Genomic DNA, 60948 nt, shown 5'->3' with positions numbered 1-60948 from the left:
TCAGAAAATAAATGAAATCTATCATTACTTTCTTATATTTGGAAGGTTGTAAGTAGCTCCGTCAAGAAATATTTTTGATCGTGAATTATTATTATTAATTCTGGGACATCCTCGATATTTGAATTTACTAACTGCAGTTGCAGATTTTCGAACACAGGATTTCATTATACAGGGTGTAAATGTAGTAAGGCGGGCAAACACAGACTGGCCATGAGAACTGACAATCTTATGAAGTAATACAGTATTGTCTACCTACTAAAAAAAATTCATTGGTAGAGAAAATTCATATTCATTTAAGTGTAGACTATTCAATGCAATGTGAGAAACTTTTTTGCCTATTAACCGTAATTCCCATATTCATATCATATTTCAGTTGAACACAGAAATTTCACCTCTTCATAAACTTTTTAGGGTTTTTACTCCCAATCTCTGAAACAAAATCAATTAAAAATGAAATCAACGATTTGCTCCTGCGTAAATTCTTGCACTAATTTGTCAGGAGCAAATTCACTAGAAAAAATTGTTGCCTGACAATGAACTCAAAATAAATAACGTTGAAATTATAATTCTTCGTTTATGAAGAGATGCAAAATCCTCCCAAAATAAATTTCAATCGATATCTGACAGAAATTTCACATTTATTGGTATATACCTTGGTAATGGTAATTGAAGGACAAACTAGGAACGCAGGCACTTCTCTTTCTGTGAAATCATGCAACGGTTTGAATGCTAGTAGCAAAAGTATTGTTCCTAACACAAGCGAAATACCGTTCAGCACGCAAAACCTCATCATCAAGTTTTTACGTGCGGAAAAGTGATACTCTGTGCAATTGTTAAGAAAAATTATTTTTTGAGTAAGTTATACATTGTTGATGAATCACGGACAAAAGTTAGTTCAAATAAATTCATTCGGTTACATTCATTTCATACGAAAATTAGTGCCAATGGAAATAGTCTTTGTAGAGCAACACCTTCAGAAAGATATGGTGGTACCACCTTCTTTTCTGCATATTATTGAGGTGGGAAAAACAAATTACCCTGTTCTCTTGATTATGTGATCCTCATTGAAAATTGCAGTAAGATAACATTTCTCATGGAAGATGAATATTGAATACTGAAAATGGTAAGTTCATCATTTATGATGAAATTATATACCTACATGCATTATGTCTTAGGTACTGGTCGATAATATTCGAAGACAAACGTCTCTGCATGTAATTACCAAGGACTTCTTCATTATTTGAAATGTCAGTATTTACCCATTTATAGTTGGTTCATGATGTGAAATCTTCATTTGTTATTTGGTGAGATTAAGAGAATTCGTCAAAATATGAAGTGGATTTTGTCGGTGAGTAAGAAACTTTTGGATTCAGTCTTTCACTGAACAATAAGGTTACACTCGACTGTTGTACGTAGGTTTACAGTGTTTACCCTGTTACAAAAAAACTTTCACATACGGAAGGAAGTGATTCTTATTGTACCATTTCATAACTCGACAATACAAAACAATATCGCTACCTTAAGGGTGTATAAAATGCGAAATTAGTTTCGTTCAATTTTTGGTGATTATCTAAACGTCCCTAGAATTTCCTCATTTTTTTTTGTAGCTATTCCAGATAAAAAGCATGTAGCAAATTGTGCACATAATATGGAATATACAAAGATATTTTCTTGAAAAAGGAAATTTGGAAGGTGAATATTCTGTTTCCGAACCATGCTATTCGCAGAATGAAAATATATGTTAATACATTGATGATATTAGTTTCTAGCCCAATTTTCGAAATGAAAACATTATTTGAAGACATTTCTTGAGCAGTTTGTGTATCCTTGTATAATCCTTCAAAATTATACGGGATTGATTGAATTGATCATAAAATATAGGTTAATGCTTATCATACCTACACTATCAGTTCAACTGAAGATTATCGTCGGGCTGTGGGTCAGAGTCGTTGATCAGTTAATCTGAAGATTTTGAACAGAAGTTGGCTCGGACTGAGGGTCTGTGGACGCCGTGAAAACGAGGAAATTACAACACATCGCGCAACGTTTGCGACGAAGAAAGGTGGAAAACTGTGCAGAATGCTGCGGTTTGTCAGCAGTCCTGATTCACGATCGTGTGTCCGCCTGCATACTCTGATTTCATACTGTCTGCTATTATCAGACAAGGATCTGCAGCTCTATACTTCCGCTTGCTGGCGATTGACTGGTATAAGTGTGTATATAGCTCTGCGATATTAGTCTTCTAATATCCTATTGAGGCGTCGGCATGTATAGAATGCGCGCCCCATTACCTCCAAGGTTAATAGTGTGACTACCATAGTTTCATAGTTCATAGTTTGATATGGGGGTAAGATGTCACTCCGACCTTAAGGACTATTGTGCCCCCATCAGAATGGTTCTCAGCGCCCTCTACAACTCTACAGCTCACCCTCCAGCAGAGTTCCAATGAACTTCGGTATCTGAGGGGTCAATCCTCCTATAATTTTCTCGTTCAAGACATTCCTTACGCAGGCTTGCAATGATGAGGCATTCTGTAACCAGGTGAACAGGAGTTTCCTTCCCTTCCCCACTCTCCAGCTTTTGATAATGATAATTGATATGATAATTTTCATCATATTTTTTCTTAAGCGACAATGTCCTGTAAGGAAGCCGGTTAGGAGGCGAAACTTATTCTTCTTCTTTCTTGGATCTTTCGGTCTTAAAATTCTGGAGGAATTTCTTGGAATGATCCATTCCTGGAAAATGTCTTCAGAGTGTTTCTCTTTAGATTTCTTCCTTCTGCAGAATTTTCTCTCCTATAGGTGCATTTTCCTATAGATACCACAGAGGGGCTCTTGGCCAGTAAGTGGCGTTTGTGCTCCCTTTCTGGCGAGTGTTTAGGCTTCTTCCATTCCTTTGATATACCGGAAGACACTAAAGCTAAGAGCTAATGAGATTTGATGCCATTTTTAATTTCAGGTTCTATTCACATTGGTCACCAGTGTTATGAGTGTTCCCGTTGTGAACGATGCTGATGCTACCATAACCAGTTATGATTATCAGCTTAGGGAAAATGGATACAGTTTCTCGTAAGTAAATTGTGATCACTTTTATCAATTTTGAATCTTTGTACAGGCTTTATTTATTTATTTATTTATTTGAATTTACGTGTCTCATTATTTATGTCATTGACACGAGGAAGTTGCTTCGGCTGTTTCATGAGAGCTTAGGTTGTTCTTGAGATTCTCCTTTAGACCATATTTGAGGCGAGCATCTCTGTAACGAGTACAGGATTGATAAGTCCAATATTGAATCACGGATGTGTAATTCCGTTGAGTATATAAGATGATTCATTGGTGAATAGGCGGAAGCTAAGGGTAGATAGAGGACACTGAGCTGAGTTTCAAATGTTTATCTCTCTTTATAATCGAGATACAAAGTAGTGATTACTGCGTTGTCTGAATATTCCGATTTGTCTAGATTTATTGAGTATTAACATCGCATTCGGAAGTACGAGAAATACCTTGTTTCCATAATATTCGAGGCATTTTGATACACAAAGGTGTTCCCATCCACCAATGGAATGACCTTGAATGTACTTCACTAAATGAAAATGCCCTATATCTACGGTTTAAAATTCATGAAACCACTATTTAAACTTGAGGACTGAAGAAAAGCGTGTAGTTATTCACTTTTGCACTACACAAATTCAGATTTTTGGTTTGTGATGTAGAGAAGATATAAGTGATCAGAAGATGTCTTCATAAATATATTACCACTAGACCTAGGCATGTCCATAGGAATACAGGATTGGGCATAAGTCTGTAATAGATGATTGCAATTAATAACATAAAATGAAAATTTTGAAACCCGCCAATTTATTTTAAATAAATTAAAAATTAGTCATAACACATTTTCAAAAGAACAAACTTCATCAATTTATTGAGAGGATCGATTATTTCGCTGGTGAGTGTATTTTTTCTTAAGAGGATATTTTGCAAAAATCCATTTCCAATTCTTTCATTAGTATTATAGCAATGTTCAGGCCTTCAATTATTGGTATAATAAATTTCAGGGGTGGTTTTTCTAACTTTTGAAACTACAGGGGAAGACCACCAATATTTTTTTTATTGGCTCAATTTGTATTGTATCTAGTTAGCCTAGACCAGTTCCATGCATGAAAAAATATTGCGTTACTATAGCAACGAACAATAACTCATTAGAAGTGTCAGTGTGAAGTTTCAGGTCAAAAAAGTAGACCAGAGTTACACAATGAATTAGAAGAAAGAAGATGTCGAAAAAATCGAAAAATTAGAGTATCGAGCCGTCATCAAGTACCTGTATTTAAAAGGGTTAAGAGGTAAGCAGATTTACGAAGATACGCTTAATACCCTTTGTGATGAATGTCCTTCGCATGCGACCGTGAAAAATTGGACTGCAAGCTTCAAAAGAGATAAATTTTCCATTAAAGATGACTGATCGGAAAGTCCAGTTTCTGTGTCAGTTCCCGAAAATATCGATGCCGTTCATGACATGATTGGGCTAAAATGGATATCTGAAGTCCTGAATATTTCATAGGAACGCGTTCATCATTATAGTTCACGTCAATTTGGACATCAGAAAAATTGCTGTAGAATTGATCCCCAAATGTTTGAATGTTGACAAAAGCGTGCAATGGTAGAAGCATCGCGTTCGATCTTTCCTCGATTTGAAAACAATGTAGACTTCTTAAACCGAATTGTTACAATGGATGAGATAGAAACAAAAATCGATGGACACTCTGGTTCTCCAACACCTAAGGAGTTTCGTGTCCAAAAACCTGCTGGAAAAGTTCTTGTTTCAGTTTTTTGGGATTGCCATGGAGTAATCATGATTGATTTTTTGGTTAAGGGTAGAACAATAAACGGAGATTACTATTCGACATTACAGACCACTCTAGGGGAAAAAATTGAAGAGAAAAGACGCGGAAAGCTATCTGTTTCCGCCGCTCCAGAGATCTTTCGCGCCCCTTTCAACAACCATGGTATTTCCCACCCTACTTGATGATGGGAAAAAGACCAGATCCAACGAAAAGACAAAAAGACCACTCAGTCGTCGACAGCACGCACACCACCACAAGCGTGACGATATATTCACATATGTATCAATATCTATAAAATTTCTTGCTTTTCTGTTAAATAAATAAGTTTAAAATCAGTGCTCTACAACTCTATAATACAGTCCACAAATACCATTAAGTTCACTATCCAAAGGTGTTTTGTTTTTGCAGGACAACGCCCCTGCACAAAAATCTCATGTTAGCATGCAAAAAACTCGCGATTCAGGGTTTGAATCACTAGAACGCCCCCCTTATTATATGGACAATTGAATGAAGTAGTTAATCTTTGTTTCTTCTATAAGATGAAGTATTATCTATCCTTCACTAACTGGTGGACACAACAGAATATTTAAGTTTTATATATTATAAAATAATATGAAAGAATATAACACAATAATCTGAAACATTTTCAATAAAAAATCAGTAGAAACTCACCCTGTGTTTTTTAGTCGCACTTCTAGCATCCATCTGCTCATTTCAAGAACTGAACAGATGAAGCAACGAAATACGCTATATCTTTTGAAAAACTAGCTTGCCAATTTGTGAAGGAAAATTCAAGGAAGTAATAGGCAAATTTCATTGGCTAATTCGAATAGAATACGTTTTATTCGAGAAAGAATTATTTCGAGTGGCTACAAATGGTACGATGACCACAACCGGTGCCCTTACCCTATGTCGTGTTCCAAAAAAATCATAGTGTTTCCGTATAATCTCTCAGCACATTCATTTCACATATAAAACATTTCTTGGTTATCATTAAATTCATTTCCATACGGAACTTTCTGTTCACAAGTTTTAAACATGGGTCTATTTTTCAGTTATTCAACCAGCAATGGAATCACAAGGCAAGAAAATGCGTTTATAATCGGTGATCCGAATAGGATAAACGACGATAACCAAATTATTATAGTAAATGGATTCTATTCCTATACCGATAAGGATAACAATATGTATCGAGTAGAATATGTAGCAGACGAGAATGGTTACAGGGTTCTTGAAAAGACACCACTTTCTGCGCCTTCTGGAGGTTTTGGGGCTGCTGGAGGTTATTCGGGTTCTGCAGGTTCTGCACCTTTAGGTCCTACCTATCAAAGTATTGGTCAATCACAGTCCTACAGCCCCCAAGAACCAAAACCTATTTCGTCAGCAGCCTTAGCTTCTCTTGGTGGATCGTCATAAGTCTGAGCAATAATTATTATTGCTCAGACAATGTATTAACTCCATACATTTTTATTCAGTTTATATTCATTCATTCAGTTTTATATTCATTCGAATATGTTCGTTGCAGAGAACACACGCGTTTGATTGTGCTCTCCGAGATACAGCTAGTTACAAATATTTAATATTCATTACCATCATTATAAACTTCTAATAAACGTCCAGTTGTGTCTGAAGAGTTTAAGTGAAAATGACGACCAGACAAAAAAGTGAATTCGAAAAATCCTTAATCGAAGCTCTGAAATCTGACAGCGTGATCAAGCAAATATCAGAAGCAATCATAATTTCCATTAGCAGTAAGTTTGCTGAAAAGTTCGATTTTTATGAAACCAAAATTTCGAATTTGGAATCAGAGATTCGATTACTAAAATCTAATTCTGATAAAGTCGATGTTGAATGCAGGGATATTTCCTATAAGAAACTGGAACAAAAAGTTGAAATTCTCGAGCAGAGAACAAAAAATAAAAACATTCGTCTTATCGGTTGCAAGGAATCCCATGGAGAAGATGTTACCACTAAGGTCAAGGAACTCTTTATTGACAAATTGAATATAAAAGTTACCGACGAAATTTCCGCGGTTTACAGAACAAGGACTTCGAACGGGAAGCAACCTGGCCATCTTGTTGTTGTCTTCAGGGATTTGGAATTCAAGAATTTAATATTTAAAAGGAAAAAATCGCTGAAAGGATCGGGTATTGTAATGAAGGAGGATTTGACTCGTGAAAGACTGAAATTGGTTAAGGAATCGTCTGAGGAGTATGGTTTCAAGAATGTGTGGACCTTTAATGGAGCGGTTTACGCCAAATCTGGATCTGATGTGCGTAAACTAATTTCGGGTGTGTAAATGAATGGTTTCTTGTTTCAGTTGATTTAATGACTGGCTGTATCCTTTTGCACTTATTGCGTGCCGGCGAATTTATGGAAATATGTTACGTTTGGGTCATTTGAATGTACAGTCTTTAGTACCTAAGTTTAATAATTTTAAAACATTTAATGAGCAGAATAAATTTGATGTTGTTGCATTGTCTGAAACATGGTTGAACGATTCTATTGATTCGGAGAATTTGAAAATCTCTCATTTTAATTTTTTGAGGCGTGATAGAAATACAGGTGAGAGGGGTGGAGGAGTTGGGTTATATATTAATAATAGATTTCGATATGAAATTGTTGATATTTTAAACACTTCGAATATAGAGCAGTTGTTCGTTAGGATACAACATAATGGAATTTCTGTAATTATTGGTGTGGTTTATAAGCCGCCACAATTGTCTTACAAGCTTTTTACTGATGCCTTAGAGTATAGTTTGAATTATGCATTGCTCAATTGTGAAAATGTTATCTGTGTTGGGGATATCAATATAAATTTTCTCATTGATCGCTTGCCTTCGGTAAAATATTTCAGTTCTATGCTCTCTTCTATCGGTATGCAACAACTCGTACGGGAACCAACCCATATTACGGCGAACTCGGAGTCTCTCATCGATGTTATACTGTGTAATAATAACAGAATAATTGGTTCTACTTTCTTTTGTCCATCTGATTTCTCTCTACATGAATGTATTGGATGTACTGTGAAAATTGAAAAACCTAAGTTGCAGCCCAGAATTTTTACATTACGGGATTGTAGAGGTTTCGATGAACAGTTGTTGTTTGATGATATTTTGAATTCGCGTTTGCCGGATATATATCGTATGGATGATGTTGATGATAAGGTTAGACTGTTTTCTGAGACGTTGGTGAATCTTTTTGATAAACATTTTCCACCTAGAATTGTCAGAATTTCTAAAAGGCATGCGCCGTGGATGACCGATGAGGTGAGGGAATTGATGAAGAGGCGGGACAAAGCTGGGAGAGTATATAGAAGAAGTAGATCAAGAGAGAGGTGGGAGGAGTACAGACGTTTGCGAAATTTGGTTAATCATGCTATAACGAGAGAAAAACGAATGTATTTTCAGAATATGTCGATGAATGCGTCCAGTAAAGAACAGTGGCGGGAGCTGAAGTCCTTGGGGATTTTGAATGAGTCGCGATCAGATGTCAATTCTACGTTTAAAGATCCTGATGAAATCAACGATTATTTTCTAGATATTCCGACTAATAATTCAGACCAATCGATTATTGACTATTACGGGGATAATCCAATAAGTTCTGAACTTTTCAGTTTCCGCCTAGTAGATGAAAATGACATAATCAAAGTTCTCAAAAAAATTAAGAATAGTGCGCCAGGTTCTGATAATATCTCGATATCGTTTGTTAAAATTTGCTGTCCTCATATTCTTCCATTTCTTGTCAACATTTATAACAGCATTATCCTCAGTTCTAAGTTCCCCTCTTCTTGGAAATGTGCCCGTGTCACACCTATCCCGAAAAAAGGTATTCCAAAGGAGCTTTCTGATCTAAGACCGATCAGTATACTACCTGGATTATCTAAAATTTTAGAGAAGATAATGGCAGTCCAACTTTCCGAATATCTCGAGCTGAATGGGATTCTGCCTGCGACTCAGTCTGGTTTTCGTCCGGGTTATAGTGCAACCAGTGCACTTCTCGATGTGACTGATGACATTTTTCAGTCCATTGATGAATCCAGATGTTCTGTTTTATTTTTGCTGGACTTCAGTAGAGCCTTCGATACTGTGCGGCATGATATTCTTTTGGCTATCTTGAAATCTTGTGGAGTGTCAGGTGAGGCTCTTAACCTTCTGAGCTCCTATCTTGCTGGACGTTCGCAGTTTGTGAAGTTGGGTGACAGGACCTCATGCGCTAAATCTGTTCAGAGCGGAGTTCCCCAGGGCTCGGTTCTTGGGCCTCTTCTCTTCATAGTGTACACCAGCCAATTCACCAAGAGTATCCTTCATGGAAAAGTTCATATGTATGCTGACGATTTTCAGATTCTTTTTGATTTCCTCATGAATAATTTTGATACCGCAGCTGTTAGAATGAATGAAGATTTAGATCGGTTGGCACTTATAGCGGAAAAACATTCTTTGATATTAAATGCAAGGAAATCATTCTCTATAATTTTTGGGTCTAAAAATAATAAAAACTTTGTTGAGAATAATTTCAGGCCTGTGATCCGCGGTGATACCATTAATTTCCAGGAGAACGTAAGAGACTTGGGCCTGATTGTGGACAGCTCGTTGAGATTTCGTGAGCATGTTATGTGTTTGATCCGGAGAGCGTATGGGGCCCTGAGGATGCTCTACCAGCATAGATCTTATTTGCCTACTACTACAAAGAGGGTCTTGTGTGAGAGTTTGGTCATGTCAAAATTTAATTATAGTTCTACTGTCTACAGCTTTTGTCTCGACCAAGAAACATTAGGTCGAATACAGCGTGTTCAATATAGCTGCATCAGATTCATATATGGGATTAGGAAATATGAGCATGTCTCGCATATGCTAAAGGCGCTGACTGGTTGCCAATAAAAAAATGTTTTGAGTATTATGCCTTGTGTACTTATCATAAAATTATAATTGAGAAATGTCCGCCATATCTTTACAACAAACTGAGGTATAGAACTGATATTCATAATTTGAATGTAAGACATAGGAATCTGCTCTCTTGTCCCCAGCACAGAACGGCCATCTTCCAGAGGAGTTTCAGGTACAATGTGGTAAAATTTTATAACGCAGTGCCAAATGAGTTCAAAACGTTTACTCTCGTAAGATTCAAGAGAGAAATCAGGGCTCATCTCCTTCAGGCTCTGTATGCATAATATATCTGATTGTTTTCGAGAGTCAGTTTTTTTTTTTTTTTTTTTTCTCTCGTTGTTCCAGATACACCTCTCTTATGTTTATTTTTTTTTGTAAATTCTGCTCATTGAAATTGTATTGTTGTTTAACTTTTTTTTTCTCTCTCTTTAATGCTTATTCCAAATTGTGTCACATAACAAGGGTTAAGTGGTAGAGCACCTACTAGGTGAACTTCCCCTTGAGGTTTGAATTGGGAAAATAAAGACATTATTATTATTATTATTATTATATATCCTTTATGTATTGCTTCTTTTATAATTTATTCAGAATATAACACTCTCGTCCCTCAACGCATTACATGAAATATTTGCGGAATTTTCATGAATCATTCATTTTTTCTCTCAATAATTTCATTATCATCTACATTTTTTTCGTTATATTACCGTATATTCACAAATTCAAATACACTGCTCAACAATTGATAGGAATCACGTGAAGTTTTCTTTATTCGAGGCTTTTGTTAAATCATCTGTATTGTGATTCAACAGTGATCTACAGATCTACTATGTGAACTGACCGACTATAAATTGTATTTTGTACTGCTGTTTATGTTCTCAATTAAAGCAGATTGAAAACATAATTGTTTCAATTTTGAATGCTGATTAATATGTTCTGAATTTGATTATTTATTCTTTTCAAATGTTTTATGTTATAATGTTATATTTATATATTCATACTGCAGAAAGTATTGAAGATCCTTTGTGACCAGATATTAAGCTGCGTCTGGACTTTCAAGGCCTACTGGGATGTACGGTTTTGTTGCTTAACCTGTTTTTATCTTGTTTAGACGATTTGAGTTGAAGCTTCAGTGGAAGTAAAACAGCTACTCAAGGTCGCCGTTTGATCATCAATGCTAAGCCGGCCACAGACACAGAGAGAAGACGGCGTGCAACATGCAACATGAACATGCAAAGAATGACAACCATCAACTTTCGCACTTATTGCCCACATACATGAGAGAAAAGAACGCGGAATAATGTGCAAAGAACACTTATAATAGTAGTAGTGTGGGAATTCGTCAGTTCCAAAATGTCATCAGTGGTAGATGACGGATATTGTATGATGACAGTGGCGTACGCTTGTTTGGTAAAAAGAAGCAATTGAAGTCGCTTCGAGAGAGGAAACCAAGGAGTATATGGGTTAAAGAATGGCTTTTGAAGAGAGACCAATTTTCTCATATTAATCTTCTACAAGAATGACGTTCGGAAGTTGAAGAAGCTCATAATATCACAAAGTCGGCACATAAACTTCATCCTCTCCTGCACCCGATCGTTTGGATTCCAATACTTTTTTGAATTCCCGTCGGAAACTACCACGTGTTACTTTTTGATTTTACCGATTCAATTGTTTCGGATTTTTCAATATCTTTCAACTTAGCAAGTAAGACATTACTCGTATATGCGCAAAAATGAGAGGGACCTATAAATTTCTATGAACTCCGTAAGAAATCGCGGGAGAGATTTCTCAGGTCCGACATCGTCCTTGGTGCATTTCGAGACGAAGCAGTACTGAAGGTGAAGACTAAAGCTACATTCACAATCAATTCACGGGCCGAAGTGCACTTCGACACGGAAGCTGAGCAGATGGCGTTCTCCGTTACCATTCATAATGAAATTCGAGACTAGTACGGAATTGGAAATTGACCAAATTTCTTGCAAGCTGCAAACTATCAATTCGGCAAAAAATTTCGTGCCGGCTATCGATGATGCTGATGCTTATGTTTTGATCAGTTACATTTTTGATTCATTTGAGTATTTGGTTCCAAGATTATTGCGAATGGTAAATTTCGTGCCGAAGTGCACTTCAGCCCGCGAATTGATTGTGAATGCAGCTTGAAGCTGCAGCTGCTCGATTCGATTTGCTGTATGGATATTGCCTACTGCACTGGTGTAGAAGTCCGTTCGTGCATAAAATCGGCCATACACGGACATTCATGCTACTCGCATCATGCAATTTTTCAGGATGGTTCGGAAGAGATGAATGACGGAGAACATGCAACATTCATGCCCACACACGAGCGTTGATGGTTGTCATTCTTTGCATGTTGCACGCTGTCTTCTCTCTGTGTCTGTGGCCGGCTCTAGGATGAATCCCACATAGCTGGCAACCCCGTTGAAAAGTGAGGTCGGTGTTTATATACGGATGAGTCTATATTCTAAATTTCGTTTGGTCAACTCCGATGGATGCACTCTTGCTTTTAGGGAAAGACTTGAAAGATATTCAGAACAGTTTATGGTCTCCACATCTGCTTGTGAAGGAGGTTTCATACGTGTACGGGGTGTTGGTGATGGACATTTCCGGCCGTTTTTATGTCCATCACGGACACCTATACGGGATATCCGGTATACACATTTTTGACATTGCCTGCATAGTTCGAAAATAGTCCCTGGCCGGACATAATACGGCCCAAATAACAAAGATCTACATAATTTATTTATTTATTTCTATACAACTGGGATTCCAACGAGGTGAACCCGCTGAACTACACCTACTCAAAATGGAAAGCACGCAGCAATAGATACGAACAAGCCGAGAGTGATAGTCAATAGAGTGTCGGGCCTTTTTGTCTACCAGGACCTTAGTGAGAGCGTCGTGCCCCTGAACTTCTATTCCGATTTTTGCCTGAAGCATATATTTTTCGATGATAACGATTTTATTACATTTTAATTGTACTGGTAAGTCAAAATTGAGTACCAGATTAATATTCATTCGTTTCTTATCATTCTACACAATCACCATTGTTCCTTCACAAATATTCTCTCATAAAGATATCAATACACAAAACGAACTTAAGAAGAGTGATTGTTTTTTTTTGTATTTCGAAGTATGTGCACCCCTATTCACATCTCTTTTAGACTTTCACCTTCAAATCGGTATGAATAGCAAAGGTCATGAGAAAACATACAAGGTGTCCCAAAACTAGTGAATCAAACGGCACACCACAATAGAGTAGACCAAATACTATTGAATGACACCAATATTAGTTCAGCGTTTCCCAAGACAATCATTGAGGTATTTTATGAAAATACCTCAAGTTGTCGATTTTCGAACTACTTTTTCCAATCACAAGGCCTGCTCGTGAAAAAAGATTTTAAATCATATTAATCCTAGATTATTGTTTTATCTCACCTGATTAAAATTATTTCAAGTAGTTAATCGAAAACCTAAGTAAATGTAAATTAAAACAATTGTTTTTTCCACATAATTCACTCACGATAAACCCCCTCTATAGGGGTGATAATATATGGGCGAAAAACGCTGTCCTTAATCATAAATTGGCCCTGTGATTAGAAAAATAGACCGAAAATCGGCAATTTTGGGTTATGTTTTTTTGAAAACGGTACATTTTCGCTCAACTAATGTTGGTGTCATTCGATAGTATTTGATCTACTCTATCGTGGTGTGACGTTTGATTCACTAGTTTTGAGACACTCTGTATATTCGAGGCTTTTTTCGCGTTGACATAAAAATTGGCAAATTCATGGCTGGAAGAAAGGAACCAGACTATCAAAATGTCATAAAATTATTATTCCTCGCGATAATTACATCAAATTCAACAAAAGGACATGCCAAAAATACAAGAGCTGGTATGAACCAGCACATCGAATTATAACATAAGATAACATATAAGAAATAATGCCTCAAATTTTAATGAAATATTTTATTTCACGAACAAGGAAAGTGGTACTGTGTTGTCTTTGTTAGACGGTGCTGTGGTGACACCTGAACAGATGCATCACAAAACTGGACCCTTGTCTCATCGATTGAGGGAGTTGGAATCTGAAAATGAAAATCAACAAATATACAGTTCCTGGCCAGTTTATTAGACGCACTGAGGATTTTTTTTTATATTTACTGGTATTGCCCGGTGAAAAAGCAGAATATTTGAATTTCATTTCCACAGAATGTCAGTTCTATCTACGACTCTCATTAAATTGTTTTATTTGGCATTTATTTTTGATGTTGTAGTATTAGTACCTAAGTATGAATCAGTACTATGTCTTCCAGTGGACGTCTTGCATTCTGCAGGTTCGGACGTTATTTCGATAATCCACATATGAAATCATTATCTTCGAATGCAGCAAACCGAACAATTCTGCATTGATAGTATGAAGCTCTCATAGCTACATAGGGTGGCTCAGCAAAATATTAGAATTTCATGTTTAATCATCAATAAATCAATATTTTTTATTGAATATGATATATTATATGTAAAAAACATTTACAGATGAAGTATATGTAACATATACATTCAATTTAATAATTCAATATTGAGATTTTGCATCGAATGAATGCGTCTAATAATATGGCCAGGGACTGTAGATAACTGAAAATTCGATATTTGTAATTTTTTATTTAATCTTATTTTAAAGTCCTAACAGGAGTATGAAGCTGTTCAATCGTGACATGAAAACTATTTAGTTGAAAATCCATGCAAAAATAACACGAAAATGCTTATTTCAATGTTCCTAAAATAATTTATTTTTGTTTATATACCTCTAACTTAGAATAGAAAATATCTTACGATTGTTTTCATTCCACTAATTTTCAATTCTGATAAGAATACCTAATTATAACTGAAAGAAAGACACAGTTTAAACTACGACTTATACATTAACATGATTTTGATTGTCTTGTTAGATGATTCATACTTTCTCAACAGTTCTTATTTTTTCAGTGGGAAACTGAAATTTTCAAGAATTTACTCTTGCATATAAACCTAATATTACCTACGGAAAGTAACACTCAACACTCCCTTCAGGAGTCGACGCACACTTGTATGATTTAATACAGCACTTTTTCACCGTTTTTGTGAACTATTATAGATAATATACAATTATTTTGTTCGTGACAGTACGGTATTGTCCAAGCCGTTTCCATAGTAATGAAATTGGTAATTGGAACAGAGGAAGTGATTATTCAAAATTTATTTACGAGGATAGGTGATCCTCCTAAGCAAGCCATCTCTCTCAGCTTGTAAGTATTTAGGTGTTATACTGGGCGCTTTCCATTTTGATTATAGTTCAGTAGGTGAACCCCATATAAGGTATCCACTTATTACATAAAAAACAAAACGTTCAATAACAAAAAACTTTCCAGGACACAAGTCAAAGAGTGGTTCGCATTCAACATGATATAGACTTGAAAAATGAAGTCTGAAGACATGCATTATCGAACGAACAATAGCAAACATTCCCTAAAAATGGACGCCTTAAACTCTAAGAGAACATGGTTTGTATGAACGTTATTGAAAATATGGTCCATAATAGACTTCCAACAAGCCTTCCCCTAGAGTCCAGGAGAATCGTAAACACAGTATATATCCGATAGACATCCATTTGAGGTCCATATTTGGTACATATGGATATGGACCATAAACCTTGAATAGCCATTGTACATCTCTTTTTGATCGTAGTATGGATAACCAAAAAAGGACTTCATTTGTACATCGTACATACATTCGTAGATATACTATCAATAACCATAAATACATAGTCATTTCTAGTAAAATATAAATAATCACAAAAATTGAATATGATTTTTCGTTAACCTTAATTTTTTCGCTTCAGAGAATAGGAGTGTATCTTCTGATTCTCAATGAAAAAGGAAAAAAATACTAGAAATATTACATTTATAAAATACTCTTCGTTTGAATTTTAAAACTTATTTTGTTTTTGATTTTTATTACATTGCATTTTTGTATCGATTTCTATTCCATAAATGAGTTGATATAATGTTCGAAGATGGTGCTACCTCTATTTTATTAGTCTGCGTAGCTAGGTCGGTTAAGGCGTAGAAACAGTAATGCGAGATTCCTACGTACTCGCGAGTTCGAACCCGGACAAAGAATACAAATTTTCTAGTCAGTATTAAGAAGCAGATTATTAATGCCTTCTCAGAAAATAACACATTTGCTTCTGGGGTACCACCTTGGCATCTAGGAAACTAAGTAAATGTCTATTTTTGTACCTTTGTGATATCTAATGACGATCCCAACGGGATATCTGTTGGATGTCTGCGATGGACATCCGAATTGAGTATGTCCATAGAACGTCCACTGTACCAGAATTGGATGTACCATGGATGTCCGTAATGTCCAAAAGAACGACCTGCATGCAGGACTACTTTGTACTAAAAGGGATGGTATTGAAAAGATGTACTGGCCAGCTTACTCTCCAGAAATAAATTCCATCGAGTATGTCTGGGTAGAGCTGTGTGGACAATTGTCCTCCTTAAAACTAGCGATTTATAATCTAGAGGGTGTTCCTAAATTGAAGGTACAAACGAAGCGATGAGATTCCTTGAGTAATTTTGAGAAAAAAAGTCTCATAAACCTGGAACAGACAACTACGCGTTTTCGAGATACACGGTGTCAAAGTTAGCATTATTTCAAGTTTTCTCTTTTATAGTATCTATACACTTCACAAGATATTCGACTGAATTTGTTTTGATTTGTCAAAACTAACAGTAAATTTATTCAACACAGCTTACTTAGCTTTCAATTTTTAGAACAGTTTGGATTTTTCTGAGGATTTCGAGAGGATCGTTCAAAATTTTTTTCTTGATATCGCAGATACGACGTATTTCACGATCGAAAATATTGGGGGTTATGATCAAATCATTTTGATTTTAATTTTACTACCGCGGTGAAATTCGTTAAATTCGGTATGTCCTTTGGAACTTTTATTTAGGGGCACCTTTGATATTCAAATTCATAAACGAAATATTTGAATTAACGATTTCAATATAGAGGTTCTAAATGAAGAGTTGCGATAAAATGTGGAGTGATTTCTGTTCAAAAAATAGTGTGCGTCTGTCTTTCTTAAGAAATTTTTGTTGTGGAGAAGCCCCTCCTTATAAACAGATATTTTTGATATAAATTTTTACAATTAATTCATAAGTAATTCAAGGCTCAAATAAACTTTTTGAAATGCCACAATTCCGAATAGTCTTCTACTCTTACTAGGATAAGTAGACATCATTGCGATCGCGATGCAAGATTTCTAACGAATAATAAGAAAATGGTGAGAGAATTTTAGCTTGAAATAATCTTGTCGTATTTGTTTCGAAATTATGAATTGAAGCTCTTTTGTTTTTCAGTTACGATACTAGCAACGGGATAACTAGAAAGGAAAATGCAAATTGGATTAGAAATCTGAATAATAAAGACGATGAGAATCCAGTTATTAGGGTAAATGGATACTATTCATATATCGACAAAGATAACAATATGTATGAAGTATATTATATAGCAGACAATGATGGATTCAAAACCTTCAAAAAGCCACCAACTACTAAACCCACTGGAGTCATACTAAAGAGTTTTGACATTTATGACAGTAAGGAACAAATGGAAATATCTTCAGCAGCTTTGGCCTCCCTAGGTGGAAACTGAAAATATGATACATTTAATATATAAATCAGTTTTAATAAATTGATATTCTCAGCATTGAACCATATCGTTTGTTCTGTCCATCATATTGATTGTAATCCCTGGTACCATAAAATTATTATTATTTTATTTTACATAAGCAGATTCAATGTTCAATGTAATGAATAAATTCATACATGTTATTTTTATTCTCAAATTCAAAACTTTTTTACAGAAATTCATATAATTCTCTGTAGCTGAATGCCTAAGGAGTAAGATAATTATAATTTCTTCAGAAATGGCAATGATAATGGTACGGTCCATATTCATATTAATGCCGACTGGGATTAAAGTTATTTAGCAAAATCCTATTACAATTAATAACAAACTCATACTGAAGGTTGGATAAGTACCTCTTTACGAAAACGGATTTTAAGAATATTTTTTCAATTCCTTTCATCTTGAAAAACTGTTAAAAAAAGGGTTATAGTACCCTTAATAAGCAGTTTCTGTCAAGAACAAAGACTACTTACTTTCTGGTGTTCTATCAGGCCAACAAATATTACGCGGCATTACCGATTCACTTTATAAATTTATCAAACATTCGTAAGTATACAGGGTGTTCCTAAATAAGAGTATCAACGGTGAACTGTAGATTTCTCATGAAAAAATAACAATTTTTTACCCTTCCATTTTTTCAACCGGGTCTTTGTTTCTGAGATGTCAATAATTTATATTTTTCAGATTTTTCTGCTGATATCTCAGGAACCGTTTGAATTCGAATTGAATTTTTGTACACACATTGTCACTAATAATAGCTACTTTTTTGCACTTTACTCGATTTCATCAGACGTGCCAGTGGCGGAGATATTAATTTGCACAAATATTTTACCCCCCCAACTTTTACACCACTGGACCAATTTGCATGTGCGCAGTAAATACTGATACGCCAATGTATTTTACATGAAAAAATTACTCATTGTTCATTGCTCTGAAGTGAACTGTTTTCTAGAAAACTGGCATTTTATGATCAAAAACAATTTGCTAATGCATTGTAAATATCTTGTAATTGGAAAAAATGAGTAGTGATAATTAACGAGTTTATTAATTTAGGTATACAAAACCTCAATTCTGTTATTCAAACGGTTCCCCAGATATCAACAAAAAACTGAAAATATATAAATTTTTGACACACTGTATCTCGGAAACCAAGACCCAGAGGAAAAAATGGAAGAAGAAAAAAATGTTATTTGACCATTGATAGACTTATTGAGGAACACCCTGTATTTGAATTCTGAATATGAAAAAGTAAGATATATTTGACAAACAATGAGACTAAATCTACTACTAGGCAATAAGATTTTTCTATGTTCTATGTATATTTCCACATATGATTTTTTTTACTTATCTTCAGTAGCTCTAAAGAAGAAAAATAGCATTTGAATATTTATTCATTTATTTTATCAACAAATAGGATATCGACAGGTATAGAAACCCAGATTGATATCCACGGAATGCAGATGGTAGGATAGTAATATGTATATGATTCAAGCTTCAATGTAATGACAAAAAAAAGGAATCTAATAAGAATATTCAAAAAGGCATCAAACAAAAAAATCAAGAGGGTGTGCGAAATCAGCCTAATTTCTTTCCTGAATGATCTGATTGAAAAAGTAGAAAATGTCATCGGATTATTCGGGTTTTTGTTTATCGCCGATACGAGAAATTTATTATAGAGTAGTATATTCATTTTAGACTTAGTTGCTTAGATAATCAAGGTTTGAAATTGTTCTTCAGTAGGTACCCTTCATTTCAATGGTCATGCGGGATACGTATGGCAATTGACGGGTATCAAAGGGCTATACAAAAATGGTGAAAATTGGATGGCGGCCGTCCGCAGCTAGCGGTGTGGCCCGAATTTCTTCGGTTATTTGCTGCTCGAGTTGTGGCAGGGTGTGTGGATGGTGTTCGAAGACCTTATTTTTAATTGAGCCACAAAGAAATAATTGCGGAAGCTCAAATCAGGTGTGCGCACTCCAGGTCCCCTCTCAGTGAGAGCAGTCGCATTATTATTGGTGTTTTGTGGTACCGACTAAAAACCACAAGCCACGCAAAGATCTAATCTTTGCACAAGCCCTAAGGAACACAAATAGCCCTTCAGCACCTACCTGCTCCCACCACAGCCCGAGCAATGACCCTTCTAAACTCGTCAATCGTCTCTGACACACCCTGTATTCTGGAATTGAAAACCTCAAATCTGACAGAATCCATCTAGATCTATATCGTTTTCTTTACTCCATAGAGTCATTCGGGGCAACTGTGCGCACTTTTGCCTTTCAAGCCTTACCCTGTTTCAAATGTTGAAGCTAGAAAAATTAAAGCATATTCATAAGACAGAGAATTTTCTAATCTATAAAAAAGCATCAAAAAGCCAACAAACAAAAACGTTCTCTTTCCGCAAAAAGAAATTTAATGGTGAAAGTCGGAGTGCGTTCACATGCCCCGTATTGCGGGTAAGTGTGCGCCACCCTCACGGGGTAAGTGAACGCAGTGCTTAGTGAACCACACAATCAAAACAAATTACAAAATAATGTCATTAAAATGTTACAATATTAAAGAAATGCTGTTTATTGTCAATACAGAAGCGCCTTTTTATAAGCACTGCATTATTGTTCGTGCCACAATTCCTGGTGAACACAACACTTGATACATTCCCCTGTTGGTGGCTCTTCATATTTTTCCGAACAAATAGGACAATATTGATCGAGTCTTAACCAAGAAAACCAACAATGGCATAATTTATTCCTCACTGAACTAATGCCCATATAATGAATCTATGATGCGCACACTTACCCGCGCACACTTTCCCCAGTAAGCCAAAATTTGAATTGACGTTCTTATAGAGTTGAGCAGCTAAGAGAACCTAAAATTTTATATTATATATTTAGATAAATATGCCCATGATCGAATAAAATACTGTTTAACACTGTCGGACTCGGAACTTGGACCTGGCAGAATTTGCAGAGATGCTGAAAATTAACAAGAAAACTAGTGAATTTGATTGATTGCAAATAAAAAGTTAACGAAACGTCGCACGGCGCATTCCTATGAAAAACTAATTTGGGGATTCTGCGCCCTTGCTTCACCCAAATGAACCCCTCTTTCATACATTGCTTAGTCGAGATATACGCACTGCGCACACTTACCCACTGCGCTCAGTTACCCCGAATGACTCTAATGGTTTCGATCACAATTGAATAACATCATATCTACTCAAAATTCTGAGGCAGATTCTATGAAATTTAAAAGAATACAGATCCCTTTTTTTTCTTTCGGTCACGATAATCTGAGTCTATAGGGTTAAAATCAAATTCTTAATTAAAAAACCCCGCATGGGGAGTGTGGCGTGAATGGACTCTTTACTGAAAATATCTTAAGAATTTTTATTGAATAATGCAACAGGATTACCATCTTGCCCAGCGATCAATTACCTACATGCATTTTGTCTTATTGGTCAGTAATATTTGAAGACACGATTACCAAGGACTTCTTCATTATTCCTTATTATTTCAAATGTCAGTATTTGCCCATTTATAGATTGTGCATGGAGTAAAATCCACATATTCATGTTTCGGGTAAGAAGAATAAGTAAATCCTGATTCAGTAAGAGATGCAGTGTGTTTTATTGGTAAGTAAGAGATTTCTGGATAAATAAGGGGTCTATTCCAACTAAATATACAGCGTATCCCTGAACGAATAGATAATCCTGAACACCTCATAAACAGGTAATGGATGCTCTGAAATTATTAAAATACATTGCTGTTACAAAGAAGTCAAATCCATTGGTTGTTTCATGGAAAAATATTCTACATTTGATCAAAGTTTGAGCGTTCTTGTTGGACAAAAAATGTAGCAAAGCCCCGAGTGGCGAAAAATTTGAAGAAAATGCAACTTCTATGCAGATTTAAAAATACAAAATGTCTTCATAACTATGCAAATCGAAGTTATTCTTATCAGGGAATTGTGTACTTGATGATGAGTGCTGAAAACAATGCTCCCCACTTCTTAAAGTTTCTCGTCCAAATAATTTGTTTCGGTTGGCTTGCAATGGCTAGGCATTCGGTCACCAGTTAATCCAGAACTAGACCCTTTCTGATTAGGGACTTCTTGAAGCGGTCGTTAGGGAACAAGTGAATGGGTGTAGGAGATGCTTTGTAAATTTTCTGAATGGTTCATCATCGGAAAATTTAGTTATTTTCAATCGGTTTTCTTCTTCTCCTGAAGTTCTTTCTTGTAGGTACACTTTTTTCTATACCATAGAAAGCTTTCGGGCCAATGAATGGAGTTTACGCTACTCTCCTGGAAAGTTTATCGCCCTCCCCATTTTCTTTGAAAACGTTCTCATAGCCCCAGTGATCGCAAACAGAGACCAGGCTTTGTACTATATCGAAAGTTTCTCTCTTACTGTCTTGCCTATGCATGCCTAGCTATTGTCACAAAAGTGAGATTTGGTTTTTTTATCTACATCATATCAAGGCCTTTACTGCTTTGCTAGCGGCGATTTAAATATGACTAAACCACAAAAATTTTGTGGCTTATTTCCAGATATTCAATTTCTATAACAATTTGATTAGGTTTCGCCTTTTCCTTGCTGCCTTGCATCGAGTTGTGTTGCTCTGAGCCAGTGAAATAAGAAACCATGATCTTCATCTACTCTTGTTCGATAGAAGTATCTACAATTGGCAACCCGAATGTGTATTTGCTAGTTCGATTAAAAATATTTGGATAATAACAGTTGTTGCTATTAATATCAATGTCATTCAAATTATGGGAGATTTTCTGCTTCGATATTCATAAGAGTTTCATGGATGTTTCTGAATATTAATTATTGCATTTTTAGATTTCACTTGAGATGAGATGCTACAATACTAGGTTATCACTTTCAGCTGAAGGAGGATGGATATAATTTTTTGTAAGTTATTGTTAGTATTATTTTGAGCGATAAGTTGATATTGCTGCCAAAAGTATATAAGGGACCAATTATTCAGTTTCTTATGAATCAAGCATTTTACTCTATTTCTCTCTCAGCTTTCCTTCAAACGAGGCTATACCGTTACATTTTTTTTTAAATAAACCACCTTCCTTAATCATCATCTGAAAGATTTACCGACCTCAGTCAACAAGAAACCCATTATATTTTCAATTACTTCATGCGACTTCAATCCTGACCTGAACACTTTGAGGTACATATAAAGAAGACAATAATGTAATTTATGCCAGTTTGCCCCACGGCCTCCTGTATATTTTCTGCAACCTAACTCAAGTGGAAAAAGGCAAGTGTGTTAGAGTGTTAGACACTATATAAAAGGAATATATTACATTGAACGGTAGTATCTTTTTCAGGTTCTAAACGGTAAAGTTGGAAACGATTAATCTCGTTTTTTAAGAAGCATAAGATCTTCTCAAGGCATCAACACGGTTTTGTAAACGGTAAAAGTACTGAAACAGCAATGTACGAACTGACGCAAATGATATTTGATGGACTAGATTGTGGAAATATATCAGCTGCACTGTTTCTGGACATGTCAAAAGCTTTTGACTGCGTAGACCATACCAGACTGCTCAAAAAGCTAGAACAATGCGGAATTCGCAACAACCAATCGAAATTGATCGAGAGCTACCTGAAAAATAGAGCATAGAAAGTAATTATATCAACTGAGAATCGCACATACTTATCTGAGGAGGAACAAATCGTAATGGGAGTTATACAGGGAAGCATATTGGGTCCATTGCTATTCATTGCCTATATCAACGATCTACCAGATGAAATAAAAACAAATAACCACGACATCAATTTTAACACTACTATTTATGCTGATGATATAAGTGCTTTTACAATCGCAAGAAGCCTTCAAAGAGTGACACATAATTGTGAATCAATCATGAAAGAAGTGGAGAAATGGTGCATCTCAAACAAACTCAAACTTAACATCAACAATGGAGTTTGCCATATTCCACACTGACAGAAGTAGATATACTATACCTGAACACATATCCCTGAAATAAAATAATAGAAAACCTGAACAGTAAACTCAACACCATAATATATACCCTCAATGTAATGAAATACCACGTCCAACAAGATACACTGAAGCTCTTATACAAATCCAACTTTCAGTCAACCCTATCATATGGCATTATTTACTGGGAAAATTGTACATCTTTGAACAGAATATTTCAAACACAAATGCGAGCAATCAGAGTTATGTATAGAATGAAATACAGTGAGACTTGCAGAGGTGTTTTCAGAAGAAATAAAATATTGACGTTGACAGCAATATATGTGTTGAAGTGTGTTATCTTCCTACAAAGCCACAGTGAACTGTTTAAACAGTTTGAGAACAACAACCATACTAGGAGAATTGACCCTTACATATACCCCAGGCAACAACTGACACTAGTACAGAACAATGCAAAATACATGTGCATGAAGATTTACAATGCGTTACCTAAACAGTTTCATTTGATGAAAAATATTAATATATTGAAAAACCAATTGATGAAATTTTTGCTGAACATTGAACCATACAATTTACCAGAATAATTTGAATCTTGTAAAGTAAAACTCACAGAAATCTTGTAAGGAGTAATCATTGAGATTAATTGACTTATTCCCTTATGTTGTATCACAATAATTGTAGGAATTGAATAAACCTTATTATTATTATTATTATTATAACCCTAGGGATGCATTGAGATACCAAATTGGCAGAAGTACCTTACTTCACACTTTCTGATTCATGTAGAGAATCATGAATAAATGTAATCTGATGCATGGAATATACGCTTTTTTTTACTGATATGGGTTAGCCGATAGAAAAACTATGCGAGTTATGTTTGCCTGGTTCACAAGAGGTTGAAAATTTCATCTCAGCCCATAACTGTTACATCTCAAGAATTCTCAAGTTATGATTTATCATGACTCTAGATGTGGTCTAACTTGAGACGTAAATTTTAGCGATGAAACACTATTCAAGACCATTGCATCTTCTCAGTACACTACATTCAAAGGTAGCCATAATTCGCTTGCTGACTAAGTTAAAGAATAGGTATCATCAAAAAAAAAAACTATTGTACTAGAAAGAACCGGTGACCGGTCTGTACTATGTGAAAACTTATGGAAGCAGATAGGCGGTGACGTAATATCAAGACACGTTTTAGCTGAGCTTCCTGATAACTGGTACTGGAAGGCGGCTGTAAAGGGCGCGATGAGAACAACTCTGTTAGGGGGTACAATAGACATTAAGGTCGCAGTAAACTGTAACCCCTTCTCACTATATATAGGTACTATGTATAGAGTGAGTGACATTTTGCATTCCCAGACTAACTTTGACTTGATAAGTGGAGAGTCAAGTGCTAATAGGGCTACTCTGCTGTCAGAAACGATGTATATTTTCGTTTTCCGGTAATTTCGTTCTGCCTGCAAGGGTCTCTAAATGAAACGCCGAAGGACATAGACCCATTGGTATGGCTAATTGAATTGAGGGACCGGCTCCCTCTCATCCGTCTTCGATTTTCGAGCCATCGCGCATCGGTATAAAATACCATCGACCCTCTAGGGAAGACTACTACTTCCTTATTAGCCTTGTTTATAGACATATATAAACAAGGATATTAGCCCATTGGTCGTGACTTGAGAATGTCGTGATAAAGTTTGTCTGGAACTCGCGTCTCAGAGGAAGGTTATCTGTAACTACGTCCTGCAGCTCTTTACATTCATTTAGAATGTGAAGGTGTCCCGAGTAGTCGTCAGTTTTCAGTTCTCGCTCCCTTGCTTCCCAGAGAGTCTACCTGGCCGCCTCGCCTTCTAGAAAAATAGCTAGAGAAGGCAGGTCCAAGATGACCTGCATGGCAGCAGTTGGGCACTTGGACAGGAGCGAGATGCTCCTGTGATTGACAGGCACGCTGTTCTTTGTAGTTTTTCTAGAGCTAATTGTCCCGACGCTAGTTTTGCTTTTGGCCACCAAATGAGAGCTGCATAGCTAACGATTGACCGAACAATGGATTTGTAAATCCAGTTCGTCAGTTTAGGTTTTAACTCATTGTACTTCCGACCATCCACTGGCACGTGAATAGAGCCCTCTGGCCCTTATTGATCACGGCCTCGAGGTGTCGATCCCAGGAAAGACTATATACGTATAGTTTGACTTCCATACTCGTAGACTTGTATAATTGTATGACTAGCATATAAGTATAGAAGATTTTGCGCAAAAATTTGTGCGAAAGGAATCTATTATCTATTATATCGTCACATTGAAGAGTTGTGTATTTTCACATAAATGGGCAGGAAAGAAAATTCCAATCGTTTCCGTCCTGTTTTGAATAGGAAGGCCGCTTGATTGCTGATTACTATTATTGTTTATGACATTGGACATGTTAGATCATATTTACATTATTTCCTTCTATACTGGACTTCTTTTTAGGTTGTATTATTTCAGTTTATTTTTTCAGTTACACAACTAGCAACGGGATCACACGGCAGGAAAGTGCAGTTTTAGTCAATGATCCGAATAGTAAGAATGACGAGGATCAAATCATAAGGATAACTGGATATTATTCTTACATCGATAATGATAACAATATATTTTTAGTTGATTATGTAGCCGACGAAAATGGATATAACATCTCGAGAAAAGAACCATCGTATCCGGCGCCACCAGTGCGAGGCTATAGTCAATCGAATTCCGAAGATGTTTATGAGAGCGAACAACAAATGGGAATATCCTCAGCAGCTTTAGCTTCTCTTGGAGGGTCCTAAATCTTGAGTGTCTCACCCATGGATAAAATTATATTGGACGACAGTTTAAACTATTTCTTCTACCTGCTCGTACAAGCTTTTTCATGAATATTCATATTATTTCCTTTATAATGATATACCTAGACTTAATGAGGCTAACGATAGTGTCTATTCACTTTTTTATTTATATTTTCAATAGGAAACAAAATGTTTCAGAGCAGATTTCAGAACGTTTCATTCACAACCTCGATTCGCTATCTAATTTATCTAATTTTTTATGAGTACGGGGTTAAAAGTTTCAACTTATTCCGTTGAAAGTTCAACAGAATATAGTTCACGAAGTCGACCATCAGTATACAGTAGGCAGTAGGGCGTTTAAAAAAAACCAAAAAAGTATTATTTCTCCGGACCACGCTCAAAAGTTTCATTTGAATGCCAAAATAGACCTCTGAAAATATGAGCCCTCAATATTGCGTTGTCCGCATCGCACTTTTGGATTTTTCATAAGAATAACACAGGAAATTTTTTTTTTATTCTTCTGACTTCTATAACTTATGAACGATGAATGGCATTCCAATATCCCCTCTATGTTTTGTAGAGAATAAAACGCTCTACAAAATAAATTGATATCATTTTTCGATAAGTGAATTTAGTTATTCAAGGTCAAAGTTCAATTTACCCATAATTTAGTCGTTTTTTTTAATACTTTAAAATAAACTGAAAGTTTATTTCTAAGTTCTCTGAGTAAAAAAATTATTCCAATCTAACAATTGATGATAATTTTCAAAAAGCAGAATTTTCAAAAGAGTTAACTGTAATTGATAATTCGTTTCAAGTACCCCTTCTATCTTTACTATATAACAGATAATGGGTAATAGTCTTCAGATGTCTAATTTATATTTGGTGAAATGTTTTTTCCTAAAAACATAATATTTTGGCGAGTCATTCAGAAAAATGACTAAATTGATGGTAAATTAAACTTTGACCTAGAATAATTGTCGACTGGGTTCATTTATCGAAAAATGACATCAGACCTTTCTTGTAGAGCGTTAAATTCTCTACAAAATATAGAAAGGATATTGCAATGCAATATATTCTTGTAGGTTATAAGAACCACAAGAAAAAAAGTTTCTTTTCCTGTGTTAATCTTATGCTAAATCGAAAAGGGCGATGCGGACAACCTAAACATTAATATTAATGGCTTATATTGTTGCTCTCTATGCTCTATGCGTCCAAAATACGAGGAGAAAAACTATGGAGAGTAGAGAGAAGGAGAACGATCGCTGCTTTGAGACCATAGAGTTTTTGTCCCCTAAAATATGTACCAATATGGTATAGTTCATGTTTTCGCCATCAGGAGCGCTGGCCATCACTTGATGGCGAAATTATTATTTAAACTAGTTGAAGTTGGCTGAGTTTTCCTGGTGACAATTAATATGAATATTATTATTTTCGATTTTTGATAAGAGAACAACATGTGACCATGGTGAAATGTTGAAGCGTGCGCTATTGTAAGAGTGTTTTGGCATCGGAAAGAAAAGGAGAAGAGGTAAAATTTCCGAGAGCATTTTTGAGAGGAAATTGGAAAAAACCTCACTTCAAGAATCGACTCCGAATCAATTTGTGTGTCAAGAGCACTTTTGCGATGAAGATATCAAAAAGATGATGGATTCATTATAAGCGAAATCGAAATTGTCATTGTATACTCTATGTTGTATTTTTTCGAAAAGGGAGTAGTGCATGAAAAACGTCATTTCAACTTGTTTATTCTTTATTCTCGTTTTATCTAATTACACCATTCTACCTTCTTTGATTCATAAATATAAGAATCAGAATCGATAGAAAAGTAGTGAATGAGTAGTGACATAGTTTGTGTCCTGGGAAATAATGATTATCGCAATTCAAACTGTTCGAAAAAATCATTGTTTGGGTTTTAATTCTTCGGCATGAAATCGATACCATCTATTATTACCTTATACTTATAATATCAAATGAACAATCGTCTCTTACATAATATAATTCATCAATCATTATTCAATTATTGAAGCTGAAATGTCAGATGTTCATTATGTATTGGATAAGACAATAAATATCAAAAGGTCCTTCTCGATTAATATCCTAATTTTCGAAGTTGGCCTCTCAGTGGTCCACATTTCTATCAAATCTCGCATTGATCCATCAAGGCCTACATAATTATGCGTTCTGTTATTAGTTGTCCGTTAGTTCATCTTCAGAGAAGTTTTAGTAGTGCGATTGGAGAAGAATAGAATGATGAAGCGTCTTTCGAAGGTGAGTTTATTCCGTAAAAACCGATTAGGTTTCTCGTCAATAGTCATCATGTCGATATATTTAATGCATGCAGAAGTAAGTTGTTATCTGAATCAAAGACATTACAGCTATTTTTTATATTGACGTCGAACGTTATTGTATTGGGTGCTCCAACCAAGAAAGATGCCGATGCAACTATAACCAGTTATGATTATAAACTGACAGAAAATGGTTACTTTTTCGAGTGAGTATAATGATTTTAATGGAAATATTATTTTTGTTAAGAAGTAAATGGTGACCAATCAGAGGTCATACTTCCCTTGTTCTTGAAATACGGAAAACAGCAATTTCGAACAGCTTGATTAGTTTGTGACTACCGGAAACAAAAAACTTGAATTCGATGTTCTAGTAAATAATTTTGACATTCAATGAAATGTACCTTTTATCTATTGAACTATATTATATAAAATATAGTCGATTGTAGATAATATTTAATATTGTACCTACTTGATCAGCTGTTTATTGGGATTATTGAGAATCCATAAACAATTCATTGAATATCAGAATTATGATTCCAGTTTTCTTCTGTGTAAACCGGAAGTCACAGACTATTTGTTTGAAGCCGTTTTCTCCAATTTCGGATTTTCCTGATAATGTAGAAAGTTTCAGTTTTAGGTATAGGGTTCGTTTAACCTCCTTTTTCATTCAAATAGAATTGACTGAAATAATGAAAAATATCATTCATGTAAATGGAAAATTGATTAATTCAATTTTCCAACTTGATTATATTCTCAAAAACACCGGATCCATACAGCAATGAGTATTATAAAATATTATACCTACATATTGACAAAATTGAAAATGGTTCTTCTCAGCAGAAATATTCCAGAACTTGTTCCGTTTTCCCATATTTTTTTCATAAGAATCTCAATGACCCATGAACCATTGAGTTCAAATTAGCAATCTTATGCCAAAACAAAGACATACTTAATGTTCCATTTGGAATAAGAAAGTAGTAGGCTGTTTGCGATATAACCGGGAGTAGTGGAGGTTGGACAGTATTCTGGGGAAGAAGTTCATTCGCAAAAACTGTAGATAAAAATTGTAAGCACAAAATTATGGTTAGTTTTCCATGAATTTTACCATTCCTGTTTCTAATTTCATGAAATATTACAATAAAAAACCTTACAGAGGTACAAAAGTGGTTTCTTTATGACACAATATATAACTAAATTGAATAATGAGTGAACAAAAGACTCAGCAGGTTTCACAAAACTTTGACTGCCCGATCAGCGTTTTGACAGTGAGGTCGATTCCCAAAACCAAATAAATTTGAAGGAGGGGCAATTGAGAATCATTGAAAGGACATTTATTAATAATAATTTCCTCTAAATATGCTCTTCAAGCAAGGGAAGGGATACTTCCTGCATACAACAATTTCCTTGTATGAAGAGTTCTCAATCGACTTACAGGTGAATGTTCACTGCACATGGTGTAGTATTTTCTTAAGATAAGTCTTTCCCAAATATTTCCGCCCTGGAAAATTTTATCCAGTTCGGACCACTCAGAACTGAGAATAAAAATCAATGAATGTCACATGGTGCGAGTTTCAATACATAAATTTCCATTTTCCGTAGTAGAGTAAAAAACAAAATTTCTGATAATTCACTTCATTTGATTCATAGTTTTTCATCATGCAATAATTTTCGAACGACATTTTGAGATTTCAATCAAGAAAATAGACCAAAATTCAATAATCAGCAACTATACCTTTTCAAGTTCAAATTGGCTAATCAAAATCAAAATGTCATTAGTCAAAATCAAATTGGCAATATCAATTTCAAACTGGCATTAATCAGAAGAAAATTGGCATTAATCAAGTTGAAATTGGCATTTATCAATTTCAAATTGGCATTTATCAATTTCAAATTGGCATTTCTCAATTTCAAATTGATATTAAACAAAATAAAATTGCAATTGTAAAAATCGAACATCAACCTTCGAATGGAACCGAATCATTTGATCACACAGATCAACACAGCTCTTTTTCTCTGTCTTTCGTTCAAAAATTATGAGTTTTCTGATGTTAACATATCGAAAAGTTTCACTAAGTATATGTATTCGGAGTCTCTCAAATCTTTGCATACTCTGCGAGATGAAATAGTTAATAGGTATCCAAAGAACAGCGAACAGTAATAAACGTTGATTCTGAAACACGAGTCTGAAATCGTCTCTTTTTATGATAACTTATTAAAAAACTCACGATCTTCTGTCTCTGTTCCGTAAATGAAACGAAATGGTAGAATCCAGAATTTACAGAAATTAGAGAATATCGTTCAAAATAATATTGGCAAGGTAACGGTTGTTAATTGTGCAAAATTTATCGCTCATATCCAAATATTAATTTTTTCTACATTCGTTATGCAATATATAAATTTTTTGAGAAAATTCGTTATTCTCGAATAGTTTTAATTAATCATGACGATATTTACTGTGGATATCATTCAATAAAATTTTTTTCATTATGTATTGAAAAGGTATATACCTTCAGTTCAAATTGACGCTAATGAAAATCAAAATGACATTAGTCAAAATCAAATTGACAATATCAATTTCAAACTGGAATTAATCAGAAGCAAATTGGCATTAATCATTTTCAAATTGGCATTTATCAATTACAAATTCACAATAAACAAAATCAAATTGGCAATTCTGAATTTGAATTCTTCATTGGAATAAAATAATGTATTAATGAAAAAATTTTATTGAATGGTATACACAGTAAATAACATCATAATTAATCAAAACCATTTGAGAATAACAAATTTTCTCAAAAAATTTTATATCTTGCATATCCACTGCAGAAGCAATGAATCTTTGGATATGAGCAATGAATTTTGCAACAATCAACAACCATAACCTTGTCAATATTAACATGAACGATATTCTCCAATATCTGCATTCTCTATACCATTTCGTATAGATACAAAACAGAGAATCAAAGTTTATTACCTACCGTTCACTGTTGTTTGAATATTTTTCATTTCATTTTGCAAACTATGCAAAGCTTTGAGACACTTAGTAATACTTTCGATATGTTGCAACCGGAAAAACTCACAACTTTTTAAGGGAAAAGACAGAGAATCAGAGAAAAGTAGCTGGAAAGGTGTGTTGATCTACGTTATCAACTGATTCAGTTCCATTCGAACTTTGATGTTCGAATTTTACAGCTTCAATTTTATTTTGTTTATTGTTAATTTGAAATTGGTAAATGCCATTTTGAACTTGATTAATGTCAATTTGCTTTTGATTGATGCCAGTTTGAAATTGATGTTCTCAATTTGATTATGACTAATGTCATTTTGATTTTGATAAGCGCCAATTTGAATTTGAAAAGTGTAGAAGGGGCTAGATAAATGAAAGCCATACGAGAATCAAAAACTCTTCGATCAAAATGGCCATCTGAAATATTACAAAATTCTATGTTTCCCAAATGGCCCCAAATATGTTTTAACCAGTCCTAGGATCTCAATAACACATTTGAAACATGAGATGGTGCCTCCCATCACTTTAGTCGCTTCGTTTCCTATCTTCCTAGCTTTATAATCTCTGAATGCTACTGAACGAAAAGTGAATGTATTGGTAATCGTCAGTAATGCGTTCAACAAAAAGTATATTCGAAACTCTAATCCTCATTTAGTTATTTGAAGTCCTCTATCTCCACGTAGACGTAGTTCTTTAGGTCACCCTGTATATTATAACAGGCAACATGAAAGGTGCCCCCCCCCTTCAAATTGCTAGTATTTTTTTTTGTTTTTGCAGGTATTCAACGAGTAATGGAATAACAAGAACGGAAAATGGAGTGTATGCCAAAGGTTCCAAAATCAATGATGGTGAGAGCAACATTCTCCACGTAAGTGGATCTTATTCTTACGTGGACGATAAGGGACAAACTCACAGGATTGATTACGAAGCAAATGAAAATGGATTTCTAGTTCGAAAACCACCGGAACTGACCGCTGTTGTTACAAGTCTAGAATCAGCTGTAGCGTTTCTAGGGGAAGAATATGAAGAAAAAGGTCCTCAATATCCGAAAAGAATATCATCCGCTGCTCTAGCCTCTCTTTCTGGGTGATTATGATTTTGACAAATAAATTATTGAATTGAAACACCTGTATTCTTATTCCTGAGAAGTCTCATCATCGATAGATGTGCTGAAGAATGGTAGTCCCCAAAATTGAAAGGGACATTGACATATGGACATGTCATATACATATGACATATAGATAGTAGTAGTAGGTGACCTGGCAGACGTTGTCTGTTCAGTAACTGGAAGTAAAATGAGAGTTGAAAAAATTATTATAATGGTATCAGAAGTGAAAAAAACTATTTGAAACTTTTTATTGAAGTACTTTATTGGTACATATTTATACCTAATTTAATGCATATTTTGAATTTGGTACATCGTTTTTATCATTGTAGTGCCTCTTTGTGAACAATATTTTTTTGTTTCGTCTGTTGCATGAACAAATGAAGTTGAGGTTTTTCAACTGAAGAACAGGCATCATACAAATGACCATGAGAAGAATCATCCGAAAAACTTTCGAACATACGCAACTTATTACTGAACAACCGTTTTACTTTTGGTGCTTTTATATACAATTCAATTTAAAATTACCTTAAGGAGATTTGAAATCTAAATTCCGAAAATATATCCATGCATGTTGTCTACTGTTCAATAAATACTTGATGTCAAATGTGATAAAATGGATAAAACTTCCATATCTGATTCACAGTACTTATTTATTGAACTCTGGTTCAATCTCTGGATAACTGTCTCTGGACCTGGGCAGCAAGCATATTTTCCGAATGTTTGTGATAAAATGGATAAAACTTCCATATCTGATTCACAGTACTTATTTATTGAACTCTGGTTCAATCTCTGGATAACTGTCTCTGGACCTGGACAGCAAGCATATTTTCCAAATGTTGATTCGCCCAGTAGGCCTCGAAAGCCCAAATGAAGCTCAATATCTGGTCACAAAAAATCACAAATAACTTTTGAAGTGTCAATTACAGATCAGAAATACATTAATTTCAGTCACATATCAGAAATATTAATATATCTCTAAAGAGGATTTGAATTAGAGAAATACTCAAATTGAGAGTGAATGAATCACCCTACAAAAATATTATTTTTTACTGCATAGTTTAATAAGTATCTAATTGGTCTAATTTTCAGTGTTTATTTTTAATACCGACCATAATTCCGCAACTTTTTTTCTCACTTTATAATCTATTATCTACTCAAATTCGTTTTTCCAAAGTCAATAATTCCTGAATGGTTTACATCATAGACTTATTATGTAATAGGTCTATGGTTTGCATTTAAATGCTTGGTTGCCGGGCATAAGTGGAAAGAAACCCTGTACTTCTTAAGAATGAGTGACTCACCGTTTTCTCCAGATATTTGTTATTCATGAAATTTTACCTGAAAACGGTCTCAAACTATCAATACTCAGCAACTCAGCTTCAATTATAACTTATAACCATCCGTAGGGCCCTAAAACACTTTATCTTCTGAAGAAAAAGATCTAGGACCTTGAAATTTTCAGGGTGCTCAACCTTCGCGCAATACAATGCTTATCTCCTTATTTATTTTTAATCAACTTTTTATTTTACTAAAAATGATAGACATTACCTCTCGACATTCCATTTAGTCTACTCAAATTATTTTAGTTAGTTGACGTTAGTTTTAGTAGAGATACTAAAATTAACGTTGAAAAGATTTTTAACAATAGAAATGAATTGCATAATTGAGGCGTATGTTGTACTAGATATATACTCTGAGAATATGCATAAAAAAATAAGGATTGCCATTTCAAAAAATTATCAATGCATTTCAATTAACTAAATTTGGAGCAAGTTAGAGAATTGCACTCTATGTAATTATAGTTTGATTTAGGATTTAAATATTGTATCAGATAAATATATTATGATGAAAAACTTATTTAACAACAAACGGAGAGGAATTTATAGATGCTCACAGAATAACAAAGGACATTTTAAACATTAACAGCCATGTACACTGACTTATTTAAGGCGAGATTAAAGTTAACACTTGATTATTTTTCTGATTTCTATAACAGTTACCATGGCAATCACCAAAGGAACGTTAATCCTGTATTAAATAAGTCGGTGCAAACGTGTTTTAATGTGACCATATAATTATGCCTGCAAAAAGGTATAGTTTTTAATATTTACTATTTCTGTGAGGTCTTTAATTAATATTTACATTTGGGACTCATTGAATATTTGAAGTAAATCTTTAATTAGATTGCAGTGAATGTAAAATTTGTAAGGAGTTTCATAATTTGATACGATTTATGCTTTGAACATCCGATATATAATAATGTAGGTATTTGTCAAAAATAACAGCAATAATATGGCATCGTAGTTTCGATTCAAATAATTTTACCATTTACTTCGAAGTGAGCCATAATTCTCTAATGTAGAATAGTTCCACCTCTTCTTCAGCAGTTACTATAATTTGATAGGCCTTATTTATCTTTCTCAACAAACTCAAAATATTCCCGAACCGTTACCAAATATTTTATATTTTCTCTGAAATCCTCAATAGGTTGTGCATTTTTGAGGGACGACTAGACTCTTCATTTATGATGAATAAAATATCTTAAACTTTTCAGTGGAGAAAGGATAGTGCGAAAGAAAAAATCTTGTTTTATTTTCAAGGTAACGTTGGTGTTTTTTTATGTTTCAAATGATAACAACGGTGGCCAAGTAGTGTCCTGTTTGGTTTTTTCACAAATTTCTTCAGCTTCAACAGTTCTATTAACTTCAAACAGATTATAAGATTTTCACAAACTGAGTTTTTGAACCAAGACACATGTTTGGCTATAACAATAGCATGTTCAGGTGGGTGAAGGTAAGCTGAAATATTTGTTGCCGAAACAAAAATATATAAACAAGCATTTGACTCTACTCTTATGAATGTGGAGTGGGTAATTATAGTTTCCGAAAAATTAGGAGCAATTTGGGACAGAAACAAATCTAGAGCTAATAATGGTAATTTCCGGAAAGGTTAGATTAATTTACAGGGTAGGTATCAATCGGAGGATCGTCCGTAACATAGTATTGATGAAACTTTTCATTCATTTTCAATTAGTTCATAATAAAATGTTTATTCCTCGGTATTATTGAAAACTATCAACTACCCTTAAATTTCAAGGAAGTTTTTCAATTTGAATATCAATTCAATATAAGTTGGGGATCTATACCCTTGACGATGAAGCCAGTAGGTATATCTTTTTGTTTGCAACATAATATAAATTTTCTACAATTTTCATTATTTCATAGGATTCACAGACATAAGAGGATAAAGGGCTTGGTAGATGAGAGATGCCTGTAACTTTTTATTCTTCATAAAGCCTATTCTGCTTGTATATATCATAAGATTCAACAATGCAAATAAGTGAACTCGTGTATTACTGATTTATTGTTACGAACCAAAATGAGCAAACATCGAATTGAAACTTATTGATAAATAATAAATCTTAACTAATGCATTCATTTTCCTCCAAGGGATGCGAGTGCCGCTGAACTGATGGCCACTGGAATATCTCCATCTATCATTGCGGATTCGCTAGTCATACCAATGGAATCTGGCAATTTCGTCGGAGTCGCATCAGGGATTACTGGTGCATCTCTGGAAATATTTAGAGAAAAAGTTAATATAAGTAACCAGGAAGTTTATAGGGAGATATTTTACCACATTTGGTACATTCCAACAATCGTGTCAATCCTGAAATGTTTTCAGTTCGGTTTCTAGACATGTGAAATAGGAGAATCACTGCACATCAGGGTGGACAAAATTCGATGGGATTGAATGACAGCTATGTAACTGCAAGAGCTAGAGAAAAATGGACGGCAAGTTTCCGACGTCGATTTTCAAAGAATTGTTGATGACAAAAAAAAATGGCTTCGTTTGTTTTCAAGTTATAAGGAAAAACTCATTTTTCGGCTCTTTGTACTGGTGCCTCTAAATCGTAAAGTATCAGTGATATCGAAAAACAAATGTTTTACATTCTACAGACACTTTTTTATTTAGAATGCAGTGGCGTAGTCAAAGTTTTTTTTCAGTCCACCACTTCGGTGATGTAGTGGTAACTTTCATTTTACAAATATAAACTCTATGTTATGTTACCAAACTCCACTCCCATATTTTTTTCTTATTCAGAATATATAATATATGTCGTATCTCTAACTGTTCTTTCAATAAAAAAACTCAAAAACTAGTTCGGTCAAGTTGGCAGGTCATTTTCATTGATAATATAATAAACTTTATGCTCCTATGTTGTGTCAGGTTATGGAGATCACTTTCATTGGGGATATTAGATAAGATGCTGGGAAATGAGGATATTATGAGAATTTCCATGACTACTTCATATTTACCAATTTACCTATACTAGTACTGGCACAGCCTTATTTGTGAAGGTGTTTGAAAAGGCTGTGGTACTAATAATACTACTAGTTAGTAGATAATGAAGTGTCAGAAGTTTTTTGAATTTCTTTCTCGTTTTTTCAATTTTATACTGAATAACCACTGGTATATCAATGGGAGATGATTCCCCAACATAAGGGTCCTGTAGCGTTCCTCGAACAACTGAAGAACAGAAGAATCATCACTTGGAAGACTGGACTGGTCGAAAGACCCTCCCAGTCAAAAGCAAGATTTAACTATTATTAATTTGAGTACTGAAGGCATTTCTAACGACGAGGGTGATCCTCCACCAAGATCAGCAGAAGAATTTTGACGTAGAGATGATATTCCACCCAGTGCAATTGAAGGACAAGTTATGTACCTATGATTTTTTTTTTCTTCAGTCATCATCAAGTCTCCGAATAAGTTTTGATGAAAGCTTTATTATTCGCTTTTTCTCTCGTTTTCTGCTGTTTCTTTGTTTCAGATATTATTTCGAAATGGGAAAGAGGATAAAGAAATTTTTATATCGATGGAAAAGAAGCCCTTCAGTATTAAAAGCTTATTCTGTAAACAAATTTGACATCACTACACTACTCACGGGGAGACAGGGTTTTTTTTACTGAGGTTTTTCCCTAAGCTCTTGTATCATACTCCAAATTGTATGGTACCCCGTTACACTAACCTTTGCTAAAACTCACACATCTGCTTTATTGTGTTTGAAAATAAGGTGTTTGAAAAGGCTGTGGTACTGATATTTAGATTATCTACTAACTAGTAGTATTATTAGTACCACAGCTTTTTCAAACACCTTAACAAATAAGGCTTTGCCAGTACTAGTATAGGTAAATGGGAAAATGTGATTTCCAACTCGTAAAGTTTCGGAAGATATTCAGTTGAATCCAGGTTTATAAAATTTCCTGGAAGTGATTCATTCCATATTGAGAAATTTTTCATCCCTTCAAATATCCGAAATTAAAGTGATCTGCAAAATCTCTCATATTAGTAATAATAATGAGGTTTATTCTTTGGAATCTACAAGGTTGTTACAATTGTTACACTAAAGGTAAAGCCTGTGTGATTTAATAACCTGACACAATTTAGGAGCATAAAGACTAGACCGATCTAGTTTTTTAGTTTTTTTATTGGAAAAACAATCAGAGTCACGGCGTATATTTTGAATGAAAAAAAATATGGACTGGAATATGCAAGAATAACCCAAGGTTTAAATTTAAAAAAATGAAAGTTACCACTATATCACTGAATATTTGACTACGCCACTGCATTCTACATGAAAAATGGTCTGAAGAATGTAAAACATTTGTTTTTCGACATCACTTTATACATTACGAAATAGAGGCACTAGTACGAAGAGCTGTAAAATGGGTTTTCACTTATAACTTGAAAACAAAAGCAGATAGAGGAGCAGATTATAGCAATGTTTCGAAAATCGAGGTCGAAAACGTGCCATCCATTTGTCCCTAACTTTATCATTCAATCCCATTGAACATACTCTGATTGCTAACATTAAAATATCTCCGAAATTTTTTTTCCTAGTTGATATTCAAAATAGGACATAAAATTTTATATCCTAAGCATTTCCGAACATTTGCACAGGAATCAATCAAAGATTTGAATATTGATGGTTAAAAAATGTTGATGTTCTAATGATGTTTGTGTAATATTTCTTTCTGGATGGCTATTTTATATATATTTTCGAATACAGCCAAAATTATCCAATTCTTTATAATCAGGAGCCCGAACTACTATTGTTAAGATACTATTGAAATTTGAGGGAGTCTCAATTTCTCCACATCACGCACTGAATCACTACTATCCTTCAAATAATTTTGATAATATTCGATGATGAAATTATCAGATCCGTTTTTCTTGAAGATGACAAGGATATGTTTTTTGAATACTTACAAAATATTCAGTTCGCATTTTTCAAGACAAATTTGCCCTTGAAGACGCTTTTCATTGAAATTTTCAGAGCATGTTCACAATTATTGTAGTTTGAGATCCTGAGTAACAGGTTTTATACAAAATTACTTATTTTTCAGTTCCGGTAATTTCGAAAAAAATTCAATCCTGAAGAATCGTACTTTTGAAGGAAACAATTTCGGAAAAAAGTAGGTATATGTACTTTTCCAATATTTCAGGTCGTGAAATAACTACGATGTTGAATTGTTGACCATTAATTCTGGGACACCCTATGTATATTTATTTATTTCAACCTGAAAAATGTGCGAGATGTATCAGAAAATGATGAATCTTCTAATGGTGAAAATAATTTATTCATCTCCTGTAATTTACGAAAAGCAACCTTAACTCTTGACGACAATTGGACAGATCTTTCAAATCGTTATCTGGAATCTGTATTACCCATAGAAATCATAATATATATACTTACTCTAGAATGCTAATCCAGTAGTAAGAAATGCGGCGAAAAATTGACAGTTGTCGTTGAAGCGAATGCGCGACATTAGTTTATTTCAACTCGAACGTTGCCTAGGCTTTCCTACCTTAAGTCAGTCGAATTGTTTATTTGGTATAAATGACAAATAAACATTCATTCGGTAAAAGAACTTATTTTTCGATTCATACAGGACTTCTTGTCGGTATTGAACACATGCATGGATGACTAATTGTGTTTATATATGCTTCGTTTTAGAAAATCAGTACAATGATGTTGCAGGTTTCCAAATCCAAATTTGTCGATAGAGGTATTATTGAGTATTCATTGATTGCTTGACCAAACCGTGAATTGGCTGAAGATTGGAGTTTTACAGCGAATTCCATGGTAACAACTGGTGCTTACTAAATATTTGGAACTCACAACAAAAATTCCAGAAGATCTTAACTTAATATCACCAATGCAATTCGATATTATCGCAGATTCGATTATATGAACAGGTACCTAAGCATTGAGTGCATATTATAAACTCCGTACAATAATTTTGAAATATCCTGATCTAGTGCAATACTACTATACAGAGTGGGCCAAGGAGCTCAATCTTGCTGAAACTCAATCTAAATTATCTTCGATATAATTTGCAGTATTTCCAATAACATGCGGTAACACTTGATCGATAGAAATCTCCAAAAAGTCCAAATACGTACATATCTCTAATCAGATGACCAGGTAAGAAAATCAAATCATTAATGATGCCACAGAAATATTCCAGTCCCAATTCGTGAAACGATTTCCGGCTTCAATAATGTTTTCATTTTGTTGATTAACTGAGAAAACACTTCATAATTAAGTCGGAAATCGTTTCACGAATTGGGACTGGAATATTTCTGTGGCATCATTAATGATTTGATTTTCTTACCTGGTAATCTGATTAGAGATATGTACGTATTTGGACTTTTTGGAGATTTCTATCGATCAAGTGTTACCGCATGTTATTGGAAATACTGCAAATTATATCGAAGATAATTTAGATTGAGTTTCAGCAAGATTGAGCTCCTTCGCAATACGCTTTGTTTGTTCGACATCTTGATTAAAGATTTCTATGTCAGTGGATTGAAGGAAGGAAGCCACAGTCATGGTTGTTTTGAAGCTCAAAATGTCGATTTTTCACAAAAAAACACTACAAGTGCCATGAAAACACCACTTCATTTTCAAATACTTCGTTAAGAATATTTCGAGAACTAATGCATAAAATGAAAAAACAATTACTATGCTGAAATCAGTATAAAAATACCTTTCAAATGAGGTATCACTCACCCCATCTTCCCTATTCAAAAATTGGGGGTGAGGGTTGTAGTAGCAAGGGTTGAAGCGCTATGCGTCCGTAACCTACATCTTAAGTTGTCCCCCTCGAAACAGAAATCGACCTGTCCGAGCATTTCTATCGAAAAAATTTATTTCGTTTGTAATCTCTTCTGTTTCGTTTTCAATGGCCCACTCTGTATACCATCAATGGAATTCGCTATCAATGGAACTCGATAATTCATTCAAGTTTTGAATTTTTTGTTTACATTTATTATTTTTAATATGATAGACAAGTACCTACACAAGCACATTTCAGAAAATGTGACTTAAAACTTCTTACCTCCGAGCAGATCGTGCAACAGTGAAAAATCAAATGACTGAAAGAAAACGCGTTGTTGTCCGACATAATTTCTTTACATGAATTGTCCCTTCTTCATAAGATTCGATCGACAGAATATTCAGAAACTCGGCAACGTTCTACTAGAAAATAAACTAATGATGCGACCACTGTCAATTTTTCGCCGCATTTCGTACTACTGGATTAGCATTCTAGAGTAATAATATATAATATGATTTCTATGGTATTACCTATGAATATTCAAACAAACAGTAGTTACAATACGTCAGAATATATTTAAGAATTATTCTTTTCGAAACATATCTCTTTCAAAGGCCGGTATTTCTGTATTCCGTCCTAAAATTTTGTACAATCAGGTAAAATAATAATTTAAAATACGAAATCTGCAATAATTCATTTTTTTGCAGCAATATGACAAAAAAGTCAAATGAATATTCTTGGGAGTATCAGATTTTGATACCGTTTTAATCCCACTTGTCTCTCTCTCTGACTTAACGTTGAGTCATAATAATTTATTATTTCAGTTTCTGCTATCGTATCTGCTATAGAAAGAATAAAAATAAGCAAGAACTGACGATAAGCCTGAGTTGAATAAATCGGTGCAAACCTGCACAGGAGGTATCTGAAGAACGTCATGTTGAAGGATTTGCAAAGGCAGAACTTCTTTGTCAATAAACGACATGTTAATTTGGTATAGTTTGAAATATAGTTGTGGTGAGCATCGTATAATCCGGCCGTTTCTACAAGCCGAAGCAACAAAAAACATCAACAATAAGAGTCGGTTTTCCTGAAATATCTACCTCTATGAACCTGCATTCATCATAGAAGTTGTATATCATGAATTTCTCGAAGTTTTTTATGAAGCAATTTTCCATACGTTCAACTGTTTTTGAGATACAAGTCAACAAGTCGATGAGGGCGAGACGCTCAGCTATACATGCCAAGTAAAAGAACAAATGCTAATGCAGTTCTGTATTATATTATGGTTTGATAAGTTAATATCTTCTTATGTTCTAGATTTAAAATGAAAAATCCTAAATTCATGATATTCGAAAATTGCTTATATCTTCTTTATTATTCGGACGATTACTATGAAATTTTGAAATCCTTCATCGTCATTTAATGAAATCATACTATTGTTATCAAAAACGGCCTAGTATATTTCAAGATACGACTTTCAACTTTTTCTTTCTTGGCAGCTATATTGAATTTTTCCATTTAAAAATAAATAACAATATTTATGCTGAACTATAATTAAATTCGAATGTTTAAGGTGCTGATCAAATAAAAATAAAAGTTATGACTCAAGACAGACCTACATTGAGGTCTTTGTCAGATTGAAAATGTGCCTTACTTGCCACAAAATATCTGCAATTGAAAACCAACTATGTCTCTATCCCAAACTTAATCGATATTTATAAGTATATTTTAAATTTCTCGGATACATTATGTCTGTTACATGTAATTTTCAGGTGGATTTCCTACCGTTCGCTTCTTGCGTTCATTCCCTTTTTGAAGGTAAACTTACAACAAATAAACTTACATAGATATAAACTATTTTATTATACATAGAAGGTTAGAGTTTCGTCCGAAATAAAGAAAAAGCATTGCTCTTACTGAATGGGACGTGTTTAAGAGGCATAGAAGAATCTTGTTTTTATTCAAATTCAATTTTATCCCCAAATGTAAGAAAATTATGGACCTAAATTAATACTGAAATGAATACAGACAAGAAAGTCTTTAATTTTCACAAATACCTAACCCTTTTTCAGTTATATTCTGACTGGAAAAATTGTAAACAACAGAATTGAAAACTGTGGTCCTATATGTAGACTGATGAAAACATTATTTTTTCGTAAGATTAAATACATAAAAATAGTTTAAATTAAGCTTTCTTCATGAATTTCCAATAGATTGTTTCAATTTCAAGCCTTAACTTGTATGGAAAACGAGAAAGAGAAAGTGATACTTCAAATCTGTGAAAATCTTCTGAAAAGTCCAACCTTTATGATTGTAGGCGCATAAGGAAAATCAGAAAACAAAATAAGATGCTGAAATTGATTTGAGATCCAACAGTATACTTTACATAAGCTTAATGAAGTTTTTCGACTTATTCAGTATTCAATTTCCTACTTTAAACAACATTGAAATTTTTTTATAGAAAATGATAATGATTATGAGAGATTTGAACTTTAATATTCATCCCTTCACTGAAATATGTGAATCTACTAAATTTAACGAGGAAGCTTTTTGGATCATTTTTGTTATTTGATATAAAAGTGACTCACTGTGTTACTTCTTTCTTCGGCTCCTGTGCTTCTATAGCAGCAGACTGGACATTGAAGATGGTTGAGATCACCAGGAGAGTGACTAAGACAATTTTGATCATGTTGACTTTGGTAGTGAAGATGAAACTGAAGAAGTTTTGCTGAGATGCCTGGTAAGTAAACTTGTCGGAGCTTAAAAACGTCATTTTTCAATTGAATTGTAACAGGTCTGTATTAAGGATAACATGCGAAAGGCAGTTTCGAAAATAATCTCATATTGGATCAATATTTCGTTCAAGAAATTAGACTGACAAAATTTAGATTCACCACAAATTTTTGAAAATTCAGTAAATGATTACAAAAATTTTAGTTAAGTTTTTTCAGGATTTTTAAAGACTAATCGATTAGTTTTTTCGAAAACATCAATCAAATCAAACATTTCTTTTGACAGGTCTAATATAAACTCGGAGGTTTTGTCAAATTTTCATGGGGTAATAGTGGAGGTAACGACTAAATATAATTGCATAATTTCCTACAAAGATCCGAAATCTCAGGTCTTCAGATTTCGGCTATGAAGTTGTTATTATTATAGAAAGTATAGGGTGTTAACACATAAGTGCGAAAGTTTTCACAGATTGCTTCCGTAACGGAAATTAAAGGTTGTCTTTTATAGAAACTAAAGCTCTTAGACCATTCCTCGAAATTATTTCGAGTTTTTTCTCAAAGGAGCTGAGGAGTTGAAATAATGACACTTTGTGGCATATTCTACCAATAAGAAGGCTACAATAAAAATCTATTCGACCTGACAGCCACATACTAGATTTTTTCGATTCCATTCACAGAAAATCCGTTCATGGACAATGTTCTATTTTATTTGTTTTATAGGAAACTATATCTTTTAAGGACATAATACAGGAGTCAAAAAATATTTGCAATGAATCGTTCTTTTCAACACATACATTTCGAATTGAGAAATTGTGTTTGATATAAAAGTTCTGGTAAAAATGGAATAGGGGTAGCATGTTTCATCCATTTAAAAGATCACAAACATCGACATTGAAAAAACACAGAACGAAATAAACAAAGAAAAGTGCAGAACATGTCCAATGTATTGAAAGAAAATGTCCGGGTCAAAGAGTTGTGATCTCATATTGTCGAGTGCAGTAGAGAATACAAAGAATAATGGATAGGTACTACATTATAGTCCATAAAAATCTGTTGAGTTTTAAGGCAGCATCCAACCGGATTGAACGATTCATATCCATACAAATCAATTCAGATATTTTTTAGGAAAAGTTTTTAAGAAATCGCCTTCTGAAAAATATTGCATAACCCTGAATGCGGAAGTTCTTTATTAATAATTTTGAATTTTATTTATCGCGTTTCATATTTTGTCAGAAAAATCTATAACAGTTTGAAAAAATCAAAAGACTTGTTGTACTTGCTTAGAATTCACCTCCAATAACAATAAGTTCTTAGTCTTTTATGGAATAACATTTATCTATAATAATAACAATTCCAAGGAAAAGTTGGAGAAATTTCACAAGAAAATTCTTTTTCATATTACAACTTTGAGTTGACCCAACTACATTCAGGGAATCTGAGGACGATCCTGGAAAAAGGATGTAATTGAACTCTAGTTATTCTCGTTCCTTGGATAGTTGTTCGAAAAAAGTTCTGAAAATAATAACGATTTCAAAACCAGTTCTGTGACTCGGAGAATTCTGCAGGCACAACTACTAGGTAATAAATAAAAGATCTGCAATCTGCAAGACTGGATACATTTTTTCGAGTATCTAATTCTTGAACATACCTGCCCATAATTATTCATTACTGAATGTTCTATACCTAGAATTTAATAAGTAAATATTTGGTTGTAATCGAATGTCAGATTACGTTCTCTCAAACGATATTTTGTAGCATCGACTTATGAGTTTCGGTATAAAACATCGAGAGGGAATAGATGCAGATAGGACTCCCAACCATTCTTATAGAAAATGGCTTTCGGTTGAATTGTCTGAATTTATCAAACATTTTTCAATATTGATAATATCATGTCATGTAAGGGGAGTTCAAGAATGAGTACAAATTCCCAATAATAATTTGTTTTGGTTGAACGACCGCCCTTTGAAACAGTTATGTGTGCAGCCAGTTGGGATAAGCATTATTTTTCTTAATGAGCGTATTATGCGAATTACTGCTAAGCATTCTGACCTATAAACCTTTTTTGTACTTCTGATTAAAAATTGGTATTTTGTGCTCCAACAAAATTAAATTTTCAGGTTCCAATTTTCTCTGCGTATCTAATATTCTGAGATTTTATCTAATATGAACTTTCACTAAGTAAGAAAACTTACACGTACAGTTACAGTTGTTCAATTCGCATGAACTCGCCATTTCAGCTGGTAAGAATTTTAGATTTCGCTTCTTTGAGAGAAAATATTCGATAGGACAATAAAGTCAATTTTTCGAATTTGGGAGTTCAAGGAGTCCATTCAGCAATGGGTTGTATGAGGATACTTTTTAAAATAACTACCGAAACGTGTCGCAGGAGAACATAGAACATAAAAGTGATATAAATTTGTCTGGAGACTAGCGTAATGCAAGAAATAGGTTTGAAAAAGTACTCTCTTAAAATGTTAAATTGATTGTCAGTATTGAAATTATTACTAATGATATCACGAATGTTACTTCTAGATATTATAAACGATCAAGAAGTTTAGAGCTGTTTTTTAGAGCACTTTTACAAAATAATAAGATTTGTATTATACAGATGACGTCATAAGCTATGTACATGATTTCCCAAAATCGATGTCCAGTGAGGGGGATCTCTGAAACAAGAATAGCTAGGTTAGAGCAAAACCGATGACACATTTCTTAGATCTTTTTCGGAGATACAAAGAAAAAATATCCAATATCTAAAACAGACTGAACGCTGAATCGAAATAATTATCCAAAATGTTAAAATAATACAGTTGTCAAACACAAAATATGATGATTTTGCAATGCAATCAAAGTGACTGAAATAAATTTGTATTGTTTCGGAATTGAATCACAATATTTTACAGGGTGAGTCTTCGTCTCGTACAAATATTTTAACACTAGATTCTTGAGATCAAAGGAAACAATTTTTTGCTTTACCTTTTTTTCCGAATTGGTTCGGTTTGGAAGATAAAGGCTAAAAACCATTGAGAAATTTTTTAAATTCTTTCCGCAAATGGTTCTATCGAATTGAATGAATTTCGGACTAGAGTTTTTCATTTATTCGATTAATCTCTTTGGAACACAAGATATCACCCATGTCTTCCAGTTTACTCATTATGACCATAACAAACCATAAAAATACGGAAAATTCAAAGAACCCCACTCTTCAAATTAAGTTAGTGGCTATCTAATGAATATTTGGATGTTTTGTAAAATAACCGTAATCTTCATATTTTTCATTTATTTGATCTTATGTTCAAAAATTAAAAAGTGAATATCTGTGAAATTTGGAAAATTGGGTAGGTACTTTGGCTGAATACAACTCAGTTCAAAAAATCTACAGATGTGTAAAGTCACAGATAGTTATTCTGAAGGAAATTTTGCTTTTCCAGGTATGGCACAGCTCATTATGAAAACTTAAAATATCTTTTTATCAGGAAAAAATGGTTTAGGAAAAAAGTTTTATTTTTGACCTCAAGAATCTACTGTTGAAATATTTGTACGAGTCAAAGACTCCTGTATGTACAGGATGTATACAGGATGAGTCTTGTATATACAGGATGAGTCCTGTATATACAGGATGAGTCTTTGACTCGTACGTATGCCGAAACTCTAGTGCCAAATGGTTTCTCTTAGAAAATTATATGAAACTTCCTTGGGGCAACTGGATAAGATTTCATTTTAAAGCCCATTTGTAACAGTCGAGAATTCCCTACAAAATTTTACCAAGAAAACGGCAGAGATTATGTAGTATGCGACTGAAGAGTAAATTCTACCGAAAGTACGTATGTAACTGCAGAGAGTTCACGACGCATGAATTCACGAGAGTATAGAGACTAGACTAGAGAATTCTCGGCTGTTGCAAACGGGCTTAAAATGAAAACAATTTTCCAATTCATCATATTCAACAACTTTTATGCCTGCATGAAGACATTTAAGAAAAAGGAATTTAGGAAAGTCTCATTCCTATTCCGCCGAAATTTTTTTTTTCAATTTGGTACTATATTCATGGAATATTGTATCATAACTTGAAGTTACATTGAAAATATAACATTTTTCAAGAATTTTTCTGTTTATTACATGTTCATTCTAGCATCGACTTTTGCTTGCCTTTCCTTTGTGTTCAAAATAATCTAGAATGCCTTTCCTCGAAATTATGTATATTTTTTCAAACTTGAAAGGGCTCACATACTCATGTCTACCCATCACAGATGTGGTGGTGCAGTCTCAATTCCAGTTATTCGTCCTCAACAAGATATTCGTATTATCGTGGTTTATACAATACCTATACTTACTCAGCATTAAACTATATCATTGTAGAATATTATTTGTTAACCATAGTGATATGGGATTATACCCCGTAAAAATATGGTCCATGATTAGGATTTTGAGAAGAAATCATAATCAGTTTAATATGATCCCCCAATATTTCTGATTCAAAATTGATGAAGGATTGAATGAATGACACATAGATATATTAAAAAAATATATTAGGAAATCTTGACTGATGATAGTCAAAATAAATACAATTCATAAAAAAATAAAATCTCTAACATTCAACATTATTCATATTAATACAATCTTTCCGATCTCAAGTTCAACTTCTTCTCTCTCATTCATTGAATAGTGAATTTCTCATTCGACTTCGGCTACTGGGATATTCAGTAGTCACAAAATTACTCACAATCTTTCTGGATTTCGTTCTCGAAACAAATTGTCGAGATTGTGGAATAGAAACAGTAGAATCTTCTCCATTGTTAGATGCAGTATCATCTTGAGGTCTCCCTTCATAGATAATGGTGGGATGAATCTCCATCCCTTCGATTTTCTTGTCACGTTTCTCAACTGGACTAAAGGTAGTGGACGTTATATCTGTTTTGATTTCTGAGTATTTGGAAATTTTTCTTCTCTGAGGAAAAGGAATCTTGAAATTTCTCAAACCGGCTGGAGTACCCTCAATATCCCCTTTGACTTTCGGAGGCAAAGAAGATGTTGGAATATATTCGAGGGTGATTTTGGGAACTGAGTAGAAACGCGAGTTCTTTGCAGTGGAGGAACCAACAATGTCACCTCTACTTGGTGGTTTTCTTGTGGATGTAGGTATGTATTCTTGTGAAGGTAGTACTTTTATTGGTTCATCAGTCTTAAAGTCTTTAAAACTTTTGGATTTACGATTGACAAGACGACCAGTATTTTCGAATGGTCTTGGTGTAGTGAGATATCTGCTGGGAACTGTTGAGGATACTGTATACTCGAACTTCGGTGGTCTTTGTGTAGTCAGGAACTTTATTGTTTTCAGTGAAATAGGTTCCGAAGGGTTCACTGTATCGCTGGAGTCCTTCAGTTCTCCGTCACTTTTCGTTAAATCGATCTTGGAAGGCCAAGGTACGAATGGCGGTACTTCGAAGTGGTCTCCTTCAGGATGAAATCCATTATCATCAGCTCTATATCTGACAGTGTAGATTTTACCGTCAGCTCCTAAATATTGATATGAACCCCTGAGGAAAATAGATTCGAATTCAGTTCCTTCATGCAGAAGTTCCGCAGTTTCTTCGCGTTGATGGCCATGACTTGTCGAAAACCTGAAAAAAGTAATGATGACTAAAATTCATATCAAAGTGCATCTCCTTAAATTATATAAATACGAGGTTATTACGTTCAGTAGGCAGAAGGAATACAGGGTAAGTCTTCGTCTCGTACAAATTTTTCAACAGTAGATTCTTGAGCTCAAAAGAAACAATATTTTCCTATACCATTTTTTCCGATTCGGACCTGATAAAAAGATGTAGCAATTTTAAATTTTCATAATGAGCTATGCCACCCTTGGAGAAACAAAATTTTCTTCAGCTGAATCTATGACACTACACATCTGATTTGTGGATCTTTTAAACAAACTTGAATTCAGCCAAAGTACCCAATTTTTTAAATTTCACAGACCTTTTTTGATTTTTGAACATCAAAATACTCGAAAACGGCGTAATATAGAAGAAAATATGAAGAATACTTTCATTTTGCAAAACGTTCAAATATTCATCAGATGCCGTCTAATTTAGTTCCAAGAGTTGGGTTCTTTGAATTTTTGGTATTTTCATGGTACGTAATGGTCATTATGAGAAAACTGGAAGACGTGAGTGATATCTAGTGTTCGAAAAAGATTTATTTATTTATTTGATAAGACCGTTTGTGAAAAATACAATTTTTTATGGTTTTTCAACAACCTGTATCTCTTAAACCTAGCCGTTTCGGAGAAAATGGTAAAACAAATATGTATTTCTTTCGACCTCAGGAATCAACTGTTTAAATATTTGTGCGAGTCAAAGACCCTGTATGTTCAATAGTTTCCTATTTCAGACTGCACTTGATGATAAAAGTTTTTTAAAAAAATATTGTGTTAAAGCTTAATGCATTGTTTTGTTTTACCTTGTCCGCTCAAACTTTTGGAAATGAAATATTTACTACATTTTATGGAGGAAACCATTGAATTGAAATTTTTTTTCAAAATTGATATATTTCAATATTATACCACGAAAAAAACCAACGAATTTAAATCACTTATGGCTGTGGTGCAGAACGCAATCTTGTTTCTTGTGTGACAGTAAAGTTATTCTTAAAAATACGACACTTTTGCAAGAAAACACATTTTCATTTTGAATTTTATTCAAAATTAATCAATCCTCTATTTATTCTCAAAACCCTGTAATTCGAAAATTAGTCGTAAACAATATGAAGATTTTACTCGAGGAAGCAAACATCTAACTTTGAAACATTCGTTGTCAAGTAGACTATGAAATTTTGTGCTTCATTTTGTTTATTAAGGCTGTCTCGTTAGCCTTCCTGATTTCCTCAAAAATCGGCTCAGAATTTTTCTCAACAAGCTCAGTTTAAATTTGATTTTCCATGTTGAAATTCTTCCCCCATTACATTGGTATTCTCAGCGTTATTCGTACTGTTGGATTATTATTATAGAAAAGGGTATCAACCATTTATTTCATTAAATAAAAAAAGTTGTCCTATCGAAAATAAGGTTTGATGCTTAGATATGTCATTGTAATAATTACATATCTTCACTCGTCGAATAATTTGGTTGCATGTGAAATCTAAGCGTCAGGTATACCCAGTATCGATACTCAAGATTCCACAACCTACTGGATCTATTTTTTGAATGCACGTTATGATGAACCAAAAAATCAAGACTGTTAACCTGAAGAATTTTTCCGTATTAATCGTGTTTGGTCCTTTCACATGATTTTTATCGAATCTAATTTTCAGATTTATTCAATAAATAGATGAAATTTTTATTCCATCTATAGACTCAAATTTAAAAATCGTAGCATTTCTTTCACATAACGTTTCGCCTGACGATGCTGTAGGCATATTCGAAAAAATCTCTGTCTGCGATTACCTATAATATATCAGGGAGAGTAACGTATAAAGTCATCAGAGACCAATAAAAAATTAGATGAGCTCCTAGTAAGATTGTTGGAATTTTTTGAAGATTTTGAATACAAGCAATATACGCTTAGATGTCCAGCGTTTATTCGTTTTTCGGAAATAACAATGGGCAAGTTTAATAAAACTCCAAAATCGAGTTTAAGATTATTTATTTTCCATTAGTTATCCAACACGTGAAAGATTCGCTTCAAAATTCAGACATTTCAGAAATACACCCTTCGAAACTTAGTAAACATTCGAATATGTAAAAGCTTTGGACGTAGAATGCCTTTACTGAAGTCTAGTAGTTTTTGTTAATTCGACAACAGTGGAACCGATCAAGATATCCACAGATTACCAAATTTTTTTCTGTAATCTGTGTCTATGCCCTCTTAAAACCGATGACATTTTGTGTCATTGTTTGTTTTTCTTGTCAAATGTGATTACCAAACTTGATATTCATTACGTCTATGGTGATCAGAAAACTTTTAGGACCATGAAATGAAAAAAGGTCCTTTCGTTTGCATAAAAAGTGTAACACTTTTCTACACTCTATTTCATTAACACCAGTGTAGAGGAAGTGTAGTTTATCTAGACATAGTCAAAAGAAGATGTAGATAAACTACACCTCCTGTACACTGGTGTAAATTCAACCAGCAAACGAATACTAAAATCGAGTGTAGAAAAGTGCTACACTTTTTATGCAAACGAAAGGACCTTATGACGTGAAATGTTCATAAGAGAGCACTTCTAAAAGCAGAAGTTAATACAGATAAAAAAACATATTTCGGTTTATTTGAGTTGAGTAAGGATTTCAATGACATATAGTTTGGAATTTGAGAAAATTATGTTTTATCAATTTAAGCAATTATGTAATTCAAAAAATGAACTCGAAAATTTACATGTTTTGTTACAACTGATGTATCATGAGAATAAAGACAAGATTAACTTTTATCTGAGACATTGTGTAGTTTACCGAAGAGGAAATAATAAATCATTCAAAGAAGAAATGAATTAACTACTTGCCTAAAATCGTAAGGGCCATTTATTTCCTTTCTAAACTTGTATTCTACAATTTGATCCACAGAATCCTCATCTGCCCAAACAATACACACACAACATACTAACTGAATTAAAAATCGTGTCTTCATTCTGAAATTATTCCACCAACACTTGAGGGAGTATCAGACTCCCCATTTATAAAACTGCACGTCCCACCTTGGAAACATCGTAACAAAAGGATTAAGCTCATTTCAATAATTCAACAAAAAAAATCGAAATAATATAATCGATTTCAGAATTCTTACAAAATCGAACTTATTTATATCTACTGGATATTGACTATTCGATTGAAGAATGATACAGAGTGCTTTAATCAAATTCCATATGTTGAAACTCTTAGATAGAAGAAGTACGAGGTGTTTAGTATAGGTCCATTATTCGAATCATTACAACAACTTAATCGAATTAATATTTTCGTCAAGCTATTTTCTGAATAAATAACGAATTGATTTATAATAAAGGCACAAGGTACTCATTTTAATATTCATATCTCACACCTATTTAATTTTGATTTATTGGTATCTCATTCAGGGAAATTTATTGATCAATACGCTCATATTTCAATGGTTACGTATCATATAACCGAAATCTTGAAGAATATCAATTAACGTTCCAGAGACCATCAATTGCTCCAAAATTATGACAAAATGCCTTTCAACTCATTGTTTTTGGCCTTTCTTATCCGTTCGAAAAGCGCCGGCATATACAATAATCTGCATCCTTCCCCAAATATAGTAATCTAAAAGCCTTTGATCGGGTGAACATGTTATCCAGGACCGTTGTTTTCCCGTCACCGATCTCCAAAAACTCCATAGAAAATATTACATTATGTGGTGTACCATCTCGTTGGAACCACTAGTTCTGAACTAATTCAATTCAATTTCTCTGGATATCTCGGTCTTAAAAGTTAGTAGGTATTTTAATTATAAAAAAGACATTCTTCCTGTGAACTGTTACCAGTTAATATTCATTCAATAATTCATGAAGAATTGTGCTTTTATAGCACAAAAAAAATTAAAACTCCAATATGATTGATAATTAGGTATGCTGTTATTCTTTTCAATTAATGACTATTTTGACTCTACAGGGTGATTCACCGCGATGGCCTATCAGACGTGTATGGAGAACTAATGAAAATTATGTGCTGAAAATTTGCATGTTTGGATTTATGGCAGTGAACTTTTTCTCCAAAATATTTTCTGTTCTCAGCAGAACCATTATATATATTTGTGTCGTTAGATAGCTGTATGTATGTCATACCTTGGGTATAAACTCAACGATTCTGCAGTTATTGTAATTCCAATGAAAAAAATGGTGAGAACCCGAGGACACACTTTTTGGAATATTTCTGCTGAGGAGGATTTGTTCGGAAAAAATCTATAATTTCCATTTTTTTTATTGTATATTAGAACACTGGAAGCTGTTCGGACCTTAAATGTAGCTACATAATAAATAATATAATTGAAAAATCTTGAGTTTTGGTAAAATCGATTTGTCCAACTTGATGCTTTTCCCATAAACATCCTGTACATTTTAGGTCTAAACAGTGTTATGAAACTACATAATGGTAAAAGAAAAGTAAGCAAAAATATTGAAACAAGTTTTTCTGAGAATTCAAATAACGCATAAACCAAAGATTATAGATATCGATTGAAATTTATTTTGGGAGGATTTTGCATCTCTTCACAAACCTTTTAGGGCTTTCACTCCCAATCTCTGAAACAAAATCAATTAAAAATGAAATCAACGATTTGCTAATGCGTGAATTCTTGCACTAATTTGTCAGGAGCAAATTAACTAGAAAAAATTGTTGCCTGACAATGAACTCAAAATAAATAACGTTGAAACTATAATTCTTCGTAACGTTTCGGAGTCTATATCAGACTCCTTCATCAGACGAAAAAATCTACTTTTGAAAATCTTCTGGAATTGTCGCTTTTTGTCTGACATTAATTGTCAACACACAGAAACAGAGACTGCACAGAAACGTTGATTCATTTAATTTTGAAATTACCGGATGACAGTTCCTTCTTTAATAAATTGATCCAAATATGATCTATTCCTACCGAACAATTTGCCAAATTATTATCCTGATCTGATAGAATACACGTAGACTCTTTAATTTTTCGTATATAATGGTCTGGTTCTGTCATTAAAAAAAGATTATAGAGTAGAAAGATGGGAAACGAAGCGACTAAAGTGATGTGAGCGTCATCTGTGTTTCGAATGTGTTTTTAATTAATTCGAGAGACATTTCCAGAAACATATGGAATTTTTTGAGATTTCAGATGGCCAATTTTATCAAGGAGGTTTTGAATGTTTTGATTCTCGTACCGCCATGGGTTTCTAGCTCGTTCTAGTTGTTGATTATTGAATTTTTTGTAGAAACCTTTAAATATCGTTCGAAAATTATTGCATGGTGAAGAACTATAGATCAAATAAAATGGATTTTCCGAAATTAAGTTCTCTACTAAGAGAAATGAAAATGTAGGTACTGGTAACATATGACCATTCATGATCCATTCATGGAATTTTATTTTCAGTGCTCCGAAGTGGAGAAAATTTTCAGGGCGTAATGGCCATGTGCGGTGAACATTTTACTGCAAGTCTGTTCATCCATGTAGATTGTTGTATGCAGAAAGCATCCCATGCAAGAAGAGCCCATTTTGGAATTTATGACTTTTAAACGTTCATTCAAATATTCTAATATTCTCAATTGCTACTCCTAACTCTAACTCTACTGTCAAATTGTTGTTTGGAAAGTCGAAGTTTTATGAAACCTGCTGTGAGCGTTCTGTTTATTAATTAATCAATTTCTATATTGTAACTTGAAAAGACCATACCATAAAGAAATCATAGAAAAAAGCATAAAGGAACTATACTGACGGGCTAAAATACAGGTCTTGTATACCTCTGTAAGGTTTTTTTTGTGGTTCTGAAAATTCTGTGAATAATATGTAGGGAAGTAACTGAAATGTGTATGCTATGATGTCATTCTGAATATTGGTTCATATGAATTTCTGATGATATAAATTATACAAATGCCACTAAGTTTACTTTCAAAACAACATATTGCACGTATAATAGAAGATCACATATATATACTCTTGTGTCCTAGTCAAAGCTCTATTCGTTGTCCATAATTTTAAAATTTTAAAATTTTTTATAAATTGCAAATCAAAATATAGCACATCTGACAGCGTATTCCATTGATATCAATTGATTCCAAACAATGTCCATATTAAAGCTAATATCCTGGTCACAAAATAAAACCATACTTCTATTTTGTCGTTCAGGATGTTTTCTGGTCTCAACAAAGTAGATATTGAAATTGAATACAAGGAATAGAATTCGAATTTCGCGCCCTTCGATTATAAAACAGAAAACTGTTTCCAAACAGTTTTTCTGTATCGACAGTACGTTTTCAGCACCATCTCATTGTCAAATGTGTTTTCACTTACCAAAATATACTCGGTTTTTAATACTAGAGATGTGAGGGCCTTTCTTATCTTTCTACTCTATAATCTTTGTCATAAACCGTTTTCACCCCAGGTATGGTATACTGTTGAAATTTCCAATAAACCAGCTATCTAACAATGCAAGATATACTGGGTGTGTCATTTGCAATGAGAAAGTAGTACCTAGGTTGTTTCGGGTATACCTAACCGAATATTGGGTCTGAATCTGAATGTATTTTACAGAGAAAATTCATCGTTGAAAGTCGGAACATGCAAATTTTTGGCTGAAAATTATGATTAGGTCTCCATGAGCGTCTTATAGGCCATCGAGGTTAATCACCCTGTAGAATGCATTCCTTTTAAAATGCGATTTCTTAGTCCAAATGACACAGTCCAAAAAGTTTGCATCTTCTCGAACTCGAATGAGCATTGCTTCACAAAATTGTATCCTTTTGACGAATCAGTTTCCTTAAAATGTTTCTCTGAACTGAATCTGTAAGGACTCAATGAACTCATCTCATCATTCATTGGGTATGCTCTACAACTTTTATAATGAATGCGAAAACAATTTGAAGCACAGGAGAGGGGATGATTCAAAAAAACTGATTTCTGCGACCTTTATGACCAATTTCTATTGTTTCGGATTGCTGAAAAACTATCATATTATATTTTTTCCGTTATTCTCGAATCTTTAGCTTCGAAATAAGAAAAAAAGCCACCACGCTCGAGAATGTACGATTTTTTTTGCATTTTTTTTGCAACTTTGGCACCCTTCTGAATATTTACATCACGCTTAAATTCTCAGATTAAGCGAATATATACTTTTCAACATTTAATTAACCACATACATCTTAATCTGACACGCTCGAGTATGTACAATGATCGTTTTTTCCATTATTCAGACAGGCAGTCCTAGACAATTTTATCTATTAGATGTCTAATTTTTGGTAGAGGTACTCTAGAGGGTCCAAGGTATCTCCCCTTGTATCAATGTGACAAGCTGGAGTAAATCCCGAATTTTCCTCTTTTGCTCCCAAACTATTGATATTCGTGAAGTTTGAATTTAAGTGCTTTATATTTTTTTGCATTTTTTACAGTTGTCAGAGGTAGCTTAATCATTTAGGTATTTTCTGACCAACTTTTATTTAGAATGAAGAAAGTTAGAACTGAGAATACTCCACAGACTTCTATGATTAGATTTTTATTTGGAATTGGTAAATTACATAGATTAATAAAACAGGAGATAGAGCATCTCGACAAAAACGCGTTCACAAAATACTGCCATAAATATGATTTTGGATTTCTTGGGTGGGGGAACTGGACAGGGGCGGATTCAGAACTAGTCACACTGTGAATATTTCAGGTAGTCGGCAATAATTTTATATCGAATGGAAATATGTTTCAATGCAAAGATTTCGAGTATTTTTCTTATGACAACTAATCAGAGGGATGTAGAACTAATAATACCAAAACACCTGATGTAAAAAAGAATTTATTTTGAATACAATGTTACCATACACGAATAGTCAATTTGACCCTAACCTACATACAGATTATTTGAAATTTTATTCATTAAGTAACTGAAAACCAAAAATTACTTTCATGAAAAAAATTCCCTTTAGAATGGTTTATTCTCAAATCAATAGAAGTGGAAGCAGCTGAAGTTTATGGAATTTGTATAATGAGAATCTAAAAGAGTTTGTTCATTGGAGAAATCCTCAAGTCTTCCGTACAGATTTTGCGGAATGAAACAGTAATGTAATACTGTAAACATGAACCAATGATTGTGAAATAGGAAATGATTTCTTATTGTAACTCATAAAAGAATCCCTCAATTCTAGATGAAGCATCAATATTTTTTTTACGGGCAGTTTTAAATTGAATTAAGTTATATTGCATATAAAGTAAAGTTATTTTACGAAACTGTAAGCTTTAACTCAATAATAATGTAACTTTTAAGCAAATTGTTCGAGGCCATTGCCATATTTATGTATTTTATGCATGCATCTGTCTTCGAAGAAATTTTTCATTAGGTATTTGCCTCGGCTTTCCAAGCTTTCATCTTGAATTTTTCTTTCCAATGAATTGGTATCTGCTTGTAGGGCAGCAACTTTTTTCTTGAAGTACTGACGACTCACTCGTAATCTTAAATCGGTTTTTTGACGTTAATTAGCTGTTTTTTAATTTCTGTTCTCCGCTTGTCTCCTGCAACAATTTTTCAACTGAAACAAACAAAGTGATAATCAGACAATAAAGCGAGTTAAATAAGTGGTAAACTACCTATCTTACCTCACTCGGGATGGCTTCTTTTTTCAAATTTACGGTAAAAGTCGATTATTCTCATTATACTAAAGTCTGGAGTATAAATTACAAGAGAAGTGTAAATTGTTTTCAAGACCCAGTGCAACTCTCCACTGCTGTCGTCTGGTTTTATTTCTGGGAAATCTAAAATTGAAATCAATTATTTGATTGTATAAACTCAACATTTCAATCCTATCATTAGATGGGATTCAAACAAAATTCTACCCTGGCGTCCCCTAACTCCCTCCCCTAAAGTCGGGAACTCAAACAAGAATAAAATATCAAAAACTTACCAGAATAAATAAATCGCTTTCCTCTTTCGTGTATAAATTGCACTTCTATTTCAAACACACGCTTTTACGGCACATCGCTGCTTATTTTCCAAAATATTACGACGTGAATGATTGAAATAATATTTTGACAATTACAAGTACACACGCCGTCTTAGAAATTTTAGAAGCGATCTGGAGGGGGATACAAGCGAAAATTCATTTCATTGGTGGTTGCAGGGAGTGGGAATAATTTGAAAAATGAACAGTATGGAAAATAGCTTATGATCCATCTATTTAATCTATGGTAAATTGGATGATGATTTTTAGTGCTATTTGCATCATTCATGATTTTTTTTTCTAAAATCAATGTATGAAAACGACTGAAAATTTCCTTCTAATTTTTCTCGATGTAGATTTCATCTGTTCGCTTCTGGAGAAAATAAAGGTAAAAATCGACCAGCACTTAACAGGTATTTCTGCATTTTGCCGAAATGGCACCGCTACCGAACACAAGTTATGAAATATTGTAGACATTCTACAAGTCTAGTTGACAAAGTGGAAAACAGTGAACCCGCCTACCTGATTTATGCATATATCAGTATTAATACCTGAGAACCCAGAAAATACCTATTCTTGTATAATTCCTTACGCATCTCCTCACTCTTACATAATACAATATACAATATTGTTGTTCTGGAAATAAGTCTTCCTGATTCGTGAGTCTGAATATACCCATAGGATATTAAAGTTCGAAACTCATATGCAATTGAAAAAATTCGTCTTGAATAGCGAATGCAATTTGATGATGGATTAAGAGAAATTTTCATTCAATGTAACCGGTCTTCATAAAAAGACATTTTGCACAACTATGTAATATTCAGTTGTTGATGTGAAATAATTGATGGAAAATCTGAAGAAGGGTTTATTGCGCTATCCATTATTTCAGCCCAATTCATCCTTATTTGATCCCTTTATTAGAATCCTATCAATCCTATTATTTATTTTATTTACTACATATATTATCATTATATATAATCGAGTCAGGGTTTTTACAGTTTGACTCACCCTGATGAGATAAGAGATAAAGAGAACTCTCGCCGTAGTAAAAAGTGTCAAGTTCAAATTGTTTTGTAGTCTGTTTTTTCTTTACTTTACTTTACTTCTCAATGTCTGAATGTTTTTTTTCAAAAGTGAAAAATTTTTGAATGTTCCTATCGTCTCTCACAACTACCAAAAAAAAACTCCCTCAGTAAAGTAGTTCAACTATATACAAAGGAAAAAGTGTTCAATTATTTAAATTAACTTCTACACGCGTAGGAACACCTAGAGACACCAGCGCATCTAGTGGCTAAAAAATAATCATCTTCTTGTATACATGATTCAGGGGACATTTACACTCTACAGGGTTGGGAATAAGTCTGAATAAAATAATTCAAAATGAAAACACTGAAATTGACTGGTTTCAGAAACTTTCTATATTCAGCTTAAGTGGTGAATTGTTGTGGAATCAGGCATCAATCTACTTTCATTCCATTTTGTAGATCGGTACATCAAAGGTCCTTCATTTTCTTATTGTTCCAAGTTCATAACGTGGAATAAAAACGAACTTCAAAGAATAAATATGATTTGTCTCGCATCAAAACCAAGTTTATTGAATTAAATATACAGGGTGTTTCACGAATGATTGTACAGGCTTTCAGAGCAGATGCAGGACATTTTGGTGAGTCTGAATCAGTGTTACAAAAACGTCCTAACTGTATTCGTTTAAGGGATACAGGATGTTTTATGTATTTTGTCAAAAACTTTCAATCGGCATAACTCATGAACGCCTGCATGGATCTTCATGAAAATTTCAGGGAATGAGTATGGCCAGTGCCAAATATTTGCACATAATGACTTGTCGATAGCGCAGGTCCGGACTGAGATAATTATATTCTATATTCCTCTTCTAGTAAAATACCCTGTACATCAAATTTTCGAAAATCGAAATTTTTCTCAGAAACAACAATAAATACTCTTTCGAACAAGCCTATTAGGATCAATGGCACACTTCGCATTATCATATTATGAACCAATGAATATTTGGGATTTTCAATTTATAGTAAACACGGACCTGTGAATCTTCAAATAATACGTCAATTCATATTGAATCGATGGATATTCTGAGTAACATGACTTAGGTATTGTGCTGCATTTTATTCCATCCAATACATGAATGTAGGGGTTCCACTTTTGATTACAATGATTAAAATAGAAATGATGCGGTTTTACGGGAGGAGAGTAAAGGGGGGTAATAACCCTCCCCCAGAGCACTACAACCAATTCGATTTTTCAAATTTCATTTAGGAAAAAACTAACAAAATATAATATAATAATGAAATGAGAAGTAGAGATTCCTTACAATTGTAAGAAAAAGTCCTATAAATATGGGACTGCAAATGATATTCAAAATACCTACAGGGTGTTACTTGCAGTTTCAATTTGAAATTTGATTTGTTCATTCAATTATTACCCCCCCCCTTCCTCAGAAATTCAGTCTATGGTCGGGTTTGAGAAATACCTACTCATCTTCGAATTATTCAACTTCAAATTCTTTCTTCGAGTAAGTGAAACACAAATATAGCCTTGGATATTCCCTAGCAGTATAAAGTAACATATCAGTATATTCAGTATTCGTAAATATGACGGCATTTCGATAATTCTCGTATAGAAAATTCATGAAAACACAATAATCTACCACTTGCATATTTTTTTCTTTCAATAATTACCTGACAAAGGTTTGAAATGCCAAAATTCTTATCATGAGCCACTTAGATTTTGAAATGGCTTCAATTAAGGGTAAACTGATTTCTTCTATGATCTTTCACATAGCATTGAGAATTAATGATAT

The 60948-nt window shown here is 33.8% G+C and overlaps 3 protein-coding genes across 5 annotated transcripts; all 3 read left to right on the top strand.

Moving 5' to 3' along the window:
* Nucleotides 1-1181: 1181 nt before the first annotated feature.
* Nucleotides 1182-17481, top strand: LOC123312418 (cuticle protein CP14.6-like). Of its 2 annotated transcripts, none has more exons than XM_044896833.1 (3): nt 1182-1348; nt 2959-3068; nt 17149-17481. In XM_044896833.1, the coding sequence occupies exons 1-3, from the start codon at nt 1331-1333 to the stop codon at nt 17441-17443; spliced, it is 423 nt and encodes a 140-aa protein (XP_044752768.1). In that variant the 5' UTR covers nt 1182-1330; the 3' UTR covers nt 17444-17481. The 2 variants fall into 2 exon arrangements, with proteins under 2 accessions (XP_044752768.1, XP_044752766.1); XM_044896831.1 differs by lacking the exon at nt 17149-17481 and adding an exon at nt 5896-6315.
* Nucleotides 17482-23175: 5694 nt separating this feature from the next.
* Nucleotides 23176-26242, top strand: LOC123310907. The gene is made up of 2 exons (XM_044894598.1): nt 23176-23350; nt 25903-26242. The coding sequence occupies exons 1-2, from the start codon at nt 23176-23178 to the stop codon at nt 26235-26237; spliced, it is 510 nt and encodes a 169-aa protein (XP_044750533.1). The 3' UTR covers nt 26238-26242.
* Nucleotides 26243-28410: 2168 nt separating this feature from the next.
* Nucleotides 28411-32631, top strand: LOC123312292 (cuticle protein CP14.6-like). 2 transcript variants are annotated; one of them, XM_044896649.1, is made up of 3 exons: nt 28411-28505; nt 28613-28728; nt 32307-32631. In XM_044896649.1, the coding sequence occupies exons 1-3, from the start codon at nt 28485-28487 to the stop codon at nt 32617-32619; spliced, it is 450 nt and encodes a 149-aa protein (XP_044752584.1). In that variant the 5' UTR covers nt 28411-28484; the 3' UTR covers nt 32620-32631. The 2 variants fall into 2 exon arrangements, with proteins under 2 accessions (XP_044752584.1, XP_044752583.1); XM_044896648.1 differs by having other exon boundaries at nt 28461-28505; nt 28604-28728.
* The last annotated feature ends 28317 nt before the right edge of the window (nt 32632-60948 follow it).

This window comes from Coccinella septempunctata, chromosome 4 (assembly GCF_907165205.1).
Source record: "Coccinella septempunctata chromosome 4, icCocSept1.1, whole genome shotgun sequence".
Lineage (NCBI taxonomy): Eukaryota > Metazoa > Arthropoda > Insecta > Coleoptera > Coccinellidae > Coccinella > Coccinella septempunctata.
This window is presented reverse-complemented; position numbering and strand designations above follow the sequence as displayed.

What these genes read in the sequence shown, in the direction of transcription:
- LOC123312292 (XM_044896648.1), top strand. Translation starts at nt 28,485, where the DNA reads ATGATGAAGCGTCTTTCGAAG. An exon ending in TGATGAAGCGTCTTTCGAAG is followed by an intron (nt 28,506 to 28,603) that starts GTGAGTTTATTC and finishes TCTGAATCAAAG; the next exon opens with ACATTACAGCTATTTTTTAT. An exon ending in GAAAATGGTTACTTTTTCGA is followed by an intron (nt 28,729 to 32,306) that starts GTGAGTATAATG and finishes TTGTTTTTGCAG; the next exon opens with GTATTCAACGAGTAATGGAA.
- LOC123310907 (XM_044894598.1), top strand. Translation starts at nt 23,176, where the DNA reads ATGGGAGTTATACAGGGAAGCATATTGGGTCCATTGCTATTCATTGCC. An exon ending in TCAAAGAGTGACACATAATT is followed by an intron (nt 23,351 to 25,902) that starts GTGAATCAATCA and finishes ACTTCTTTTTAG; the next exon opens with GTTGTATTATTTCAGTTTAT.
- LOC123312418 (XM_044896831.1), top strand. An exon ending in GAAAATGGATACAGTTTCTC is followed by an intron (nt 3,069 to 5,895) that starts GTAAGTAAATTG and finishes TCTATTTTTCAG; the next exon opens with TTATTCAACCAGCAATGGAA.